A 72,089-nucleotide genomic window follows, 5' to 3' on the forward strand; every position below is an offset into this window, starting at 1 on the left:
CCATCACACCTCATATCATGGAGGTGGGTGCCACAGTTTCCACAGCTGAGGAACATACAGGTAAGCTTACTGTGATCAGCATTGTAATACTGTAGCAGTCAGTGTGTCAGGCTGTAGATACATTTATGTGGGGGGGCAGGTCATTTGGGGGTATAACCTCAGGTATACACTCATTTGCAGATTAGGACCAATATAAGTAACAGAGTAACTAATGTAAATGTGAGATATCTGGACATATTACCTTGTTGCACTGCAACATGCAGTGGTACTGACATTACCTCACCCTCACCTTTTCACAGGTCCATCAGGTATTGCCTAAGGCAGTGGTCCTACCCCTGGTAAGTATGGCACTTGTTTTGTTAAGAAACAATTATAGTTTAGTACTGTTAAGGGCCAGAATAATGCCCTATGTACATGTAATTATATGTGTAAACAGCACAGGATGTTTTTAAATGCCAGTCTGGAAGAAGAACCTAAGGTTTCGAGAGGGGGTAGTCATAGGAGTCTAGTTCAACAAACATATACACTTTGGCAGTTACAGGTAAAACCAGATAAGATTCCTAGTTTAAATAAGGCAAAGACTCTAAAATGCCTTTTAAAATGCAACAGGTTGAAGGCAAATACATTAGGCAGTGAAATATGTATTTCCATATAATTGTGAAGAGAGTTGTATTGGGTTTTATGTGTTGTTTTTTTCAATTATAGTGTCATACTGAGTAAATAAAAGGTAAATATTACTGGTCATGTTTGACTTGATTTACTTCAAGTGATGGTTATAAAGGTCCTGAGTTGAATTTGAATTGTGTTCTGAGGTAGTGCTTTGTGGATGAAGGCAGATAAGGAAGTTGTTTGACCACTAATGCAGTTGTGGGTCTTCGTTGTTAGGAGTCTTGGATGTTTTTTGTGCACAATGGTGCAGATATTAACATACTGCTTTTTTCATTCTTATTGCAGAGGACCATGGGGGTTGGAGTCTGTCCCCTATACAACCTGATGTCTGTGTCTCCTCAGACACTGATGATGGTGGCCACAGTGAGGCACAGGTAGGGGTGTCAGGGGGGGCTGAATCTGTTCCAGAGATAGACATTACTCTTCTGCCCCCATTGTCACCACATACAGTCTGTATGCCCATACATACCCCATCCTCGGAGGCCACAGATATTGGACAGTCAGAGGGTAGAGACATTGAACTGAAAAGTGTGGCAACTATGGCTCCAGTGAATGTAGACACTGGCCATAGCCAGAGAGCTGGTGAGATCCCACACAGGTGGATTGACAGGGTTGCTTGTAGGAGGCCTATTGTCCATCCACCACCTGTTGCAGGTATCACATCATGGGTCACCCAGTGCATGCTTTGGGTCATCACGGAGGCACAGGCATGTTCTGAACAGAACACCAGATGCATGCTTAGGGTTATGGGTGCCACACAGTCTGCCATCTGGGAAAGCCTCCATCGCATTGAAGACACCCAGGATTGGTTGACTGATACTGTGAACAGATGGTGGGCTGAGACAGTGTCTGTCTTGAACCGCACATTGTCTGTGCTGGAACATGTGTTTGGAGTTGAGTGTTGGACCCGTGGACATAGGGTAGCAACACCATCTGCTGAGAGTATACGTGGCCATGTACATTCATGCTGCTGTAGTGGCAATACATTCATCTCTATAGAGGGGAGTGTGCTGTCCACACCACAACATGGCAGGCCATGGGCTCATGGTCCTGGGCAATTCCATGGTGGACACAGTCCCAGAAGACAGCAGTCACTGTCAGGTACTAGTACTGCTTCTGACCTTGGACATGGAGATGCCAGTGAAACTCCTGGCAGAGCCAGTTTCCATATTCAGGGCTGGAGACAGTAAACTGTCAACTCTACCATGTATGGTCCACAGCTGTCCAACATACACGCATGTAGGGCTAGCACTGAGCTGGACTGTGTACATGCACACACTCACACACCACTGTCATATTCAGGTCACCTGAAGACACACACAGCACCTCTCCATGGTCCATCTTACATGCTCCCCCAGCTCACACACATGTTGTCTACCATTTGGGCCAGCCTAGGCCCTCTGCATCCCCTCACCACACTCTCTGCAAATAATGATATCTGTGCCACATCACTGTCATCCTTGACATTGATGCAGGGAAATGCACCTATGTGTCTGATGCACAGGGTGACTATATTACTTAACATGTACTTGTGTAATGCAGTGTTGTTTCACCATGCCACTTGGAGTGGTTAATGAGAGATACTGCATGCTGGCATTTGTCACATGTATGCCACATACATTTGTGTACCTTATGTGGTCCTTATGTTGTATGTTGTTGAATTAGCTGTACAGTTACACAATGACAGGTGTGTCATGGGCCTGTTTATGTTTCTGTTACAGGAGTCTGTTGGGATAACCTATGGATACACAGTGGAAATAAAGCAACAAAGGATGGCATGTCAGCACAGTGAACATATGTCTTCAGCAAGGTACAGCACTATAATTGCATGGCTCCATAGGTTCATATGTGTATAACAGGCTAAAAAGGACAATTTTAGCATTAAGCATACTCATGCATCCCTAATCTGTGAGATGGTCTGCTACCCTTCATAAGTGCCAACAAGGTTCGGATTGAGATGACGCAGCTGCATATATCCTGTGTCCCATACCAGTAGTTGCCCAGCAACAGTTATGATTGTGTTCTGCATCCCAATGTGTAACCAGCAATTGATATGTATCACAGCAGACAGGTGCATGACATGCATGGGGGGGAGTCTGTTTCATATAGGGTGTACTGCCTGTGTTACATACCTGTCTCACCAGCATATACTATGCATACCGCACTGATGTTGTTGGTGTGTAGCACTAGTGACACATGTGTTAGTCCTGTCATGGATACACAGGCGGTACACAGTGGGAACTGACAACTCCCTGTACGGAGCCATACACATCCCTTCCAAAGCATTTTGGAGACAGACTACACATGTATTATCATGATATAGAATCCATAGGACATGTTCTATACAATGTGTATTGGTGTACCGTGGAACCTGTGTGGCTGCTACAGTTATATGATATGCCTGTGTAGTGACATGGCAAGGGTGCCATTGTACACAATGATAGCAGTGATGACTGCACATTCAGTATACCAGTACCAGTCTGGAATGTATGTCCCAAACCTGTCAGTATTGGTTGTACAACAGTGAATGAATCCATATCTTTCCGACCAGTGACAGTCGAAGGCTACAGTACTCTGTGTGTTCAATCCATACATCCCATGGTTCCATAATATGTTATAAAATACTCATAACAGGCTCACACAAACACATGGCTACATTGAGGCTAGCACCACTTCTAATCAGTGTGTACAGGACATGCCAAGTCTCACACATAGTGCAGGTTAGCTATATGTACATGTGCACACTTACCTATGTAATGGTACATACTACAGATCACAGTACGTGGTGCACACAACACACCTCATGTCTGCTAGTACTATCATTTTAGGACATATTATGTTTGATGACATAAGCAGGCCTTGTTGTGGTCTGTCTTTTAGGGGGCCACATCACTCACTACAAATAAAACACTGCAAAATGCTACATATGTCTAGGCTACCAAAGTTATGCCATATGGATATATACACATGCATCAAGTGGGCTAGAGTGAGATTAGAACCCCTACCTATCTAATCTAATCTAATACACTACAGATCATGGTACTTATCTCATGAACAATGGCTTACATCTGATTGTACACTCACAGCTGGTGGTCTTAAGGTGGCTGACATCATCAGGCCATGTAGAATAGGGCAGTGTGGAAGCCAGCAGCAAGTTACAGGGCCAAGAAGTGCATCACCTTTGGAGGTGGATAGAACATGAGGGCATGTCCGTTAATTTGCAGGAAGATACACAGACACACACACGCTGACACAGTCATGTACCAAGCAGGCTGGAGTGAGATTAGAACCATTACCTATCTAGTCGTATACACTATAGAGCACAGTACTTATCACACATAGTACACGTTAAGTTTGTTGTATGTATGAGTGTAGGCACAGTACTTGTAAATTATGCAAACTAGGCCTGTGTTGACCAGCATCTGTGGCCTGCAGTGTGATATCCCTTCCTACTGTTATCTGCATCTAGTATCCTAGCAGTGGGATACCTGTTATTATCCTATGTGTGTATAGTTACCAGTATGGCCATATGTGGCTGCTTGCAGTTACATAGGCATACCTGTGGGCAGGGGCAAGTTGCCCTGTCCATACATGCTTTGACAACATTATGCATTACAGCACCTGCTTACCTGTGTCAGTCTACATGGTGACATCCAGCAAGCACAGGAGTCTGTGGGTAAGTGTGGCATGTCGGACAATACAGACATCCACACACATATTTTGGTATATAACAGGGATGTATACATAAATGTAGCTGCATGTGTGTATGACATACCTCTCAACCTCTTGGTGCAAGAAATCTGGACAAAGCCTAAAATTTTTGGGGGGACAAAGGCTCAAAAATAGGGACAGATTTTCAATATTGCTCTTACAAACTTAGAATGTTGCTAGAATGACAAGTTTTGAATTAGCATGCATTTTCCAAATGATATGAAGTCTGTAACTCAAATAGTGTCATTATTTAGTGACTTCAGTCCTCCGTGATATGCCAGAAAACCACAAATTCTATGAGGAACAGACTAAAATTGGATAAAAAATCTGAACATTCTGTGAAAATCTGTACAGTTGAGATGTATAGTGTATGATATGCGTATGTGCTCTGTAGATATAGAGGGAATGTCTGTATCCTTTTAATATATATAGCTATATATATATATATATATATATATATATATATATATATATATATATATTTGTACATATTTATTTGACACTACATAGCAATAGATATACTATGCATGTGACAGAGAGAGATAGTGACAGATGGATATGTATACGTACATCTGCATGCACAGACATTTATACATAACAGGTCAAATTGATGAAGGGGAAACAGGATTGCACTCATTTTAACTGTGTATGGGCATGCCCAGTGAGACTGTCCGTACTAATAAGGTGACTCCAGTCCACATCTACCTGTACTCTAGTCCGGGATTTTGTATGTTACAGACATTAACATCCTCCCCTGTTTCTTCAGTACTGCACTTCACTCAAACTGTCCACAGCATTCCCCAGCTGTGTGCTGTAGTTAATCTGCGATTGTGGTTGGTAATGTTACCCCACCAACAGACTGTCAGTCTGCATACCTCTGAAGCGTTCTGATTTCCACAGAATGTACACTGTTTTGTCTCATATGTTTGGTCTGTTCCTCATGCATTTGTGGTTTTCTGGTGAAGTATTGAATATTGACATCACCACATTATACTACTTTACAGACAAACATTTGTGTTTCAGATGTTATATCCTTCAGAACATATGTACTAATGCAACACCTTTACTGTCAGTGACTTTCTAGGTTTATGGAGACAGTATTTTAAATCTTTCCCTATGTTTGGGCCTTTATCCCACCAGTCTTACTGGCTTTCTCCAGATCTTTTGAAGTAAGAGGTATGACAGTCTGTGAAAACACCAACATAGTACTACCTCACATGCAAAAGATGTGAGTAATTCCAGATTATAAACATCAGCAGCATCGCCCATGCTAGCTTCCCTAGTCCACTGAGGCACTCAGGTCACCAGACAGAGAAGAGCCATTCAGCACACAATCAACAGCATAAATATGTACATTGTAATTCTGCACGAGGAGAGACATACAATGGTGTGAGCAATATCTATGTTACAGTCCTGAGATTGCCTGGTCCACTGATACACTATAGGTGATTTTCTGTTAAAGCAGTTGTATGGGTACACTGCTGTATTGGGGATGGGTGAACAACAGCACATGATCTGCTGGGATATACAGGATTCCAAATATCATGTGAGCCCACTGTTTAACATCACCCTTGACTGATGTAGTGAATATTCCAACCAAGAGGCCTAGTGACTATTAAGGAACACATACTATTGGACGGGGTACCTGTAGTCCCATGTAGATGTTACATCTGTCCAATTAGCCCACTATATTTCCTTGCATAACAGCAGCAGATCCATACATATGATTTAGCCATGAGTAAGAACTATTTATATGGACACCCCAAACAGACACCAACCTGGTTAACAGGAAAAACAATGCTCCTACTTAAGAGGGAACCTGCAAGCTACCCTAAAATTATAGACCAATAACTTGCCTTCAGACAACGTATAAACTATACACAGGAATTGATGCTGAGTTTATAGTCATTTAGAAGAAAACTCAATTAATGGCAGAAGAACAAAAGGGCAATAAAAGAAAGTCATATGGAACAAAGGATCATTTGTTGTTAAATAAAGTCATAGTGGAGAACTGTAAAAAGGGGAAGAATCTAAGTATGGCATGGACTGACTACAAAAAAGCATTTGATAGTATCCCACACTCTTGGATAAAAGAGTGCTTAAAAATGTATAAGATATACCCTACACTGATCGACTACATTACAGTGACCATGAAACAGTGGCAGACCACTTTGTAATTAACCCATGAGAAGGGACAAATTATTATCCCAGGGATAAAAATTCTAAGGGGGATATTCCAGGGTGACTCTCTGTCACTGCTGCTATTCTGCCTTGCCCTTAACCCATTAAGCTATCTACTTAACAGCTTAGGTCATGGCTATAATCTGCTCCTAGAAAACAACAAAGTGTAAAGACTTTTCATCTTCTCTTTGTCATTGATTTAAAACTGAATAGCTCATCAGACTGAAAGCACAACTGCAAGTTGTGAAAACTTTTTCAGATGATATAAAAGTGTCATTGGTCTTGATAAATGTGCAAAAGCAACCTTTAAAGCAGGAAAACTGCAACATCAAGGAAACATCAGTTTGGGACAAGAATGTGATATAAAAGAACTTGAGCAAGAAGGAATGTATAAATACTTGGGAATTGATGAAGGATCAACAATCAAACACAAACAAATGTGAATAAAACTTAGTAAGGAATATTTCAGAAGACTTAAATTAATCCTGAAAACATCACTACATAAGTAAAAAACTAAGATCTCTCATAAAATCATCCAAGGCAAATTTTGAGAGAAAAGTCGCTAAGGACTCAAAAGACAATCATAAGGCCTTCTTTAGCTATGTTAGAAACCTGGGAGGAAACTCCCAGATATGCTCAGAATTAGTTCAAAATGATGTAAAAATTACTGATCTTACAGACATTGCCAACATACTGGCTGACAGGTTCAGTGCAAACCCCCCCCCCCAAAAAAAGGTGAGATATCTATACCAGAGGATTGTAGCCCCCCAAACATATCTAACGCTCAGGTGAGAACTGCTCTCTCCAAGGCAAAAAACACAGCATCCATGGGACCAGATGGTGTCCCCAGTTGTGTGGTCCACGAACTCAATGAGGAATTAAACCCGCAGTTAGGGCAGCTGTTTAATCTTAGCCTCACCTCAGGATACGTGCCCAAGGAGTGGTGTACGGCAACTGTGGTCCCACTTCACAAAGGCGGTGCCTCCACCGACCCTGGAAATTACCGTCCCATCAGCTTGACAAGCCTGATCTGCAAAGCTATGGAGAGGATCATAATGGAACTCATAAATAAAGACATAGGGAACTTGCAGACTTTGGATCCGACCCAGTTTGGCTTTGTCAAAGGCAGATCATGCCTTTTAAACTTGGTTGACTTTTTTGAAACAGTCACCAAGGCCATTGATGAGGGAAAGGCAGTCCACACAGCCTACCTTGACCTGGCAAAGGCTTTCGACACAATACCCCACTCAGGTATCATTGAAAAACTCATCAGCTTAAATGTAAACCCATACGTTACAAGATGGGTTGCAAACTGGCTAAGTGACAGAACCCACAGGGTCAGAGTTGCTGGCGCCATGTCAGACTCAAAGCCTGTCACAAGTGGTGTCCCACAGGGCTCAGTCCTGGGCCCACTCCTGTTCGGCATCTACTTTTCAGAAGTACAAGCAAACACAGGAGGATTATGGCTGACAAAATTTGCAGATGACTGCAAACTGGGTGCCATAGTTGAGAACACATCTGACACAGATATCCTTCAGAAGGGTCTTATAGAAATGGATAACTGGTGCCAGAGCCATGGCCTAAAGTTAAACGCCAAAAAATGCATAGTCATACCCTTCGGGAAAAACAAGGTTACCCCTAGCTACCATATAGGCTGCAACCCACTAAGCACAGAAGAGGTTATCAGGGATCTGGGTACCCAGGTTGACAGTAACCTTTCGTTTGACACTCACGTTGCCAAAGTAGTTAGGAAGACCTTCTACATTGCCCACCTGATCATGAAGGGATTCACATCTAGATCAAGGGAGGTCATCGTCCCCCTGTACTCATTACTCATCAGACCAATGATTGAGTACAATGCCCCATTCGGAATGTATCTGACACGACACCTGCAGCAACTGGAAAGGCCCCAAAAGTTCCTCACCAAAAGGATAAAGGGTCTCAAAAATATGTCCTATGCTGCCCGACTGAAGGAACTCCAACTCTATTCAGTCGTTACCGTCTGCTCAGAGGTGACCTGTGCCTGACATACAAGGCCATGTCCAACCCAGAATTGATGAACATGCTTCACCTCAAAAAATCTAGATCCCTCAGAACTACAAGGGTGGGAGACTTAAACCTTGACACAGTTATTAATAGGATGTGCTGGAGGGACAGATTCATCACCCAGAGACTCCCTATGCTGTGGAACAAAATCCCGGTACATGTGAGGCAGAGCACCTCGCTGGCTCTGTTCAAGAGAAATCTTGACCAATGGATGGGAGATCGCAGATATACCCCAGAGATTATCTCAGTGTCACTGCTTGACAGAGGCACAGCAAAATAATGGGCATAGTAAAGAGGTGGCGAAAGCCACAAAATTCTAGGCTAGGCTTATAAATGCCCTTGGGCATATAGCCTAGTATGAACCTATGAACCTATGAACCTAATCACTGACATCTAGAAACAATATCCAAGCTATAAACCAATTTGTTCTTCCTGCCCTAACTTACAGTTTTGGAGTGATTGACTGGCCCCAAAATGTGTTGGATATATTAGGTAGGAAAACAAGAAGGATGCTTCATGCTCACCAAATGATTTAGAAAAATCAGTGCATACCAAGATTATATATTCTGAAGGAGGGATGGGCCTCCTTGAAACTGATTATATGTCTGCAATATATTTGCAATCGTGGGACTCCACACATATCTGCTGACCTCACAAGACCCAAATGTAATGAAAGTTTTGAAACATGAGGAGAATAAATCTAAGATGACTTCTCTCCTTAATTTAGCAGAAGCATATCAGCGTTAAGCAGGAATGGAACTCAAACCAGAAGTGGATAAACATCAGGCAGCAACTGAATGTGCCAAGAAACAAACGAAAGAATATAAGGTGAAGAACCAGATGAGAAGGCAAGAAATGTGGAAAAAGCATAAATATAGTTGCAAGTATAGAAAACTTCTGGAAGAACCTCATGTTGATCAGGAACGAATGCAGGAATGGTTAAGGAGAGGCAAATTCAAACCAAGAGATGAAAGGTTAATATTGGCAGCCCAAGACAGTGAGCTACATACACGTTGGTTTACAAAGTCCATTGAACATGTGAAAGAAACAGACAAACGTAGGTTTTGTAAAACCGAATTGGAAACAGTTGCACACCTTGTTGCAGGTTGCGATATACTAATGGCAGAAGGATTGTATACTGAAAGGCATAATAACGTGGCAAGATTGTTGCACTGGGAATTGTGCAAACATTATGGTACTGAAGTGGCTGAAAAACACTGGAAACATGAGCCACAAAGCATCATAAAAAATGAAGAAGTTTATATCTCATGGGACCACCCATTAGCAACAGTTCAAAAGATAGATGCTAGAAAACCAGCTATAGTGGTTCAAGAAAAGAAGACAAGAGTAGCATTGATCATTGAAATCACCACACCCAGTGACTACAGTGTCTTGCGTACAAAGAGACACAAAGTCATAAAGTATCAGGATCTGCAGGCAGAAATGAGAGCAATGTGGAAGAAAGATAACCGGACAGTTCCAATAGCAGTAGGAGCAACGAGTCTTAAAAAAAAATCTACAATCGTATTTAGATATGTTACCAATCCATGTAACTCCATACAAATTGCAGAAGGAGTCATTACTGGGCACATTGCAGGTGCTCCAAAGAGCACTTTTGGCTGACATCAAAGATTGAAACAATACTAATTTCATGAACTTTAATCGTACTTTGACTTAGGAATGGAGTCCATTCCTGTCATGGTATTAGAAACCCAAAAGACTTGGAGAAATTTAAAAAAATATATATTATAGTAATCCTTACAATTACTGTGTAGCTTAGAAACTTACCTTGCAAATGCAGCAGTTGGGAGACCTGTAGTTCAGGGCTGATTCTGTCTGATGCAAGCCATACACAACCAATACATGGACAGGTAGAGATTGTGTGGGTTGCCTGACATCAACACTTTTATTATATGTATGTGAATAGGAATAAGGTGTCATTCTCTAGGGCTCTAGGTTGTCAGTGAATTTGCTATGCATTGTCTCTTAGCAAATGCCAAGGCATAATGGGCATGCCTACATCTACCTATAGGGACATCATCAGGCGGTTCATCCTCTGAGTCCTCTTGTGACTGTGGCTGTGGTGACCTAGGCACTGATGGGGGGCTGTGTATCCCTTGCCTTTGCTGATACTGCTGCAGCTGTTTCCACAGGATCATATTGTGTAGCACTGCACATACTGTGAACATATGGGCACATGTGGCTGAAGAGTACTACAGGGCTCCACCAGATATATCGAGACACCAGAACTGTGACTTCAGCAGCCCAAACACATGCTCTGTGATGTTCCTAGTTTGTGCATGTGCCTCATGATGGCATTCTTCAGTGGGAGTGTGTGTATTTCTGATGGGGGGGGTTCATCATCCACATTTCCAGGGCATAGCCAGCATCCCACAGTAAATGGCCATGTGGGATGCCCCCCTTAGCAAACATCTGGTACAGCTGTGATGCGTGCCAGATATGGGAGTCATAGTAACTGCTAGGGCTGCCAGCACACACATTCATGATAATACCATGGGCATTGCACATGACCTGGAAGTTGATGGAGTGCTACCCCTTATGGTCGACGTAGAGTCTACCTACATCACTGGGTGGTGCCTTAATGTGTACATGACTGCAATCTATGGCACCCAGTACCTCAGGGTAGTGTGCTACATGGTAGAAGTGTTTCATATTCCTGGCCCTCGCCTCAGGGGTGGGGGAAAATATATGTGCTCACTGGCATGTGGTAGCATGGCATCTAGGAACTGGTAGAGTACTCTGGATGCTGATGCCTGTGACGCCCACATCATGTCCCCAGTTGGTCTTTGGAAGGTACCTGTGACTCTTATCCTAAGGGCTACACATACCTTTGTTTCCACTGGGATGGGTTCCCCTCTGTTGGTTCTGGGTCTGAGATGAGGGTGGCAGAGCTCATACAAATTCTTGCAGTATGTCCTTGTCCAGCCTGTAGTACTCTATAATCTCCAGCTCATGTAGCTCCTGGAAGGTTACCCTGGGACTTAACACTCTTCTTCTCTGCCTAGGCCTATTGTCAGCAGCACCAGCAGCAGCATTGACTTTGGCATCTAGCACATACAGATGTATCAGACCTGCACCAGCCCCCAGCATTCTTTCACTTAAAATTCCCAAGTTTGTACTCTAACAGTGCAGGGTATGGGTGAAAATCAGAATGTTGGGTGTATGCATATTTTATAGTGCTCCACTGTAGGTGCTGACTGTGTGATTGGCTACCTATGATGCATTCCACTTGCCTAGTATATCACTGACATTGTTTACTGGCCCTAGATTAAGTTAAACAAGTGTGACAACTAATTACTACAACATTGCTTTTTAGATACTCTCAGCAATGCAGCGCACAGCACAAACAAATGGAAACAAGCACCGCGAAGGTAAACAAAGCTCAGCAGTCACTGTGCACACAGCCCTGAAAGGTCACGCTCAACATGGTGGAGAGCCACCCAAACACATTGAAACACATACCCCAAAGGTAAATAAAGCTTACTAATCAGTGTACACACACTCCTGCTGAGCACAGTGGTGCGCCGTGCAAACAGGCGCAGCTGAGATCCAATGAGCTTACAAGTTCTCAGACACACTGCCTCCTGATGTCAGCTACCTGTTCTGTGGATACTGGCATGCTTCTGTGCCTACACAGAAGGGATATGCAGACGCAGATACCCTTTTGTACCATTCAGTAACTCCACCTAATTTGCATAGGGCTCCATGCACACAACCAGGAAACTACATGGTTCCAGGACCTTCCTCGTTAGCAACAGCACCACTACACCATTCCAGATATTCCAGGCAGGGTCCTGTAATACATTTCTGGTACATACTATTGACTATATACTATATCCCTTATGTTTTTGGACATAAGGTGGTTAGTTTTGCTCATATCTATATGTGCTATGACATTTCTGTCCATCTACCTGCATTTTTACAACCCCTGTTGTCTGTTTGAAATCCTGTACATGGAAAAATTATGGACACCAACATGGGCTCTGCAGGGCTGCTTATCGGCTTGCTGGATCACACTACTTGTCTGATTTGCATGAGATTCACCTCTTTATGAGGTGATTTCCATGCTATGGAACTTTCTGTGTTGGTGTGCTTATGCATGCCACTCAACAGTGCTTACTGAATCACACAGCTGCTTACTTTTGTGTAAGCAGCATGCCACAACACCTACATGGTAAAAAAGATGGTGTAGGCTTTATTAAATTCCTCCAAAAGTCTTCTTCTTTTCCTGGCACATTCGGCATCACCATTTCTTTAAGTAAATCATCACACAACCCTCCTAACCAGAGGGTTATAATTATACAGCCATCATTTCCTGACTCGTCCCCATCAAACAGATTTCATTGAAACATCTCATCAGAATCCTGCACACATTCTCTCTTTTCGATATTTACTTTCTACTCCATTTTTCTCTCATCACTCCATTACCTTCTTCTTTCAACATTTGCCACCCCGTTTCTCTGGGCTGCCTTTGCACCTGGAACAGAAACAAGAAGTGTTTTGGCTTTTGCCAGTTAGGGGTCGCCACAGCAGAACTCTGGCCCGCTAATGGTTGGCAGTGAATTTTTATAGCGTCGAGTTGCCAGCCCGGCCCCCAACCTTCAAAGAAGGCACACCCATGCATGCACCTACCTGCATGTCTTTAAATTCACTCAACTGCGGGAAGGACATGCGGACTTCACACAGAAGGCACTCCAACCGAGACTCAAACCAGAGAACCTCTTGCTGTAAGATGACAATGTTAACCGCTGCAACACCATGGCCTGCCTGGAATAGAAATAAGAAGTGCTCCTATAAAAGTGGTCTCACAAGCAGCAATGGTGAGTAGGGAAAAATTCCCTGATGCCTTGATCAAGTTTTCCTTAGTAGTATAAATGCCACCTTGGGTCTCCTCTGAAAAGAGATTACCACCCTAATGGGACTAACCCAATCAACAAAGAATAAATAAATAAATAAATAAATAGGTTTCCCAATACTGTTTTGGTTATTTAAACACCCCTTCCCTTCATCCTACATTTTATCCTGTATTCCATTATTTTGGTATTGCAAAATGCAACATGCAACTCTGTAAATGTATACAAAGGCATATGGGATGGGGCATGAGGAAATTGCTTTGCTAAAATTCTTCTAAAAAGTACAGAATATATATACAGCCTGCAAAAAAGACAATAAATTTCTGCAGGCAGTACTGAATGTAAATGTAAAAACAACACCTGGTAATGATTAATCCTATGGAATTCCAATCAATCCAAAAGTAAAATAGCAGAAACACCAGAACCGAGGCAGGATACAGTAACTCAACTTTAATGAGACACTAAAACTCTTTAAAAACACAAGTAAAAACTTTCACCAATATGGCTTCTTCAGGCATTACACTACAATAGCAAAACCCGTCCTTTTTATACATTTTAAAATCACATGACAGAGCAATTAAACCTGTTTCTCCAATTTTCTTAAATAGGTTTTAAAGATATAGAGCCATTTAAGCCAGGAGGAATGTATGCTCTCAAACTTAAAATCCACTGATATTCATTCATTTCTGTAGCATGTACTATACTCCCATCTCTCAGGGACTCATGAATAATACTTAAACCAAAAAACTTGAAACCCCGATTAGCTCCTCTATCTGCTTGGTGTTTATAAAGTGCATTTGTGGGCAACTTCCTTTTAATTTCAGACACATGGCTACTGATATGCTCCTTGCATTACCAGATGTCCATTAAGGGCACAGCTGAACCTGGACAAGGGAGTGTCCAATGTCTGATGAGTAGACAGCATACCATGTGCATTCCAAGAAAATGCTGCAGGCATTCATATGGCTTTCCAGAAGAAGAAGAAGAAGGTATTCATACTTTGTTAGATTTCCACAACACATAGTAAAACCTATTAGTCAAGGTCTAGGTTCTGCAGCACTATTAAGTCAATACCAAGATGTTTCCCTCCATATAGCAGATCTCATCATCAGAGTAACTCAGCATCAAGCACATATGCTAGCAGCTGCTAACAGTCTCTTCGACTATCACCCACACTGCGCACTCTTAATCAAGCTACTTCTAGTCTTCAAAGAATCAGACATATCATAAATATCTTGAAACATTAGATAGAATAAAATAGACCAAGATTATGTCCAAACTTTCATATCTAAATGCTTATGACTCCAGGTTTTAAGTTATTACTCATTGCTTGAAATTTCTTGTCTCACCCAGGAGGAGTCTCTTTCCAGAGAGAATGGCATTGCCTTCTAAGCATCTCCTCCATAACCTTCCCCCTGAACTGTCATGAGAATCATACCTAACTGGGGATCTTTGCCAATTATAAAGACATTTTGTCTTGGTAAAACTGGAAAGTAACAGAGAGAGTTTGGGGTCTTTGAGTGAATGTAGACAACCAGACAATTCATTTTGGTCTAAGAAGGTTTATATTATTTATTTATCGTTTATTTATTGACATTTGGTAATGATAGAAGTCTGAGTGGTCAGGAACCAATTTTCAGTGGAGGCCTGGGGAGAAAAGCTCCATCAGAACAATAACAAACAGTAAAGATTATACAAGTTTAGAAAACATTACATTTTCATAACAGTTACAGAAATTTATAGGTAACAAGTTGAGCAAAACTTACCTTTTGTTGTTGTTGTTATCTAGGCCAGTGCAGTGCTAAGTAAAGAAACATCCTTTTCTTGGCCTGAATACAGAAGTTAAGTAAAACATATGTTCTTTTGGCCTAATACAGATTATGATGCAATATTAAAGCAGAGCAGAGTATCAGCTTCAGTAGATGGACCTTATGGTTAATGAGGAAATAGAGCTGATAGAGGTGCAGAGAGAGGGAAGACAAAGACTGTGTGGGTTAGTGAAAGAAATAAGGAGGATTGGGAGAAGATGGAAGAAAGACTGGGAAACAGATAAGAGAGTATAATGTATGATGCTAAGTAAGGAAGGAATGTGTGAGATAAGGAGGGGAGGTAGTAGTGGTAGATATTTTGTAAAACATGAGAGATGGTTCAGCAGGAGAAGACATCGGTCCAGAATGAGGGGAGGTGTTTGTGAGTGAGATGGGGTGATGGAAAGGAAAGCAGTTCAAGAAGCAGGTAAGGAGGGTAGGAAGCAGAAAATAAATTGGTTAAGAAGGTAATATGATAGAAGGCTAGTGATATAGTGAAAAAAGAAGGGAAATGAGAGTTAAAGTCAAGGAGATAGACTTTGAGTGGAAGTCATCATTTAAGAGCATGGGCAAATGCGAGTGTTGAGATAGTGATTTTTTTAATGCAAGTTTATAGGTACTAAAAGGATTCTATGGCAGTGGTGTTACAAGGCAGGGTGTTCCATAACATTGCAATGGTGTATGTGTAGAGGCTGTGTCTGGCTCTTTTGTTAGGTTTGTAGACATTTGCTTGCTGTTTGTTTGTGAAATGGAGGTTTCAGGCTGGGGTATAGGGCTGTAAGATAAGTTTTAAGGAAGGGCAGCTGTTGGGTCTGTCCAAAATTTTATGGGCAAGAGATAGTTGTGTATAAGTAAGGTAATGAGGGAATTCAAGCCAGTTTACTTTGGTAAGGGCCTGACAATGGCGAGTCCGGTTAGCTACACCAGATGCAAATTTAGCAATTTGGTGAAAACATAATTGAAGCTTGTTCTTCAGAGATATGTGCAGGTTGGTAAAGATGGGGGCCCTGTAAGAGAGGGATGGGGGTAGCAAGGAGTTGGCTAGAGTTTTTTAGTGTGGTTATCCATGAAATGTTTAGGTCTGTAGAGGTTTCCCAGTTTAAAGTGTGTTTTCTTGATTGTATTGAGTATGGGTTGTTCGAAGGTAAATTTCACATCAATTATGATACCCAACAGTTTAGCTTGAGTTACAATTTCTATTTGATTTTTATTTTGAGAATAAATTTTAAAATCATATGTCAGTGGTTTTGATTAGAATAGTAGTAGCTTGGTATTATTTGGGTTGAGTAGTGATTCTGTGTCGTTTAACCTGGTTTCAATAGAGGTAAGAGCATCTTGTGTAATTTTTAGGAGATGTTGAGGGTTATTAGAGGAGGAGATAATGGTGAGTCATCAGCATATTGGATGAGTGCGCTTTAGAGAGAGGCAGTATGAAGGTTAAGCACTATACTGAAAAGTAAGGGACCAAGAATCGATCCTTCAGGGACTCCTATACTATTGACTTGGTATTCAGAAAGACTAGTTTGCCATCTGACACATTGTTGTCTGTTTGATAGGTAATTGGATAACCATTTATGTGTAGATTTTGAACATCCTAGGGTAAAGAGTTGTAAAAGTTTGAGATGTGACATGGTGTCAAAGGCCTTTGATAGATCTAGTAGGGTTACTGATGTTAATTGGCCATATCCGTAGCCTTGTTCATTGTGTCAGTGAAGGATAGTAGTGTGGTGGTAGTACTATGTGCCGCCTAAAAGCCATGCTGAGTTGGTGCCAGGAGACTGCTGTCAGAAAGTTCATAAATTGTGTATGTATACACTTTTCAAGTAGTTTAGATAAAGGGGAGAGAATGGAGATGGGTTAGTAACTGCATAATTCATTAGTTTTTTCCTTCTTTGTGTAAGGGGATTATGATGGATTTTTTTCCAGAGGGTGGTAATATTAGATTCTGAGATGCATCTCTTTATTAAGATGCTGACTGGGTACGCAATTGCCTCAGCAGTGAGTTTTAAGTATTCCAGTGGGAGACTGTCAGCCAAGAGGGAGCAGGATTTCAGTTTGTTAAGAAGTTTATGCATGTGAGGTAGGTACAGATTGCAGAGAGAAAGTGGTAGTTGAAGGACTAGCTGTGAAGTTTAGATGAAGAGGGGGGATTTATGCTAGGGTTAGTATTAGAGTTTGATTGGTTTAGGTTTTTCATAATGCTAGAGTTTGGATTAGGTATGGAGTTATTTACAAGTTTTAATATTCTATCAATAAAGTAGGAGTTAAACATGTCAGCTATTTGTGATGGTTCTTTACTAGAGACAGGGGATGGATTTTGTATGGTTCCTGGGGTAAGTAGTGTAGAGATAGACCTCCAGAATTTTCTAGTGTTATTAGTTTGGCAGGATAATTGTTGGAAGAAATATTTTTTGTCAGCAATTACTATTTTTTTTCTTTATTGCAAATGTGTTTGCATTTCATTTGGTAGGTTTTATTCTTGTTTTTATGCCATTCTTTCCAGGCCCTATCTCTGGCTACTAGAACTTGTTTTGTGGCTTTGTTAGCCAGGGTGCGTGGCTTATTTTTGTCCTTTTTGATCTGGGGGGGGGGCTAAGCTATTGAGGGTGTCTAGGAAGACATTATTGAAGTGAGTTAAAGCATGTTCTAGTGGTAATGTTTTTAATGGGGACCAATTTATAGCTTTTAAAATGCTGTTAAATAGTTTCTGATTGAATTTGGATAAGTTTATTGATGTTTTATAGGTGTGGGGTTTAGGTTCATGAAGAGGGGTTCTGTAGGTATATACTGGTAAGTGATCACTTAGGGTATTTGGAAGAGTGTTTGAGTTGCAGTATGTATGGGGACCATTTACTAGAATCCAGTCTAAGGTTGCACCTGGTTGATTCTTATTTCTGGTAGGGCTGGAGATATATAAACCCATGGAGGTGTATACTGTTAGTAGGGGAATCAGTGACTAGATTATTATTCATGTCTCCCATAGTAATAGTTTCATTTGTAATATTGTTCCAGGCAAGAAAGTCTTCCGGGGCTGGGATGTTATGGCCTGGCGGTATGTAGATTACTCCAATCCAAATTTGTTTAGAGTCATTAATTTGCAAGGAGACTAGGAGAAATTCTGCACTACCAAAGAATGGTACAGTTATGGAGAGTGGATTTATTGCTAAAGTGTTATAATAAATTAGCGCTACATCACCCGCTTGTTTATGGTTTCTGTTGTTCCTTAGGATATTATATCTAGGAGGTAGTAATTCAGTTGTGAATGAGGTTTAAGCCACGCTTCGGTAACTGCTACTATATCTGGGGAATAGTGTGCTGGTCATGAGTGAAATTCAGTGATTTTATTGCATATACTGTGTGTATTCAATGTTATTACAGCAGGTTTTTAGAGGAGGCAGATTGTTGGGAGGTGATTGGCTGTGTTGGTCTGGTATTTGGATGAATGTCTCCACATTGGGAAAGTACAAAGAGATGGGTAAAAGGTGATACATGTTCCAATTTAACTTTTAAAAGCTGGGGTACTGTCTTTAAAAGTTTGAGTTCCAGCCAATACAGAAACTTGAGCACCTGTCTGCATTCTAGCCTAACAATGTTCCCCAAGTTTGCAGACTTGAAAAACCACCCAAATATTTCCTAAATATATGCAGAGCTATGAGCACTGCCACCTACACAGACCTGCATTTGAATGCTTCCTTCTCAGTTCTTTAAAGGAAAGCATGTGTTGCTTGTTATTGTCCAGTGAAAAACATAATATTTACTAGCCTTTATCCAGTTTAATCACCTTAGTCTATTGTTGACTACTACAATCACTTTATTGGCCTAAATGCAAGAATTATGTGTGATGGGCATCTGTTTAATTACCTTTGCTCTCCTCTGTGATTGAGATCACTCTTCTAATCCACTTGAAAATTAAACAGGAAGTCAAAAAACAACATCTTGCCTTTTGAGATAAAGTTTCTGTTGATGAATCTGTGTAATTTTCCCAAACCATGACATACTCCCAAATAGTAACTGGAATTTGGGGTGAAGCCCGAGAATGTGATATTGGGCAAATGTCTCAGAATGAAAATATTTTTCAGCAGAAGAAATAGTTTAATGGCTTTCAATCTATGTAGAAAAGGAAGTTTCTAATTATTTAAATGTACAACCATATTTTGAATTTCTAACAATAAATGACCAGTATTTCTCCACTCATTTATTCATATCTAGTACCAGAGAAATACACACTTATTTTCAATCTTTTACCAGTGGGAGAGGAAGTTCCAACTTTTCTTATACTTGTGATAAAGTGAAACTATTAAAAGGGAAAATTATTGGCTTTGTTGATTCAGCATTAGGCATGAAAAAAGCTAATTCATGGAATGTGTTTTTTATGAGGAGCATATTACATTGTGAATTATTAACTCGGATCACACAGTCATCTGCATACCAAGTCATGAGAAGGTAGTCATCTTTCAAAACTGAGATAGTCTTCTCTTTGTGCATTTGATGTAGTATACGATGTCAACTGTGCTAGCTACCAACAGAAAATTATTCAGAAAGGGCAGTTATTAGTGATGTTCAGTGTCACTACCTTTTCTGAATAATTTTCTGGTAGTGGATTTTGCAAAAAGGATAGACATGGCTGTGGTGAATATGTATTTTAAGAAGAGGGAGGAGCATAGGGTGACATACAAGAGTGGAAGAAGATACACACAGGTGGATTATGTCCTTTGTAGGAGGACCAATCTGAAGGAGATTGGAGACTGTAAACAGTGAGAGGGGAAAGTGTAGTTAGGCAGCATAGGATGGTGGTCTGTAGGATGATGTTGGTGATCAAGAAGAGGAGGAGGAGTGTGAAGGCAGTGCCAAAGATCAAATGGTGGAAATTGAAAAAGGGCAATCGTGAGGTGGAGTGCAGGGAAGAGTTAATACAGGCAATGGGTGTCAGTGAAGCATTACCAAATAACTGGGTAACTACAGCAGAGCTGGTAAGGGAGACAGAAAGGTGCTTGGTGTGAAATTTGGACAGAGGAAGGAGGACAAGGAGACCTGGTGGGAGAACAAGGAAATACAGGAGAGTATACAGAGGAAGAAGTTGATGAAGTGGGATTGTCAGAGAGATGAAAGTAGACAGAAGTATAAGGAGATGAGGCATATGGTAAAGAGAGAGGTGGTGAAGCCTAAGGATAAGGTGTATGGAGAGTTGTATGAAAGGTTGGACACTAAGGAGGGAGAAAAGTACCTGTACAGATTAGCTAGACAGAGGGACTGAGCTGGGAAATATGTGCAGCAGGTAAGAATGATAAAGGATAATGCGGGAAATGTACTCACAAGTGAGGATAGTGTGTTGAGTAGATGGAAAGAGTACTTTGAGGGGCTGAAGAATGAAGAGAATGAGAGGGAGAGAAGGTTGGCTGATGTGCGGATAGTGAATCAGGAAGTGCAATGGATTAGCAAGGAGGAAGCAAGGACAGCTATGGATAGGATGAAGAATGGAAAGGCTGCTGGTCCAGATAACATACCTGTGGAAGCATGGAGGTGTTTAGGAGAGATGTCAGTGGAGTTTTAACCAGATTGTTTAATGAAATCTTGGAAAGTGAGATGATGCCTGAGGAGTGGAGAAGAAGTGTTTTGGTACTGATGTTCAAGAATAAGGAGAATGTGCAGAGGTGTAGTAACTACAGAGGAATAAAATTGATCAGTCACATCATGAAGTTATGGGAAAGAGTAGTGGAAGCTAGGTTAAGAAGGGAGAAGATGATTAGTGAGCAGCAGCATGGCTTCATACCAGGAAAGAGCACTACAGATGCAATGTTTGCTCTGAAAGATTTGCTGGAGAAGTATAGAGAAAGTCAGAAGGAGTTGCATTGTGTCTTTGTGGACTTAGAGAAAGCATATGACAGGGTGCCTAGAGAGGAGATCTGGTATTGTACGAGGAAGTCAGGAGTAGCAGAGAAGTATGTAAGAGTGGTACAGGATATGTACAAGGGTAGTGTGACAGTGGTGAGATGTGCGGTAGGAGTGACAGATGGATTTAAGGTGTTGGGATTGCATCAAGGATCAGCTCTGAGCCCTTTCTTATTTACAATGGTGATGGACTGGTTGACAGACGGGATCAGACAGGAATCCCCGTGGACTATGATGCTTGCAGATGACATTGTGATCTGTAGTGAGAGTAGGGAACAGGTTGAGGAGACCCTGGAGAGGTGGAGATGTGCTCTAGAGAGGAGGGGGATGAAGGTCAGCAGGACTATGACAGTATATATGTCTGAATGAGAAGGAGGACAGAGGAATGGTGAGGATGGATGGATGCTAAAGGAATGGTTAGGATGCAGGGAGTAGAGTTGGAGAAGGTGGATGAGCTTAATTATTTGAGACCAACAGTTCAGAGTAATGGTGAGTGAGGAAGAGAGGTGAAGAAGAGTGTACAGGCAGGGTGGAGTGGGTGGAGAAGAGTGTCAGGAGTGATTTGTGACAGACGGGTAACAGTAAGAGTGAAAGAGAAGGTCTACATGAGGGTAGTGAGACCAGCTATGTTATATGGGTTGGAGACAGTGGCATTGACAAAAAGGCAGGAGTTAGAGCTGGAGGTGGCACAGTTAAAGATGTTAAGATTTGCACTAGGTATGACGAAGATGGACAGGATTAGGAATCAGTATATTAGAGGGTCAGCTCATGTTCGATGGTTTGGAGACAAAGCCAGAGAGGCGAGATTGCACTGGTTTGGAAATGTGCTGGCTATATTGGAAAAAGGATGCTAAGGATGGAGCTGCCAGGTAAGAGGAAAAGAGGAAGGCCTAAGATAAGGTTTATGGATGCGGTGAGAGAGGACAGGAAGAAATGGAAACAGATGATCTGCAGTGATGACCCCTAATGGCAACACCCAAAAGGAGAAGAAGAAGAAGAAGTAGAAGAATTGGGAGGCTGGCCTAATGGGGGTTGGGAGGGTGGCCTATTGGTAAAGGTGTTTGCCTTACAAACACAAGGTGCAGGGTTTGAGTCACACAAGGGATAATTGGCTAGGCTTAAAATGGCTCACAAGAGCAGTTAGCCTAGTTCTAATCTATGAACTAATCTATGAACCTATGAAGAAGAATTGATGCTCAGTGTTAATCTTCACAATTAGCCACTGACTTACTAGTAAGAGTACACCTCTGCCTTGTACCACATGAAATGTTGGCAACATTTGATAACATTTGATTGAAAAAGGCTTGAGCTCAAAGATTCATAACTTTCAATAGCTAATAAACCCCCCAGGAAACTCCATGTATTCCATACAAGCCCAGATAAAGTACCATTGAATGGACTCAAAGGCCTTATTGAAATCTAAGAAGGCCATCATACCAGAAGGCTGAGACTCAGCATGCAATCTCTGAATATCTATCCATAACCTAATAAGTCTGGACCATCTGGTCTACCTTTTATAAAGCCCAAGTAATTGGGGACAGTTAGGCTCAAAATAATTTTATTTTGCCTATTTGCCAGAGTTTTTGCACATATCTTCAGATTACCTTGTAGTAATATGTTTGCTTTATAGCTATTTTGATTGTGTGGGTCTTTATTCGGTTTTGAAAGTATTCACTGAATCCTGTGCAAATCTACTTTGTGTTAAGCAATCACCAAAAATGCCAACAAAGATTTGGATAGCTTATTCTTAAAGAATTTATAGAAATCTCCTGTAAACCTATGCAACCGAGGGGTATTACAAGTTGGACCTCCTTAGTCTGTAACATGTCTCTAGTTACTTGTTGGTAGTTCTCCGTAAGTTAGCTATTAATCTCATTTGGATCTTTAACCACATCAGCTTTTGAGTTGCAAAGGAAATGAATCTTGATCTCCCTATGATATTATTCACATTTTCTAGTCAGTGATTTTTGCAAGGTAATTCCCTTGGCCCAGTAAACTAACTGCATCAGCTCCCATTTACCCTCACCTATTTGTAAAGTATATTAGCATAGTCCTTCTTTAGATTTGATTTCTCGAGCTAAACTGTTCTTCTCTTCCCCACTTGAATGCAGAAAGTTTTCCTTAACTCAGATAGCCTGCATTTTTTTCCTGAAGTTACTATCCATTAACTTTTGCTTATTTGTCTTCCAGAACATTATCTGCTTCCTTAGACTGATTTTGAAAAGAAAAATAAGTAAACTCATTTTAGAGGCTTCTAGTGAGAGTGCTGATCAGAAAAAATCTAGTCAGCCATTCATATTCTGAGTAAATTCTTTGTATCATAACTAAAGAGGATCCAGTTTTCACTGTGAAATACAACTAAAACCCATACTTACTGTGAGGAATAGCCTAACAAGCTTATGGTCTAAAAGTGGGCCAGGCTTATTTTCTACCTGCTTGACTTTTTAATTAGGATCGGACAATCTGCTTAGTCTTTTATTTGAATGAAGATCAGAAGGGTCACATGGAGTTGTCAGAAAAAAATAGGATGAGGGAAGCTCAAAAACCTGGAAAGGAAACTGCCATGGTGACAAAACTGCAACCAGATGAAAGCAAGGAGGAGATTCTCATGCTTAATGGAAAAATAGACAGGATGTATGCTGAGGTAGTAAAGATAAGTGATTCTTTACTAGACTACATTAAAAGAAGTGATAATAAAACTGATGAAATGGAAGAGACATTCTCTGAGCATTTGGATGAATTACTGTTATTGGCCAAAGCATAAGGATGCTAAAGACAGGTTAAGAGAGATGGACGTTGCAATAGAAAGCATTGAGAAGAAACTGGTTGAATTAAGGGACAGAGTTCGGAGATAAAATCTTCAACTGAGGAATATATCAGAGAGACTAAAAAGAATAGACTGCCACCACCGCATCACACACAAACTCATGGAATGGAATGGCCAAGCTAAAGACCAAATAATGGTGGAGAGGTCTCACAGAGTGCTCATGAGGCCTCAATCAGGACAGCATTTTCCAGACCTTTAGTTAAAAAGCTTCAGACCTTCACTTTAAAAGAAAAGATACTCTCAGTCCTTTGGACAAAAGATAAACAACTCACAGCAGAGAATTCTAGAGTGTTTGATGATTACTCTACTTGCACTCATCTTAGGAAAAACTGAGTCATGCCATGCTTCAGGAAATTTATAGAAGCAGAGCTGAAATACAAGTTGATCTATCAAGTGATGCTTAAAATATTCTTCCAAGGACCCAGAAGACACACAGGTAGAAATAGACTGGTACCTGGAGTTTTGTGTGATGGTTGAAGGGTCCCTTAACAATGATGACAAATGAACTAAGTCCAGTGGAGCACCCAAAAGTCTTTCTGAGAAATAGCCATTAGAAGCATTCACTGTATATCAGAAGAAAATGATGGGAAGGCAAAGGGAGGCTCAGAAGCTCATAAAGAAAGTTTTTGAAAATATGGTGACATACAGAAGGCAGGATGCTGTGGGTACTGGAGAGGACCAGCAGAGGGGTCTACATTAGTTTGTCGAAGCCTAATTACAGTAAACGGCTGTTCATTGAACCAAAAACCACCAAACAGCCATTCATCAATGTTCACATCAGCAAACATTTTTCCCAGGGAAGGGAATGACTTGGCCAACATACAGAAATGTGTCCTTTTCTCCACTGTAGTGTGATCTTAGAGTTGGTATATATATATATATATATATATATATATATATATATATATATATATATATATATATATATGAGGTGGTATGGGGCACTGCCCCCCCCCACAGTGGGATGTGGGAGGTGTAGCCCCCCACTTTGGTAGGTTTGATGTACTGTGGTGTATGTGTTATTTAGTCATGTCCTTCCGTGAGAAAAACATTCAATAATGTGAATGTTGAATGAATGGCTGTTCAGAGATTTCAGTTTGATGAACAGCCGTTCACTGTAATTAGACTTCAATGAACTGATATAGACCCCAGCAGAAAGAAGCACAGCAGCAATAATGTGAATTGAGAAAAAAAGAAATGGAGTATTATGGATATGTTTAAATAAGACATTTCCTGGATAACAAATTTTCAAGGGAAACTGGACAGTGATGCTAAGGAAGGACTATAGTTGTAGGTGACAAGAAGTTAGACAAAATAGACATATATGTTATAATAAGTGATACGTTTTCTGCTTATCATACACTGGGATAGTAACTGATGTACAATTAAACAAGGTATTAAATTATTTGATAATACACAAACATTTTATGAAAGGGTATGTGTATCAAGTGATAAGAATAAAAGTTGGGGAGTGTACGACTGCATGAAGAAATTCAGTGTAAAAATCAAACTGGTTGTCTGCATTTAGAGCACTAAGCTATTAAATGATCAGTGAAGTTGTATTGCAAGTGATGTGATCAATGACATTGCTTCATAATACATGATGGGGAAAAGGGGGAGCACTGCGGTAGGTGAAGAAGGAACTAACTTCGGGGGAGCACTGCGGTAGGTGAAGAAGGAACTGACTTCTCAGATAGCAAACTCGGCACAGAAAATTCTCCCCATTTCCTGTCATGGAGGGAGAAGATGCATGATGCAGTTATGCACATGTACATAGCTTTGCTTTTAGTGACATTGTTTTACAAAGTGGTAGCAATAAATACAGCTGAGTTAAGAAGGCAGTGGGTTATTTTCTGCAAACTTTAAGCTGAGCAGTTATTTGGGACAGCACAGAATAGAATAATACTGTCAGGTGTGATGCAAAGGGGTAACAAGGCTGAAGTAATGAACAGGAGTAGCTTATGGAAAAGTGTTGATGGGCAAAATTAAATGGTTTTCACACCATTAACTGAAGGGAAGGGAGATAAGGCTGAGAGTGAAATAGAGAAACGACAGGAACTTGAGACTAAATAGTAAATGCTTAAATTAATTACATGGAAAGTAAATGGTCTGGTTGACAGACTAAAAGTGACCAGGGTACTAGACTATGTGTATAGGCTACAAAGTGACATTGTGCTCTGACAAGAAACACACTTGGATACAGAAGAAAGTCAATAATTTCTTAGGTGAAGTAGAAGGGAAGGATACTTTGGGGAGGCATATCAGGGAAGAAGAAAAGCATTATTGCACTGATAAGGAGGGGGTAAACTTATTGACCAAGGAGAGTAAAATATGTAACACAGGAAGATATATTTTACTCATAGGTAACTGTGCAAACCACGATGGGGGCATAAAAGGGAGTAATTAAAAACTTAATGACAGAAGTAGTAGAATATTTTTAAGGAATCTTGATTATAGGTGGAGTTTGGAGCTTAATAACAGAAGCAAAAGATGTTAGTTGTGGGCACAGAACTTCTCAAATATAAAATCAAATATGTAAATCCTCGCCTGGGTAGATGTCATGTGGGGGAATAGGGCCCCAGTGAGTTTATCTTCTATTCAGGAACACATACAACTGGTCAAGACTAGACAGGTTTTCTGTCACTCAAAATCAGGAACACATAGCAACTGATCAAGATAGACAGGTTTTATGTCACTCAAAATCAGGAACACATAGCAACTGATCAAGATAGACAGGTTTTTATGTCACTCAAAAGCATTCATATTTAATTTGAAAATTAATAACATATCTTATGTTAATATCAGATTGTGCTGTAGTCAAATGTAGTATAAGTGAACCATCAAGCATTTCTCTAGAAAGACACTGAGCAGTAGATTGCTTTTGGTGAACACTACCAGAGAGAAAAAAAACTCTTGAAATTGAAATAAAAGAGCAATTAAGTTTACTTCCAGTAGAGGAGGAGAATCTAGTAAGAGGGTGGGAAAACTGCAAAAGCAGTATAATAAACTTTCTTAGGTATGAGAAAATTGCTAGGTGGTTTCAAATCTCTGAAAATAGGATGTAGGAGTGTAACCAAATTAAGACTTTGGAAAATAAGCAAATGCACTTAAGAGAAGAAGATGCCTAGTTATTACAAGAATATAAATTGAAATATACTTGGCAGCTAGATGAGGTATTAGAGCAAAAGAAGCATGCCCTTCAAGTCGGATATTTTCTGAACACCCCAAAGTTGCACAAGTGGTTAGCAGGAAGATTACAGCAGCAGAAAGTTGAAATGGCAAAGATGCTAGAATGAGAGGAGGATCAATGGAAGCAGAGACTATCAGTAAGGTATTTGTTGCATTCTTTGGGAAGCTGTATAAACAGCAAAAAGTGGATAGCAGTTTGGGAGCTAGAACAGTGGCTTACTTGGGGGAGATAGAACTTCAGAAACTGAATGAGGAAGATGTACTCTCTTTCTCAGCTGCCCCATAACAACAAGTGACAGGAAATGACATTACTCAGCAGTTTAAAAGACTGGCAGAAAGCAAGTATCCAGGAGGGATAGGGAGGGGGGAGGTTCAGCAAGATCTATCGGTCTGAACAGGATTATTTAACACAATAATAACAAAGAAAATAATATATAACTCATGGAAATAAGAGGCCATTACATTAGGAAAACTGAGAAGTTGTTTTGTGAAACAATTTACAAACACAATTATGCTATTTTAAAGTGTAATTTAATAACTCCTTTTACAAACACACAGTACTGCTCTACTTTGTCTAAGTTTATGTTTGGACTATTGGAAGTGTTTTCATATAATGGGTAGGGAGGTTCTTGAGAAACAGGGATTGAAAAGAGGGAATTAGTATGGCAATTTTGGTTAAATGCTTCAGTTTTCCCTGGTTTAAATTAAGAGGTATCCATCCTTCCTGTTTTAAAACTTAGAGCTACTAAATTGTAAAATATTATTATTTGTTTGTGATGTTTTCTACTTTTTGTCTATAATTGTATGTTAGTGTATTATGGGTGTATACATATTTTTGGAAGTATTTTTATGTATATTTTTATAATTCAACATACACATTCTTTTTATTCAAATACTGTTTTGAGATATATATCTTTAATTGGATTGTTTTCTTAATCAAATGATTAATTAAGGGATTTATTTAAACTCAGTTTTATTTGCTCAATGTAGTTGTGGTGAAGTCTCAATTGTAGGGATGAAAGTGTTTAACCATTTTTAACTACCTTTCCTATTTATGCTGATTAAAACTTTTGAATTTATGAGTTTCTTAATTTTTATCATAGATGGAGGATGTGTGCTTTTCATCTGGGTTTGACAATCTTCTTGGTTCTTAGACTTTAAAATAGCCCTACAGATCACTCTGTCAGGAATATTGGGTGAGCAAATGAGTGTGACTAAAGAAAAGATTGCTCTGACCAGGATACATGTTCTGAATTGCCTAGACACAATAAGGTCCTGTTAATTTTAATTCTGGTGGCTGCCAAAACAAAGCAATACTAGGAAATCAAAATCAAAATCTAAAACAATTATACGTGAAGCAGTGAATGTTGTAACAGAGATAAAAAAAAACAGGAAACAGAATCTTTAGAAAAGGGTAGGAGTAAATTGCATAGGAAAAAAATGGAAATTGTGGGAATAACACATGCAGAAAAATGTTTTGGTGGAGGAATGAGGTTTAAGAGAAGGCAGAAATATAAACATTTATATAATGTTGCTTAGATTATATATCACACATATTGTTATATATCATATAATGTTTGTAAATGTTAACTTGTTAATATGGCTTGATTACTTTTATATAAATGTAAGTCTGCCTTTGTTACAATTGGTAATTCAGTAAAGGTGTTTAAAAAATAGGATTCAGTTATTTGTGTTTTCAATGAAATTTGTTTTAAAAATTTGTTTTAAATCACTTTTGATACTTTTTTGATCCATCCATCTACAATATATGTGTTTGTGTGTGTGTGTGTGTGTGTGTGTGTGTGTGTGTGTGTGTGTGTGTGTGTGTGTATATATATATATATATATATATATATATATATATATATATATGTATATAGTGATAGGAAGCCAGAAATAGATGGTGTGTGTGTGCGTGTGTGTGTATATATGGGAACCTCTTATTTAGTCAAATGTCATTAATGTCAACATCTGTTTAATTGACACTATTTGGTTGACTAAAAATATAGTTGATAGGTGTGTGAGACTGTACTGTCCTATGGGGTAAGGATATACGCCCATTCCCTGGTATTGTGCAATTTTCAGTTTAGTATATATAATTAGCAGGGTGTGAGGGGACACAGGGGAGGCTTGCCCCTTACAAAAAATGTTTTTAGACTTTTATTTGTAGCTTTGTTTGCATGTTGCAAGGATATTCTTCACACATACATAGTGATGTATCAGCATTTGTTTTGCTAACCTTTTGTTCTTGTTTTTGTTCTAGCAACATTGACATTTGGGTATTTCAATTAAAGTAAATACAGCTATGTACATTTGTATATATGTGTGTGTGTGTGTGTGTGTGTGTGTGTGTGTGTGTGTGTGTGTGTGTGTGTGTGTGTGTGTGTGTGTGTGTGTGTGTGTGTGTGTGTGTATATATACAAACAGATAAAGAAGCAGTTCACAGTCTCCTTTTTCAGGTGTGTAGTTTCCCCATCAGGAAAGGTGCTTCCAAGCAACCTAGCTTTAATTTTAGTTTCGAAGTACAACAGGCAAACACAAGACCATTTTCCAGACTAAGTGTAATCCTTCGAATTGCATTTCTCCAAACATACCTTGTGAGCTCAGGTCTCCATCTGATAGATCCACATGGTATATCCTAGGTTATGAAACTTTTTCACTATATTGTTCCTTCCTGTTCCTCATAGACTTATAGAATCATACTCATTGCCCTGTATCTGCCTTCAGTATCATAACATCTGTGCAATTTACTCCCCATTTGCTAAAGGCTGTCAAAATACCAGCTTCCTATCCTATCTCAGCTGCCATGCTACATGCCATCCCCTCATCTTAGAAAGCCTGGTCTTAGTTCCACCATAGGGGTTATATATTTAACAACCCATCTATGGTCATATGATGACAGCTTGGGAAGTGCAGAATGTTAAACCACAAAACCTTTAAGGACGGAACCCACCTAGCAGGTTTGAAGCTACCATCTTTTTGTTACTATATTTACTGGAGAGGTATAACTAACAGGCACTGGCTGTTTAATAAGTAATACTTGAAAAGTGTGAGAGCCCACGTTAAGGTTAGATGCTCTTGTTCTCATCCTTTGATTTATGTAGTGAATTGTGTCTTCATTCCCTTCAATCGTTTGTGCTGATACTACTCCTATTCTCATTGTGGAGGTATCTATGAATACCATGAGCTGCTTAGAGAAGGCTGGGGTGAACAACACATGCTCAGGGCTTAGCAGTACTTTGGAATGTCTGATCTGCCACCTCTGTCTCCTTGACATATAACTTGGCCTTACCATTGGTTAGATCAATCAGCAGGTATGCCATAGTGTTACATGGCACAGATTGAGATAAACTTGTGTTAGTAGTTGGCCAACAATAGACTTGTCTCATGCTGGTGGGTATGAGCCAGCTACGTATGGCTTCTGCTTTGCCTGCCTCTGGCTTTACTTACATAGTCTCATTATTATGCTTTGGCTGAGGCACATTTTTTAGTAGGGCTGGCTGTTAATATGGCTTGATGTAAAGAGTTTAAGACAGCTTGGATGCTAGGGAGGTGACTTTCCCAATCTTCATAAAAAGTACTTGTGTTTTCAATGTAATGTTGTGATGCTGGACTTAAATACAGAGTTCTGTAGTCTGTGTACTTAGAGAGGTAGGAGTTCTGTTCTCACTGCAGTCTGGTGTGTGTGTGTGTGTGTGTGTGTGTGTGTGTGTGTGTGTGTGTGTGTGTGTGTGTGTGTGTGTGTGTGTATTTGTAGACTTGCTTGACATTACAGTGAATCTTTGGGTGAGAGTTTGACATAATGGTTAAAGTGTTTACCTTATGAACACAAGGTGCACTGTTTGATTGATGGCCCACAAGAGCAATTAGCCTAGTACAGACTTATCTGTTGTAAGGATTAGATCCATAAACCTTTGAAATGTCACTGGAGCCCAATTGAGGCCAAATGTTAAGACATTTGCAGTGAAAAAAAAATGCTCATGTGAAGAGAATGCAAAATATCAGCATGCAATTACATATGCACCAAGAAACAGCCTCAGGGTATGCATCTAAGTGGACACTAAAAGTGGTGGAGAGGGTTTGACAGTTTGCTGGACTTTAAACATCAGTGTGTGTGTGTGTGTGTGTGTGTGTGTGTGTGTGTGTGTGTGTGTGTGTGTGTGTGTGTGTGTGTGTGTGTGTGGCCAGTGCATAGGTTCACTGAATGCATGATCTTAGTGTGAAGGGAAGGCTGTATAGTGGTGTGAGATGTCAAAAGGAAGGGGATCATTCTTCTTCCTCTCATGTATTAAGTGCTTCAAAAGGGGTAAAATGGGGAGTAGTGGAGAGATTGAGTGTGAGGGAAGAGGTAGTTGGTATGTGGGTTAAATAAGAGGGGTTGTGGGAGTACTAGGGCAACAAGTGGTCCTTGGCCTTTTCATAGGGTTGGGAGAGTGGATAACCCTCTCTTCTATTAGAATTGAGATACTGAGGGCTCATGTACAGAATTACCCAGACCAGAGAGTAGCAAAGAATTAAATGAGGACTTTTTGTTGAGAGAGTTATATTCATTTGATGGTGGCATGGAGGGCTGATATGTTGGAACCTGAAGTCAGTAAAAGGAGATGAAATGATAGTTCAGAGTTGGTTATTGAAAGAGAGTGGGTGGCACAGTGGTTAACCTTGTCACCTCACAGCAAAAGGTTCACTGGTTCGGTTCTCCCTGTGTTCACATGGGTTTCTACTGGGTACACTGGTTTCCTCCCAAATTCTAAAGACATGCATCTGGAGCATTGCTCCCTGCGCCTCCACTGAAAATAGGCTCTGTGGAGCCTAGTCGGACTTTCCCGGTCAACAAATGTTAGATAAATAAATTGGTGAAAGTATGGTCATGGTCCCCTTTGATGTGTTTTGTTGGTTTGTTAAGAGTATCACCTTTAGGTATCTAAAAAGAAATAAGTGGAATTTTGGTTAATCTATCTTTTATCCTTTCCTGCAGGAGAGTCCATGCTTGATCATATTGATATGGGCAAGGTTTGATATTTGTTCCTGGATGAGACTGTCAGGCTTATAAAATCCTTCACTGACTCATAGATGGTTCAGATGGACATTGACTCATCTTTCCATCTCCTGCCAGTCAGAGAGAAGGCCTGGCCTATGTTCTTGGAGCCTGATGTGGACACAGAAAAATGGTTACTTAGGCTTCCATGGGACATACTGGACAGATTGAAGAATAAGGTTTAAACATGACTAGGTGTTGAGAAGGTGCAGGTGTGGGATGTAATTAAACTTTTGGAACTGTTAATGTTTGTTTGCAGAGCAGTGGGAAGCAGTAGCTTTACAGAGCTGTAGCAAAGCTGTTGAAAGGCAAGTTTAAACAATCATAGGAGAGTCTGCAAGTTGGTTTAGGAAGATTTAAAAGCTGGCCAAATCTTTCTTAAGGATTTTAATGTGATAATGTTGTGGCAAGATGCCTTGATATCATTAGATGATCTTCAGCTATACAATAATGTATCTGGGGTATTTGGGCATGGGATAAGTTTTCAGGGTAGATGGCTTTCACCCATGTGGTCCCATGACTATGATACCAATGTGGGCAGCAGTAAGAGTTTGGAGTCATGATTTGGCTAGCAGAGGAGGAGTGGTGGTTAATTCAACCAATGTATCCAGCAGTGCATGCATTGGAAATAACATCATCTAGGTCTGTTCCAGTTCAGCTCTTAATAAACAAATGAACACTGCATTGCTTGTGTATAAATTTAACTTTATTGGCTAAACATTTACCAAGTACATTAAATGTGATTGCTAGCAGCTAATCCTGTTTTTACTTCCACAGGTTCTTGGCAGAAGCACCAGACACCAAAGACAAACCAGTGGTCCTCTCAGGGGAGGTTGTATGATTGGCAGGCTATGGCTGGTTGGTTGTTGCAACAGTCATGGACTATAGCAACAAGAAGATCTTATAGTGTAGCCTGGAGGGAGCTTATACTATTTGTGAATCAATTGCCAGAAAGGAAAAGAGAGAGGTGTTGGTCATTGCATTTGCTTTTGAAGCATTTGGTGTGTAGGTGAAACTTTGGAGAGGCAGTATGATCATTGAGAGTGCACTTTACAGCCTTGGGGGCAGGGGATATGTTTTTAGGCAAGCTGGCCTAGACAAAGCACTAGACTGTGGGTTAAGTTGGTTAATGGTTGTGAACATTAGAGAATATTAGTGGTGGATAGTCATTTCCCTGCTGGAAGACAGTTGTTGAAGTTGATTTTAGAGGATTTGCACATCTTCTAACTGATGATAGAGTACATGATGTTGTTTATCTTAGTAGTGTTCTTGTATTTTGGGGCATTTTGGCTGAGTGAATTGTTGGACTCTTTCACATGGAATGATATACAGGTTGTGAATAATGTAATGCTGATTTGGTTAGGGTGTTCAAAGACAGACCATGTTGATAGAGCTTATCAAGTCAGGCTAGTGCGTAATGCTGATAGGATGTTTTGTCAAGTTTATTGAGGCAAAATACAGCTGAATTTACTTGGAGGAGGTTAAAAGGGATGTTAGTCTTTCAGCATGGATCAGGAGTGAAGGTGTCAGTTTCATTTGATTCTTTTTACGAAGAGGACTTAAGAGTCAAGCGATTGTGGGCAGAGAGTGTTCTTCATATTCATTTAGAATTGGGAGAGCTTCAGACTTTATGACTGAAGTTCAGTCCATTGGTTTTATTAAACGAAAGAGAAGGTGGATGTCTAATGCTCTTGGAATATACATTAGACAGTTGTATTTTTAATTATCAGTTATTGGTGCAGAAGTTAATTATGTTTTTGTTTTTACAGGTAAACAGTGGTTGATGATCCTTCATGCATTGGACTGAGAGGCAAAGTTTGGATAATAACAAATTGAGAGTTTCTTGGAAATGTTTAAGGGGAATTCATTCTACAGTTGTATAATAAAAAAATGGAGGGTTTCTTGGAAAGCTTTAAGGAGAATTCAGTGTATACTATTGATACAAGATGTACAGAGAGAGAGAGAGTTTGTTTGGAGGTAATCCTCAAGTTGTTGTAGCTCATTTGAAAATGTCTTGGGAGTCATACCCAAAATGTGGACAAACTACAAAAGGGCCTCAATGAGGCAGATACCTTGTGTCAAAGCCATGGCCTGAAGCTCAGTGCCAAAAAGTGTATTGTCATCCTGTTTGGTAAAAACTCTGTACCCATGAACTACCACATAGCTGGTAGTCTACTTAATGCCGAAAATGTGATAAGAGACCTTGGGACACAGGTGGACAGTAGTCCCTCCTTTGATAATCACATCACCATAGTGGTCAGGAAATCCTTCTATGTGACTCATCTCATCACATCACAAAAGGATTCTCATCCAGAAAAAAAGAGGTCATTGTTCCCCTCTACTCATCACTCATTAGACCCGTTATAGAGTACAGCGCCCCTTTTGATATGTACCTCACAAGACATCTACAACGACTGGAAAGACCAGAGAAATATCTCACAAAGAGGATTACTGGCCTCAAATGATGCCCTACGCAGACCGTCTCAAAAAACTTCAGCTTTACTCCATCGCATATTGCCTATTCAGGGGTGATCTCTGCCTAACATACAAAGCTATGTCAAACCCAGAGCTGTTGGACATGCTCCACTTAAATCCCAATCCCTCCGAGCTACACGCTCTAGCGCCCTAAACCTTGTCACCGCAATAAACAGAACATGCTGGAGGGTAGATTCCTGTCCCAGAGACTTCCCATACTCTGGAATAGACTACCTATATATGTCAAACAGAACTCCTCATTAGCACTCTCCAAGAAAAATCTTGATGATTGGATGGGAAATGGGAAATTCACCCCAGGGATCACTTCTGTGGCTCTGCTCGACAGGGGCACAGGAAAATAATTTTCTTGGGTGGCAAAAGCCAGGGTACATTGTTTGGCCCTAGGGCCAATAGCCTAGTACCTACCTATGAACCTATGATGTTGTTGGCAAGGATGTTGAGGGATCTGGTTTTGTTAAAGCAGCAGTTTCCAGGCATTAAAGATGTTTTGTTGGCTATTACTCCAGTGTTAATTTGGAAGGAAATGCTGAAGGTCTCAGCAACTGAAATTGCTAGGCATTTTATAAATCATAGGGTGGCTATGGGAATTGGAGTGCTGGTTCTAGAGCTCTGGAATTTTAGGGATACGGACCCAATGTAGTACAAGAATGATAGGATTCATCTTAGTAAACAAGGGCAGGATCTTTTTAATTTCCACATATCATTGATTCTCAGTGATATTGCTATGAGATTTGAGATCTAGTCATTGGGCAGGAAAGGTGAGGGGAACAGGCTGCTACAAAGCAGCCTGCTGGGTAGACAAGGACATTGAACTCAGAGGCTTGAGTCTACCAGCATTCCCCATTCCCCTGGGGGGCATTTGAGATATGTGTGAGTGAAAGTTGATAATGCTATCCTATGGAATTTCAGTGAGCATTTGAGGTATGCTGCTTATTAGTGGTTCTGTGTAGGTAAAGACTGGTATGTGCCTACTATGTTGTAAAGTTGTATCATAGTTAGTGAGCAATGGTACTATGGCAGCTACCATTTCATAATTATTAGTTTTATGGAAATGTTCATGTTTAGTGATTTTCAGTTTCATGGTGGTTAAATGTGGATGCATTATTATAATTATGATTATTGTTATTATAATTATTGTTGTTATTATTATTATAATTATTATTATTAGAATGATTCATGGAATGTTCATTTTATCTGGGGAAGGGACATAGTGTTCATTGACAAAACTGGTTTGCTTTTGGGGGAAAAAAAACAACCTTTTTTGTCCAGGAACACCTATTAGTGGTTGTCCCTTTAAATAGACTAGATGACATGAGTAATATGCAGGGAGGGAAGATGGAATTACTAGAAGTATGCTTGGCAGCTGGAACAGGTTGTGAGCGGTTTGGGGATGGGGTTTAACAATAGATATTTAAGGGTGAAGTCGGGCGGTAATGAGTTCTATTGGCACAAGCTTTTGAATCTCTCCCTCATGTCCCCATTTAACTCAAAGGTAGACAAGTGAGGACAGTGTTCTTGGAGATTTAGTCTGCCGATATCCCCATTCCCTCTCCTGGGTGAATGGTGTATGAGATGTGTGTGAATGAGCAGAAGGTAAATGCTGACCTATTTAATTTCAGTGAGCACTTGAGGTGCACTGCTTACTGGTGGTCCTCAGTAAGTGAGTAGTGGTATACACATATCCGGGTGTACAGTTGTACTCTACCTCATGATTGTTGCTTTTATGCTTACTCTCATCTTTATTGATTTTCAGTATCTTGGTGAAATATGGATATTTTATTACTACTACTATTATTGTTATGATTATTATTGTTATTATTATTATTGCAATAAAATTGACTGCAAAGGCAACTGTTGGTGTGATCATTGTATCTGAGGAGGGGCATGGTGTTCATAGACAGCAGACATTACAGTTCTAACCTCTCCTGTGGTTCTGTATAATATTCAATCACACTCTTAAAGAGAGAATGTTCCTTTTCCCAAGTTTCCTATGCTATATCTAACAAGCTCTAAGTACGTCTGTTATACAATAGTTCAAATTAAATATATTCAGTTAAGGCTTGGAGTACTTCACTCACAGCAAAGAAAATGTATGGAAGCACCTGGTACCATTTTTATCCCATCCTTTTCTACAGTTTTTAACAGCATATATTTAAAAATGTTAAGGAGTTCAGCAAGTCCATTTTTTGATGGTGGTGTACAAATGTTCTTTACTGCATCACCTTAAGGAACTGGCAGACAACATCTATTATTCTAGACATCACTGGGGCACATTGTTCAGTAAGGAATGCTTGAGTAATTCCTACAAAATTTGTACCAGTTCTTCTGTTACTGACCTGATATTTATTCCTTCTAGCCTCCTGTTATTAATTAAGACTTTGGACTTAACAGTTACAGAGTAATGGAAAGCAATCTTTGCAATCCTAATAGATAATGTATCACACTCCACAGCAGAGCACTATTAGTAGCATGCTTTTCAATGACTATAGTTTTCACAGATGTTACTGTCATTAGTACAAAATCTAGCTATGTAACATTTTTTTCACATTTTAAGAGTGTATGCCTTCAGTTATTACTGTTTTATGCTTAGACTCCTCAATTCAATATAAAGATTCATGGCATGGCAGTCTCTACTGGCAAAACAAACCTTTCAACGTCTTTATGATCAATAAGACATACGGGTGTAGTAAACAGTGTTTTTTTGCATCTGGTAAATAAAAGAAAAAAAGTTTTTTCTTTCTTTCTTTCTTTCTTTCTTACAGTAACAAACTTTTTTTATTTTAATCGCATCAAGCAGTTGCTACATTTAATACCGCGCATGGACCACAACACCACACAGTTCTGACCACAAATAAAAAAAATCTTTTTCTTCAAAATTGCAATCAACTGCGTACTATATTTATGGCAAACAGTTGATACAGTTTATACCACACACAGACCAGTACAATGCTCAGTTTTAACTGCAAATTAAAAAAGATCTCCATATTTTTAAATTGTAGTAAACTGCTTGCATCCGTTTGCAATGAGGCCATCTGATTTGGCTTTGTCATTATCCTGGCAGTCAGTTCCTTCTATCTCCATGAAGGCTGTCTGTGGTTCTCTCCTTTATTGGATGGCTAAGATCCTGACACATTCAGCTCAGTGCCAACCATTCTGGTTTATAAATCATGCAATGGTTATAAGACATGCCTTAAAGTTTTCCTCCCATGTAGGTTGTTTTAACAATGTCTTAAAGTAGCCATTAATTACTATAACTATTTCTTCAGCAGCAGCCGCTGTATTATCTTGGCATACTTATTCACATAACTATGCACTTGAAAAAAAAATCACAGCACACCACAGGACTGCCAGTCTGTTTCTGAGGAATTTACAGTCTCATTTGTAGCCATAACTGTAGTCATATGACTTTGGCATTGATAATATGCCTACTGCTACCTATGAATGTGGAAGATAAGAGCAGCTGAAATCACCAGTCTTATAAAAGATTCAGTTTATTCTATGTAAATCAAATTAAATGCAGTTTTTTTTCCCTAAGCAATAACAAAGTCCTGTGATTTAACCAAAAGCATGGCAATTATCAAGTTTGTCATACAGCTACAAAACAATTTTTGTTGGTAGTTCTGTTTGGATTTCTTTGTCAGAGATAGTTTCCAGCTTCTAATTCCAGGTCAGTCTTGATTGTGGTTGAGTCACTCTCCCAGCTCTACCGACTAAGTTATCTTCTACAAAAAGTGAAGGCTCTCTGTTTGGACTTCTTTTAACTGTCTTTTTACATTACATCCACTAACTCACTAACTCATTAAACAAACCTCAACTTATTAATACAGGCAGGATTCTTTCACTTCTTATGTAATTAGGTAAAATGTAACAAAAAAATTAATCGCACTATTTACAATGAACATTATTTATTTGCAATGAGCTTTTAATAATACTGCTATAGACATTATATGCACATTTTTTGGGTCACTTGTACACCTCAGAATGATGAGAGCCACTATTCTGTGCACTAATATTAGATGTCAGTGCACCAACAGTCACAGTTTCATTAAATAATCTTGTAAAGTCAAACAACTGTCATGGTGCAATCTCTTCTCATACAAAGAAGTCTACCAAAGGAAATAACTTTCTGTAGTGACAACCAAAGGGAAAAAAACCACACAAAATTGCATATTTCTTTCAAACCCTCAGAGTCACATAAAAAAGCATCATGGACTCATCAGCAAAGGTCCACAATTCCTTTCTGGGCCAGAATTTATAACTACAGCACAGAATGGGTTCTGAGTGCATCTCATTCCTCTGGATTCCTTTGTAGGAAAATGTCTGATGTTTTTACAGGTGTAATCTACTCGTGTTCGTCTTACTGCAGCGATGTGTACTGAAAAGATGTTCCAGGCACATTTTATTCCTCACAACAGACTAATTTCACTCAGTAATGGTCAGGTAACAGTCCACTATCTTATACTTCCTTTTACCTGACTGCTTAAAACAACATCATTCATACAGGGCTTTTACATCATTTTTTTAAAGCAGCAGTTCTGTTTGCAAAATGTGTAAATAATATTTACTTCATTTTGGGACACCATTCTAGTGAGAACCATCTCACTGTATTACACTGACCCTCCACAGCTGGAAACTTCTGGTTTCAGGCTCGGAGATGGGCAGTGCTCTCTAGACAGATTGCCTGCATTATGATGAATCAAGCCTGGTCTGTGTTCCACTGTGAGTTTAAAAGGCAAGAATGTGCACATCTGTACAGTTTTGAGTTCCCATTCTGCTAGTAAATCCAAACATAATGTAGGAGCATGATCTGTAATAAGTACAAATTCTCATTTGAATAATTAAGGTAATGCCTACTTGATTTCAAACATTCCTTCAGAATAGTTGGTGGAGTCCTTGTTTTTTGTTGTACTCAATGCTTGACTCAGAAACATTTTGAATATTTTTCCCAACACAGGTCTATGTTAATCCTGTCCCAAAGCCTATCTCCGAAGCATCAGTATATAATATGAAACAGCTGTTGAAGCCTGAAGATGATAATGCAAACTCTGAGCAGAGCATTCTCTAGAGCTGATTCAAAACACTCTCTGACTGTAGTGTCCACTTTTCCTTAAGGGGCATCTTTGTTTTGGTCAAATTGTTATGAGGGTAAGCTATTTGATGCAAACTAGGGTGCACATTTTCAATAGTACCAGGTTACTGTTTATGAATATCTTCACTTGCTTCCTTCTCTCAGAAGCATGCCAGGATTCTCATACCCTCATTTTTTTTCTGCTTCAGGCCTAGTAATTGTTCTACCAATGACAAAACCTTAATAGCTTACCTTTGTCATGTCTAACTTGCAATTGGAGTCATTGACAATTAATCTGACTTGTTTCTGGAAGTGTAGTGACTCAGATAGGTAGAAGCTCCAATCCTCAATATGGTGGCACATATCAAATGGAGTTTTAAGACTCTGTTCATAAGTCTTTGATAGGTCACAGGGATACTACATAGCTAGAACAAGCCATCTGAGATTGGAGTTAGTTGTCTTTTCTCTGGCTTCAGCTGTTAGAGGAATGCTACAATATCTTTGCTAGAGTTAATGTTCTCAAAAATTGCACATCTCCCAAACTTTCTTTTAGTTCAGCAAGTTTAATCCTGCTCATCTTCATAAAATCTATCTAGATTCAAATTTCTCTATTAGACTTTTCATGACTGATTCTATGGGGCTGTTACATTTGCTTTTTGACTTCTGTATCATTTGTATCTTAAAGGGACAGACCCAGATATTTTTTGCTTTGAGTCTGGTCTTTGTTTACTTTTTCAGTCTGGCTTTCTGAGCATGCCCCAGGTTTAGTAGTGGGGGTTGGGAGAGGGGGTGCGTACAGAAAGTTTCAATAATCTTAGTCAAATTCCATCTCAAATTGCAGTTGTACTCACAACAGCTCTCACTGAGTCATTCATTACTTTCACCTGTGCTTTTTATCCACAGAGAAAAGTGGCCATTCAGGAATTTTATAACCTCACTTGCTAATATCTTGCAGGAAAGCATATGAGCAATGCAAAACTAAAATGCTAGTTAACAGAGTTTTGTGTTCATAGGATCATAGGAGGGTACTAGGCTATTGGCCCTGAGGCCCTTATAAGCCTAGCCAAGAGTTCAGCCCATGTGTAGACAAATCAGCACCCAATGACCCTGTCCAACAGGGACATGGGTGGAGTCCCAGGGGTATATTTTCTGTTTTCCATCCAGTTATCCAGGTTGTAGAGTCTCTGGGACACAAATCTGTCCCACCAACAAGTCTTGTTGATGTGACAGACCAGGTTGAGGCCACGCATGTGAGTTACTCGAGTGCAACTTGACTTGCAGATATGCAGCAGTCCCATCAAGGTGGGGTCCGTGAATGCCTTGTATGCCAGACAGAGGTCACCTCTGAGGAGTCTGTATGAAACTGAGTAGAGGGATAGGGCTTTTAGCCTATTTGTGTATGATAAATGTTTGAGGCCCTGGATTCTCCAGATGAGGAATCTCTGTGGTCTCTCCAGCTGCTGCATGTGCTTTGCAAGGTACATGCTGAAAGGGGCATTATACTCAATAATGGGCCTTATAAGGGAAGAATACAGGGATGTTATGACATCCTTGTCCTTGGATGAGATACCGTTACTTATGAGGTGGGCCATGTAGAAGGCTTTCCGTACAACAGAAGCAACATGGTGGTCAAAAGTCAGGTTGCTATCAACCTGGGTACCCAAATCCCTCATGACTGATTGAGTGCTTAGTACATTGTTATTAATGTGATAATTTGTGAGGACATCACTCTCCCCAAAGGGGATGATGATGCATTTTTTGGTATTCAGCTTGAGACCATGTTTCTGGCCCCAGTCATTTGTCAGAGTGAGAGCTTCTTGGAGGATGCCCACATCACTAGGGGAATTGATGACAGCACCCAGCTTGCAGTCATCTGCAAACTTGGTCATAGCCCACTGGTTTTGGCCTGCACCTCACAAAAGTATATCCCAAATAACAGAGGCCCCAAGTCGCCACTTGTTACAGGTGTACTGCTTGAGGTGGCTTCCCCTATTTTGACTACATAGGTTCTGTCAGTGAGCCAGTTTGCTACCCATCTGGTAACATATGGATTGATGAATAGTTGAGAGAGTTTACTTATTATGCCTGAGTGAGGAATAGTGTCAAAGGCTTTGACCAGGTCTAGGTAGATGGTGTACACCATCTTCTCCTCATCCATGGCTTTGGTGACTGTCTCAAAGAAGTCGACCAAATTTAGCAGACATGACCTCCCCTTGATGAAGCCAAACTATGTGGGATCAAGTGTTTGGAGGTCACCAATGTCCTTGTTGATGAGGTCCATGATAGTCTGCTCCATGGCCTTGCAGATCAGACAAGTTAGGCTGATGGGTCTATAATTTTCCAGATCAGTGGACACTCCAGTGTAAAGGGATGACAGTGGCTGTCCTCCACTTAGCTGGGATGAAGCCAGTACTCAGGCTTTGGTTGAATAGGGTGCCTAGTGGTGCTGCATTTTCCTGCCTGAGTTCACGTAGGATGCAGCCTGGGATGTCATCAGGTCCCACAGAGGCTGTATTTTTTGCCTTTGAGAGAGCAGTGATGACCTGTTCTGTAGATATAAGGGGAAGGGGGCAGGTACTGGGGATGCCCTGATTTACTGATGGGGGGGGCAGAGGGGTAAAGTTCTCACTGAATCTGTCAGCCAGCAAGTTTGCTATATCCATGGCATTTGTATATGTGGTGTCCTTGACCACCAGTTCTGAACAGATCTGGGTGCTTCCTTTGAGGTTGCGGACATATGTGAAGAAGGCCTTATGATTGTCTCTAGTAGATGTGGCCAATCTGGACTCGAAGTTTGTTTTGGAGGATTTCACTAGTGCTCTTATTTGTTCAGGCTAAGGAGACATTGCTTCCAACTGGCCACCTGATCCTTCTTGGTCTTGGACAGCAGTTCATTTCCTTTTGTTATAGTTTATTTATTGCAGATGTCCACCAAACAGGTTTACTCTTCCTTGTAGAGGACGATTTAGTCCTGTCAGGTATGCCTGATTCCATGCATCTATATAAATGCTCATATAGTGCTTTGGTGTAGTTTTGGATATTGGTGCCAGTTCCTACACAGGGATAGGGGGCTGTGAAGCTGTCTATACCATCCCTCAGGAGCCTGTAATCAGCTTTGGAGAAGTTTTTATGTCTTATCCTAGCTAGAGAGGGGTTGGGGGCAATGGTGACTTCGAAAGTGACTGCTTTGTGGTTGGATCTTACCAGAGAGGATGATACCATAGGGGTGCTGCAGTGGTTACTCATGTTGGTTAATACCAAGTCCAGGATATTATCATCCCTTGTGGGGGTATCAGTTAGCTGTTCCAAGGCATTTGCATTGACAAAATCAAGGAATCTCTGGGCATTTGTGCTCTGGCATGAGTAGTTCTTAAAGTTTATGTCTAGTTTATAGTCTATGTTTGGGAAGTTAAAGTCACCCAGGATCAAGGTAAAGGGTTGAATCTTGATAGATTCGAACAGGTCCAAATAGTCAGATTGGGCATCTTGAGTCAGATTTGGGGGTCAGTAGCTAGCTATGATTTGAATAGGGGTCTTGGCAATGATTAACTGCACCTGGAGTGGCTCCTGTGCATCATACTGTTTGACCAGCCTTGAGGTGTGCATGTCTTTAATGTATATTGAAACTCCTCCTCCTTTGGCTTTACTGCCCACAGGTTGGTGTCTGAATATATGATAGGATGAGTAACCAGGTTAGGCTGGAGTGCTGTCTGCAGCTTTGAACCAGGTTTCTGTGACTGCACAGATGTCAGCATTTTCCAGGATTAGGAATTCTTGCAATGAGTGCAGTTTCATGTTTAGACTCTTAGCGTTTAGCAGCATGACCTTTAATTTGTGTTTTGTTGAAATTTTTATGTTGGTAGTTTTAACCTCATTACGTTTCCTAAAAAAAACACTATAGGGGAGGCAAGATCCTTTGTCAGAAGCCTGAAGCCCAGGCGAAACAGATGCAGGCCATCTCTGGCAAAGCATTGTGGTCTGTCAATCATATCTTCCCAGGCTGTAAGGTACTGGATCCCCCTGGAATGACACCAGAAACTAAGCCAATTGTTAAAATCAATCATTTTCTGTTTGTACTGAGGCATCATTCTGGGTGACGGCAGAATGCTACTTAAGGCTAGGGACATACCTGCTTGGGACACATAATCAGTGAACTCAATCATGTCTCTCTTCATGTAGTCCAGAGAGGTACGTTTCAAGTCATTCAAGCTGACATGGACTATGACAGAGTCATAACGGTACCTCTTGTTGAGAGACTTGAGTGTGTGTGTGATATGGTGGATTCTGGCACCTGACAGACAACTAACCGTGACTTTCTCCTTATCCAGCCTGGTGAGAGGCATATCTGTGTGTCTCACAATGCAGTCTCCTATGACTAATATGTTGGGTTTATGGTGAAGTCTTAGTAGTTGTGAGGCACAGGTGTGTGGACTATGCATGGTATGTGGTGTGGAGGATTGTGGAGATCATGGACTCCTTTGTTTGGGTATGTTTATATGGAAGACCTCTGCATATGTAGGTGTATGTTATATAGGTGTGGGTGATGTTTGAGGTGTAGTGATTGTGTTGACAACCTTTTCAGTGCCAGATATACTGGCTTGGGGGGGGGAGCTTGGACTCAAGGTTCCTAATGTAATTGCATCTCTCACAAATTGTGTTCCTAGGTGGTAGAAGTAGTAGATGGTTGTCCATGTACATAAGGCAGTTGCTACTTTGTCTCAGGATGCCATATCAACCAGACTGTCAGGAGAAACTGTAGGAAATTGTCCATCTATATTGGCCAGAATCTGAGGGAGAAAGGGCAGGGAGAGCTAAGGGGTGGGCCTAAAGCCAAAGTGCTTAAACCAAAATTAACAGCTTAGAATAACACTTAACAATTTAGGCAGGCTATAAATAATCAGTAATAAATGCAACAGAACAGATGCAGTTGAACACCTTAGAGAACAGGCAGCAAGTAGCAGGAAGAAGCAAAGCAAGATGAAGTAACAGAGTAGTAGGAAGAAACACAAATTAGAAAAATATAAGCAGCTGAATAAAGTTTTTTTTTAAGTAAAAAGGGATAGAGCAGGAACAGAAGATAATTCAAGGTTAAGGGACTAATTTCAATATTTTATTTTGCACAGATTTCCGAATGCTAACTAAGTGCTGTGATATCATACATGACTGCCACTCGGTCTGTAGAAAGCATCAGAATTATGCAAGATTCAAACAGTAGTAGAAGCAGTCTTTTTTTTTTTTTTTGTTTGATCTGTGAATACTAGCCAAGTGTAATGGTTTTCTGACCTGCTGTAAAAAGACATATGTGTGACACAAGCAATAGATTAATTTTAAACAATGAAGTCCAAAACTTACTGTCACAATGGGGGCTGTACAGTATAGGGTTGCCACCTTTTCAAATGCCCAAAGTGGGACAATTTTTGTATTGAAATATATTTTGTCTTAAAATCGCAGGACATTTGCCATTTTTAGTTTTTTTTTTGCAGGACACAACTGCCCAAAGTGGGACTGTCCCTCGCAAAGAGGGACAGGTGGTAACCCTAGTACAGTAGGCAACCTATGATAGTTAAACATACTAATTCTGAGATTGCTTTACTATGGAGTAAGGGGAACGCATCAAGAAACTGCTAAGATTTAGTATGAATTCATTAAACTATACCATTTTGACTATACTACTCCCAGTTACGCTATGCCGAATAAATAAAGGAAATAAAGAGCTGCACTATTAAAATAAGTTTTGTTGAGTTCATAAAAAGCAAACACTGAGAGTCTTGCCTAACTACACGCACCACAAGTAATAACCTTATTGTTTCCCCAGTAGCCGGGGACTAAAATCTTTGATAGGAACTGAATATTGTTAATGGAGTTGCCAGAGGGAAGAATAAAAACAGGGCTGCATGAAGGGTAAATTGAAACCAGAAGTAGGGTTGATGATGACATGTTAAGTAGATGGTGAGAACTGGGAGGTATCAGGAGAAGTTTTTTAAGTCAGAATTGTAGACTCTGGGATTGTCCCTTTAAGCAGTTTTGAACTTCTTCTTGTACAGCCTTTCTTTGTGATTGAGGTATTCTGTAAAGTTTTTAATTAAACTTTTCCCCTGTAATGGTCTCAATATGATGCTAAATCATTCAGCAAGGAATATTATTTATAGGTGGAGACTGGAATTTGATTTGCAGCAGTGGAGATGTGTCTGGGGGACCCAGAAGGAAAAATATAACAAAAGGAAGGTAGTAGATTTTTGAAGACATTTATGAAAATAAAACCAGGAATACACCCCAGAGAGCAAATATTCCACCACAGAACAAAAATGTAAAATAAAAAAAAACTGAAGAAAGTAGCATAATTAACCACAGCACAAGGAACCATAAAACATAAACTTTAGTAAAGCAAGGATGAAGCTGAATGTAAAATCACTTACCTCTATTCAATACGTGTTCCTTGCTTTATTAAAGTTTATGTTTTATGGTTCCTCACGCTTTGGTTAATTCCACTACTTTCTTCAGTTTTTGTTATTTTAGATTTGTGAAAATATTTGGCATGGAAGATGTGAATTCAGTAATAGGAGTTTGGAGTGAATTTCCATATTATTCTCCAAGATATAAAAACTGGGCTTGGATAGACAGAATTTACATTTTGCAGGGACATGTGCATTTAATTAAAGATCTTGACATGCACCCAATAACTATCTCATATCATGCGGAAATAATAATTAAAATAAAAACACAAGATAATGAAATAAAAATAAGACACTGGCGCTTTCCCACCTATATGTTGAAAAGAGAAGAATTGAAGGAAGGGGTAGTGGAAATTATTAAGGAGCTTTTTGAGATAATAGAAATTACTTCTGAAAGTATAGTTAGTGAGCTGGATAAATTTAAGGTGGAATTTAAAAATAGGGTGGAAATAAAAGAAAGGGAGCTACAGTTAATAAATAACAAGAATTATTTAGCGGGACTGAAAAATGTTAAAGTATTGCAGAATAGTGGGAATCTTATAGAAAAAGAAGAGGATCAATTGCAGGATGCTAACCAGAAAATAAGGGATTACCTCAATAATATACACGAGTTTAAAAAGAGTGCTGTTAAGCAACTGTTTTTGAAAATAACACTAGAGCACAAAAACTTTTAGTGCAACAACTCAAGCAACAGAAAGTAGAAAGGGCTATCACGAAGCTTAGGGAGCCTATAGCAAGAAAAGTAACAAGAGATCCTGCAGCGGTATTAGAAATATTTCAGAAATTCTATGAAAGTCTGTATAAAGCAGAGAAATATGGAAATCAAGAAAAGATACAAATGGAAATGTTTATAGAAGAATTAAATATACCAAGGTTAGTGGTAGATGAGGTTCAATTACTAAAGGTTATGATAAGAGGAGGTGAGATAAAAATTGTAATGTATAACCAATCTACAGGAAAGCCCCCATGAATACATGGTTTTCCTGTGGAAGTTTGGAAGGTAGGAGGGAAAAAATGATAAAGATCTGGAGGGTTTTGTTTAACAGTATTTTAACAGGAAAAGAAGTACCAACATCCTGGAAGAAAGCAGAGGTAGGTGTGATACCTAAAGAGGGCAAAGATCCATCAGATCCAATTTCATACAGGTCCATTTCAATACTAAATCATGATTATAAAGTGCATATGTCTATAATGGCTAAAAGAATGGCAAACATAATGCCAAAATTGATAGATATGGATCAGTATGGTTTTGTGGAGGTGAGGCAAACTTTTGACAACATTAATAGAACAGTGATGATTCCGAGGGAAGCAGAATATAAGAAAATGCCATTGTTGTTGGTGGGTCTTGATGCAGAAAAAGCATTTCATAGAGTAAGTTGGGAATTTATGAGAAGGACAATGGAAACATTTACATTCCTGAAAAAAATGTAAGGTTGATTAGGAGGATTAATGAGGGATTAGAGGCAAAAATTAAAGTGGGTGGGGTATTCTCTGATAATTTCTTCTTGAGCAGAGGAATCAGGCAGGGGTGTCCTCTTTCCCCTTTGTTATTTGCATTATATTTAGAACCACTGGCAAAAAAGGGACTCAGAAATTCAAGGATATAATTAGTATGGTAGTCAAGAAAAGCTGGAACTATTGGAAAATGATATTATTTTATACTTGACAAAATCAAAAAGAAACATCACAGTGTTGTGAAAAATTTTGAGATAGTTTCGAATCTTTTCAAGACAGAAAATTAATGAAGCTAAAACAAAGGCAATAGCGGTAAATTATGTATCCACATATGAATTGCTTCAGCAATATCCATATTTATGAGGACATGATAATATATTTAGGAGTATGGATTAAAAATGATTCTGGTGTAGCAGCTAAGGATATGTGGTAAGATACAAATGATACTCGACAACCACAATCTCTATCAAAAGAACCCAACCACAGGAGAGCAATAATACATCCTTCAATATTGTTTAGTACTGCAACAATTCAAAGACACGACAAACAGTGTCCCAAAAATCAGCTTTATTCACAACAACGGATCAAGCGCTTTCATCCACCGATAGTGGACTTCATCAGAATCAATTAACTAATAAAATTCAAAATATTTATACACATTTAGGCGCCAAAACTTAATATATATTTAAAGAACAACACACAAAAAATAAAAGCTTTTATATAATATTGTACATCCAACGAATAAAATCAAATACATTACTAATTTGATATATAATTCATTAAACTTCCTCATTCTGTATAAAAATAAGGTGACAATGCTTTGTGTACTATTTTGTATACTTAGTATAACATTATTATAAAGTGCCTAGGATCTGAGTTGATTCATAATTTAAACAATAGTTCAAAAATGTGCTCAATATATAATAATTCACTTAAAATCAATTAACTACCTTACTAATGAACCTAAAAAAAATTTTTTTAATTATTTTAATTAAAAAATATTAATAATTCATAAATAATTTATAAAATATTTATAAATTTAAATATAATAAATATAATAATACAACATTAATTTGAATAAATAAATATATATATAACTTTAATAATTCATTAATAAAAATGGCTTTAAAGAAATGCCATCATTTAGGCCTGGGGGAGTCGTGGCATCAGTTAGTATCTGCCATTTTGCTTCCTTCTCAGCCATGCTGACCCCCAGTTTGCCTCCCCTCATATTATTAAAAACTGTCTTGATGATGGCAAATCTAAATTGATGCCTATTATCAAAAGCTTGTATATGCCTATACAATGCATTAGTCCTATCTTCTTTCTTAATATCATATAAATGTTCATATATTCTCTTCTTGAGCCTACGTTCAGTTTTTCCTATATAGTATCCTGGGCATATTATACACTTAGCTAAATATACTACATTCTGTGTATTACAATTACCTCTCCCAAATTTTATTCTTGTTTTGTTAATGTTATCCAAAATTATATGATCTACATCCATTATACAATGGCAGTACTTACAATTTCCACATCTATGTGTGCCATTATGTCTTAGAGGTATAGTATACATCTTTTCAGATTTCACCAAGATGGACTTAATATTTTGACCCATTTTAAGTACAAATATAGGGGCTTCACCCACAATTTTCCTAACTTCAGATTCTAATGAAAAAATATTCCAATATTTCTTCATAATGTTCTTAATATGGGTTGTTTGAGATGTGTACTCTAAAATACATGCTTTACTATATTCATTAGTATTATCCCTTTCTACACTCTGTCTAAGTGGTTTGCCTAGGACTGGGAAGTATTTGTTACCCCATTCTTTTATAACTAAAGACTTGACATCATTAGTAAGTTGGATCGGGTACCCTTTGTTAATAAATAAGCTACTTATAAACTCTATTTCTTCCAGCATCTTATCATATTTTGAACTCATTCAAGCAGCTCGTATACACTGACCTTTAAATATACTTTTTTTCGACTTATATGGATGGTTACTACTATATTCCAAATAATTATTAGAAAAAGTACTTTTTCTATATATCCGAGATTCAAATCCCTCATCGCTACTGGATATATAAGTATCTAAATATGCCAACCCATCCTTATTGACATTATACGTGAATTTCAAAAATTGACTGGTATTATTCAAGTACCCCATAAATTCATCTATCAATTTTTCCTGACCGTCCCATAAAATAAATATATCATCCAAAAATCTGGTATAGTATCTGATATATTTGAAATAATGACTCTTAAAAATATGTTGCAACTCCCAGTCCAACATAACCAAATTAGCATAGATTGGTGCACAGGCAGTACCCATGGCTACTCCACGGGTCTGCCTGTAATATTCTCCTTCAAAATATATGAAATTATAATCCAATATACTACTCATAAGTTCCATAATGACCAATGTTTCTTCCCATTCAAGTTGTGAATATGCACGTATACTATTGTAGAAACATTCTAATCCTTGTTCCTTAGGAATGCATGAAAAAAGATCAACTACGTCAATAGAAATAAATATTAAGCCTTCTTTCCATAAATCAGGTGTTAAATTCCCTAAGAAAATCCACGAATCCTTAATCATATGTGAAATTTCCTCATATATATGTTTAAGCTTAACATCTATAACTACACCCATAGGGAATGTCTTAGAATAACTACCAGATATAATTGGCCTGAATGGTGGATCATGATAATCTTTGTGTATTTTAGGCACTCCTACTATTGTCGCCATAAAGGGATGTTCAACTTTCATAAAATTGAATAAATCTAAATTAATTCTACCATCAGTTAACATATCTTCCAGAAATAAATCAATCCGTCTATAACCTATGTTAATTTCATTCAAAGAAATAGAAGTATAATTTCCAGAAGTAACTAGAATATTAAATATTTTATTCACATACACATCCTGATTGTATATAACTATCCCTCCCCCCTTATCTGGTTTCATAATTCTAATAGACCTCTCCCCAGTGATGTCCTTGAGTAAAGCTAACTCTTTTTTACTCATATTGTTGTCAACTGTGTTATTTTTCTTGTTGTTGTACTTGTTTACATAATTTTTTAACATATATAAGTCATGAGTTACAAGTTTTTCATATAACCCTATATATAAATTAGTAGGGGGAATAAAATAACTATTTTTCTTAATTCGATTAGTGTCAAACTTATTAGGTTCATTTCGAAAATATATGGCTAAATTTAATTTCCTAAGATATTTTTTAATTTCAATAATACTGTCTACTACTCTAAATTGATTATTAGGCACAAATTTCATTCCTTTAGAAAATAAACTAAAATGTTCATTAGTAACTACTTTGTCAGTATAATTATATACATAAAAATCATTTTTTTGATGAATAATGCCTTCTGCATCAATAATCCTTATATGTTTATTCAAATCAATTTCCTTATCATTTGCACTATTATATACATATTGGGATGGTTCATTTAATGTCATAGTTAATACTTCTCCCTCCAATGTCTTGGTGGGGGGTAATTCACATCTTGATTCCATCTTTGGTTTTCCAAATTTTCCCTCCATTCCCATTTTCTCATACCATTCATTCTCCTCTGTTGCTTCCATCCCTTTTGAAAATTTACATCATTTTCAAATGTGTCATAATTATCGGCCTTAAATTGAAAACAATTGCCTTTACCATTACTTTTTCTCCACTGATATGCAGTCTTATTTTTATAATCATTAGAATCTCTTACCAATTTCTTATATTTCCTTTGTATAATAATATCCGCTTTCCTATTAACTTCACTAAATTGCTTCTGATATAAATTTTTCCACTGTTAAAACAATAAGTCCTCACATATATTTTTGTTTAACTTTTCAACTTTTTCTATATAAAAACATAGTTTTTCATCATTTTTCTTCATAAGAAATTTCATAAAATCACACCCAAATTTATCAAACAATCTTTCAAAGTCACCACAATTCTGTTCATTCAACTCAATTCCCATAGGAATTTTAAAAAATCTGAGACCTTTCGGCACTATATGCATAGTCAAACATTGATTTAAATAAGCATTGTCTACCTTTATACCCCTGATAATATTAAGAAATTTACCCATTTGATATATCATATCATGTACAGTACCATGATTTTCATCAATACTTTTATAACCAGACTTAACATCCTTTTGTCCAATTTCGTCAAAATGAACATCATATGTAATAAAATTGTCCAAATGGTCCATTTCATTAATTCTAGCATTGTCCACATTAATATTGCTTCTAGTCCGAGGACTAGAGCAAATTTGTACAGTACCTGGTTTACTCCTGTTGCCACTAACCACCGAAGTATATGTTTTCCCTGTCAAAAGCTTTTTAGGCTTTGTACCAGTTCGTTTAGACTCTTCTTCTATATTGTATAGAGAAAAGTCAAAAGTAAAATCCTTTTCGGTTAACAGGCTATTCTCTGGTAACTTATTTGTTAAGTCAAGTACATGATTACGTAAAACAACATTTGTTGCTTGATTTTGGCCATTGGGTAAATCAAAGTCCATGTCGCTAGACCCCGACGGCGTTCTGCATGAAAATAACGGCGCTCCCTCAGTACGTGTCTCATTCCGTTGCGTCAGCAACTCCAAAATACGTGTAACTTCCCCTTTTAGAGAAGAAACCTCGCTACAAAGCTGTTCCAGTTCATTGGTACCACAAGCCGTACGCTTCCATGAATTAGGATCCTCTTGAATATCCATATTGAAAAAATACAAATGATACTCGACAACCACAATCTCTATCAAAAGAACCCAATGACAGGAGAGCAATAATACATCCTTCAATATTGTTCAGTACTGCAACAGTTCAAAGACACGGCGAACAGTGTCCCAAAATCAGCTTTATTCACAACAACGGATCAAGCGCTTTCATCCACTGATAGTGGACTTCATCAGAATCAATTAACTAATAAAATTCAAAATATTTATACACATTTAGGCACCAAAACTTAATATATATTTAAAGAACAACACACAAAAAATAAAAGCTATTATATAATATTGTACATCCAACGAATAAAATCAAATACATTACTAATTTGATATATAATTCATTAAACTTCCTCATTCTGTATAAAAATAAGGTGACAATGCTTTGTATACTATTTTGTACTACTTAGTATAACATTATTATAAAGTGCCTAGGATATGAGTTGATTCATAATTTAAACAATAGTTCAAAAATGTGCTCAATATATAATAATTCACTTAAAATCAATTAACTACCTTACTAATGAACCTAAAATTTTTTTTTTAATTATTTTAATTTAAAAATATTAATAATTCATAAATAATTTATAAAATATTTATAAATTTAAATATAATAAATATAATAATACAACATGAATTTGAATAAATAAATATGTATATAACTTTAATAATTCATTAATAAAAATGGCTTTAAAGAAATGCCATCATTTAGGCCTGGGGGAGTCGTGGCATCAGTTAGTATCTGTCATTTTGCTTCCTTCTCAGCTATGCTGACCCACAGATTGCCTCCCCTCATATTATTAAAAACTGTCTCTATGATGGCAAATCTAAATTGATGCCTATTATCAAAAACTTGTATATGCCTATACAATGCATTAGTCCTATCTTCTTTCTTAATATCATATAAATGTTCATATATTCTCTTCTTGAGCCTACGTTCAGTTTTTCCTATATAGTATCCTGGGCACATTATACACTTAGCTAAATATACTACATTCTGTGTATTACAATTACCTCTCCCAAATTTTATTCTTGTTTTGTTAATGTTATCCAAAATTATATGATCTACATCCATTATACAATGGCAGTACTTACAATTTCCACATCTATGTGTGCCATTATGTCTTAGAGGTATAGTATACATATTTTCAGATTTCTCCAAGATGGACTTAATATTTTGACCCAATATTTTGACCCATTTTAAGTACAAATATAGGGGCTTCACCCACAATTTTCCTAACTTCAGATTCTAATGAAAAAATATTCCAATATTTCTTCATAATGTTCTTAATATGGGTTGTTTGAGATGTATACTCTAAAATACATGCTTTCCTATATTCATTAGTATTATCCCTTTCTACACTCTGTCTAAGTGGTTTGCCTAGGACTGGGAAGTATTTGTTACCCCATTCTTTTATAACTAAAGACTTGACATCATTAATAAGTTGGATCGGGTACCCTTTGTTAATAAATAAGCTACTTATAAACTCTATTTCTTCCAGCATCTTATCATATTTTGAACTCAATCGAGCAGCTCATATACACTGACCTTTAAATATACTTTTTTTCGACTTATATGGATGGTTACTACTATATTCCAAATAATTATTAGAAAAAGTACTTTTTCTATATATCCGAGATTCAAATCCCTACTCGCTACTAGATATATAAGTATCTAAATATGCCAACCCATCCTTATTGACATTACACGTGAATTTCAAAAATTGACTGGTATTATTCAAGTACCCCATAAATTCATCTATCAATTTTTCCTGACCGTCCCATAAAATAAATATATCATCCAAAAATCTGGTATAGTATCTGATATATTTGAAATAATGACTCTTAAAAATATGTTGCAACTCCCAGTCCAACATAACCAAATTAGCATAGATTGGTGCACAGGCAGTACCCATGGCTACTCCACGGGTCTGCCTGTAATATTCCCCTTCAAAATATATGAAATTATAATCCAATATAATACTCATAAGTTCCATAATGACCAATGTTTCTTCCCATTCAAGTTGTGAATATGCACGTATACTATTGTAGAAACATTCTAATCCTTGTTCCTTAGGAATGCATGAAAAAAGATCAACTACATCAATAGAAATAAATATTAAGCCTTCTTTCCATAAATCAGGTGTTAAATTCCCTAAGAAAATCCATGAATCCTTAATCATGTGTGGAATTTTCTCATATACATGTTTAAGCTTAACATCTATAACTACACCCATAGGGAATGTCTTAGAATAACTACCAGATATAATTGGCCTGAATGGTGGATCATGATAATCTTTGTGTATTTTAGGCACTCCTACTATTGTCGCCATAAAGGGATGTTCAACTTTCATAAAATTGAATAAATCTAAATTAATTCTACCATCAGTTAACATATCTTCCAGAAATAAATCAATCCGTCTATAACCTATGTTAATTTCATTCAAAGAAATAGAAGTATAATTTCCAGAAGTAACTAGAATATTAAATATTTTATTCACATACACATCCTGATTGTATATGACTATCCCTCCCCCCTTATCTGGTTTCATAATTCTAATAGACCTCTCCCCAGTGATGTCCTTGAGTAAAGCTAACTCTTTTTCACTCATATTGTTGTCAACTGTGTTATTTTTCTTGTTGTTGTACTTGTTTACATAATTTTTTAACATATATAAGTCACGAGTTACAAGTTTTTCATATAACCCTATATATAAATTAGTAGGGGGAATAAAAGAACTCTTTTTCTTAATTCGATTAGTGTCAAACTTATTTGGTTCATTTCGAAAATATATGGCTAAATTTAATTTCCTAAGATATTTTTTAATTTCAATAATACTGTCTACTACTCTAAATTGATTATTAGGCACAAATTTCATTCCTTTAGAAAATAAAGTAAAATGTTCATTAGTAACTACTTTGTCAGTATAATTATATACATAAAAATAATTTTTTTGATGAATAATGCCTTCTGCATCAATAATCCTTATATGTTTATTCAAATCAATTTCCTTATCATTTGCACTATTATATACATATTGGGATGGTTCATTTAATGCATAGTTAATACTTCTCCCTCCAATGTCTTGGTGGGGGGTAATTCACATCTTGACTCCATTTTTGGTTTTCCAAATTTTCCCTCCATTCCCATTTTCTCATACCGTTCATTCTCCTCTGTTGCTTCCATCCCCTTTGAAAATTTACATCATTTTCAAATGTGTCATAATTATCGGCCTTAAATTGAAAACAATTGCCTTTACCATTACTTTTTCTCCACTGATATGCAGTCTTATTTTTATAATCATTAGAATCTCTTACCAATTTCTTATATTTCCTTTGTATAATAATATCAGCTTTCCTATTAACTTCACTAAATTGCTTCTGATATAATTTTTTCCACTGTTCAAACAATAAGTCCTCACATATATTTTTGTTTAACTTCTCAACTTTTTCTATATAAAAACATAGTTTTTCATCATTTTTCTTCATAAGCAATTTCAAAAAATCACAACCAAATTTATCAAACAATCTTTCAAAGTCACCACAATTCTATTCATTCAACTCAATTCCCATAGGAATTTAAAAAAATCTGAGACCTTTCGGCACTATATGCATAGTCAAACATTAATTTAAATAAGCATTGTTTACCTTTATACCCCTGATAATATTAAGAAATGTACCCATTTGATATATCATATCACGTACAGTACCATGATTTTCATCAATACTTTTATAACCAGACTTAACATCCTTTTGTCCAATTTCGTCAAAATGAACATCATATGTAATAAAATTGTCCAAATGGTTCATTTCATTAATTCTAGCATTGTCCACATTAATATTGCTTCTAGTCCAAGGGCTAGAGCTAGTTTGTACAGTACCTGGTTTACTCTTGTTGCCACTAACCACCGATGTATATGTTTTCCCTGTCATAAGCTTTTTAGGCTTTGTACCAGTTCGTTTAGACTCTTCTTCTATATTGTATAGAGAAAAGACAAAAGTAAAATCCTTTTCGGTTAACCGGCTATTCTCTGGTAACTTATTTGTTAAGTCAAGTACATGATTATGTAAAACAACATTTGTTGCTTGATTTTGGCCATTGGGTAAATCAAAGTCCATGTCGCTAGACCCCGACGGCGTTCTGCATGAAAATAACGGCGCTCCCTCAGTACATGTCTCATTCCATTGCATCAGCAACTCCAAAATGCGTGTAACTTCCCCTTTTAGAGATGAAACCTCGCTACGAAGCTGTTCCAGTTCATTGGTACCACAAGGCATACGCTTCCCTGAATTAGGATCCTCTTGAATATCCATACTGAAAAAATACAAATGATACTCGACAACCACAATCTCTATCAAAAGACCCCAACCACAGGAGAGCAATAATACGTCCTTCAATATTGTTCAGTACTGCAACAGTTCAAAGACACAATGAACAGTGTCCCAAAATCAGCTTTATTCACAACAACGGATCAAGCGCTTTCATCCACCGATAGTGGACTTCATCAGAATCAATTAACTAATAAAATTCAAAATATTTGTAAACATTTAAACGCCAAAACTTAATATATATTTAAAGAACAACACACAAAAAATGAAAGCTTTTATATAATATTGTACATCCAACGAATAAAATCAAATACATTACTAATTTGATATATAATTCATTAAACTTCCTCATTCTGTATAAAAATAAGGTGACAATGCTTTGTATACTATTTTGTACTACTTAGTATAACATTATTATAAAGTGCCTAGGATCTGAGTTGATTCATAATTTAAACAATAGTTCAAAATGTGCTCAATATATAATAATTCACTTAAAATCAATTAACTACCTTACTAATGAACCTAAAAAATTTTTAATTATTTTAATTTAAAAATATTACTAATTCAAAAATAATTTATAAAATATTTATAAATTTAAATATAATAAATATAATAATACAACATGAATTTGAATAAATAAATATATATGTAACTTTAATAATTCATTAATAAAAATGGTTTTAAAGAAATGCCATCATTTAGGCCTGGGGGAGTCGTTGCATCAGTTAGTATCTGCCATTTTGCTTCCTTCTCAGCTATGCGGACCCCCAGATTGCCTCCCCTCATATTATTAAAAACTGTCTCTATGATGGCAAATCTAAATTGATGCCTATTATCAAAAGCTTGTATATGCCTATACAATGCATTAGTCCTATCTTCCTTCTTAATATCATATAAATGTTCATATATTCTCTTCTTGAGCCTACGTTCAGTTTTCCTATATAGTATCCTATGTCAAGTCTTTAGTTATAAAAGAATGGGGTAACAAATACTTCCCAGTCCTAGGCAAACCACTTAGACAGAGTGTAGAAAGGGATAATACTAATGTATATAGGAAAGCATGTATTTTAGAGTATACATCTCAAACAACCCATATTAAGAACATTATGAAGAAATATTGGAATATTTTTTCATTAGAATCTGAAGTTAGGAAAATTGTGGGTGAAGCCCCTATATTTGTACTTAAAATGGGTCAAAATATTAAGTCCATCTTGGAGAAATCTGAAAAGATGTATACTATACCTCTAAGACATAATGGCACACATAGATGTGGAAATTGTAAGTACTGCCATTGTATAATGGATGTAGATCATATAATTTTGGATAACATTAACAAAACAAGAATAAAATTTGGGAGAGGTAATTGTAATACACAGAATGTAGTATATTTAGCTGAGTGTATAATATTCCCAGGATACTATATAGGAAAAACTGAATGTAGGCTCAAGAAGAGAATATATGAACATTTATATGATATTAAGAAGGAAGATAGGACTAATGCATTGTATAGACATATACAAGCTTTTGATAATAGGCATCAATTTAGATTTGCCATCATAGAGACAGTTTTTAATAATATGAGGGGAGGCAATCTGGGGGTCCGCATAGCTGAGAAGGAAGCAAAATGGCAGATACTAACTGATGCCATGACTCCCCCAGGCCTAAATGATGGCATTTCTTTAAAACTATTTTTATTAATGAATTATTAAAGTTATATACATATTTATTTATTCAAATTCATGTTGTATTATTATTATATTTATTATATTTAAATTTATAAATATTTCATAAATTATTTATGAATTATTATTATTTTTAAATTAAAATAATTAAAAAAAATTTTTTTAGGTTCATTAGTAAGGTAGTTAATTGATTTTAAGTGAATTATTATATATTGAGCACATTTCTGAACTATTGTTTAAATTATGAATCAACTCAGATCCTAGGCACTTTATAATAATGTTATACTAAGTAGTACAAAATAGTATACAAAGCATTGTCACCTTATTTTTATACAGAATGAGGAAGTTTAATGAATTATATATCAAATTAGTAATGTATTTGATTTTATTCGTTGGATGTACAATATTATATAAAAGCTTTTATTTTTTGTGTGTTGTTCTTTAAATATATATTAAGTTTTGGCGCCTAAATGTGTATAAATATTTTGAATTTTATTAGTTAATTGATTCTGATGAAGTCCACTATTGGTGGATGAAAGCGCTTGATCCGTTGTTGTGAATAAAGCTGATTTTGGGACACTGTTCATCGTGTCTTTGATCTGTTGCAGTACTGAACAATATTGAAGGACGTATTATTGCTCTCCTGTGGTTGGGTTCTTTTGATAGAGATATGTGGTAAGAGACTAAACAAACGCTAATACAAAAACTGAGAAAATGGAAGCTTTGTTATATGGATGTGGATAGTAAGATACAAGCAGTTAAAATGTTTTTAGTCCCATTAGTCTTACACACAGGTCAGGCATACTTTTATCAACCAGAGGAGAAGTTGTGGATAGCAATTAATAAAGGGCTGAAGGACTTTATTTGGGTAGAGAGATGGCAAAATTCAAGTGGGGTAAGCTGAGTCTTCCAGTAAAACAGGACAGAATAACAATAATCATACAGAATATTATCTCCATAAATCAGCAGAAAGTATCCTAAGAACTTAGAATTTATTTGAACTGCAGGTTAGAGATTGCCTTCCTTATCAATAACTGATATCAGAGTATAGGCAAAGTGAGGGAAATATGTGTCCTAAATGAAAGACCAGCACTAGTAGAGTTTTTAGTAGAATATATAACAGAAGCTGCCATTAAAAAAGGAATAATTAGAAGAGCATGTAAAATATTGCATGATTTTATTTTACATTTGTTGACCGGGAATGTCTGACTAGGTTCCACAGATCCTGTTTTCAGCGGAGGCCCAGGGAGAAATGCTCCAGATGCATGTCTTTGGAATGTGGGAGGAAACCGGATTACCGGGAGGAAACCCACGTGAGCACAGGGAGAACATGCAAACTCCACACAGAAGGCACCCCAGCCGAGAATCGAACCAGAGAACCTCTTGCTGTGAGGCGACAACGTTAACCACTGCACCACTGCGCCGCCCATAACTATAAGAATCAATCAGAGAAGGTGAGAAAGGATTGGGAAGAGAGATCGTATAAGCAATTCACAAAGAAACAATGGGAGGATATATGTATGTCTCCCAAATATGCAACACAGTCTATAAGATTTAAGATTTTTGCTTGGAAATGTTTTCATAGATATTTTTATACCCCAAATAGACTCCAGAGAATTTTTTCCTCAGGTAGACAGCAAATGTCAGAGGTGTGATGGGGAAGAAAGAGATAATTGGAACCATATTTTCTGGACATGTGGTGAGTTGGCAAACTTTAAAGATTCCCTGTGGGATGCACTGTTGGAGATGCTGGGTGGGCAGATTTTTATGATGAGTCAGATGAGTTTTCTGAGCTATGATACGGAATCTGAATTGCCTAAGCATGGTAAGGTCTTGCTGTGACTAATAATGGTGGCTGCCAAAAAAGCAATTACTAGAAAATGGAAATAAAAATCTAAACTGATTACACTAGAAGTAGTGAATACAGTAACAGAGATAAAACAGATGGAAGTGAGATCGTTAGAAAAGGGGAGGAGCAAACTACATAAGAAAATGGAAATTGTGGGAATGATACATACAGGGGAGGAATGAGGTTTAAAAGAATGCAGGACTTAAATGAGTTATGTAATGTTTGACTGAAAATTATTGGGCAGATTATAAATGATTATAATATTTGCAGCTGGAAGTGTGTCAGTATGGTTTGTTATGTAAAATGCTTGCAACTATGCTTTTATTGATGTGGTTTGTTTTCATTTATATAAATGTATGACTGCCTATGTCATAAGTGATGATTTAATAAAGTCGTTTCTTGTTTAAAAAAAAGAAAATGAAAAAAGGGCAGAAACTGGATAATTTATGTTATGTTGCTTTTATAATATTATATATACCAATATATGTCAAGTATAACGTTTGTAAATGTGAACTTGTTAATACAGTTTGATTACTTTTATATAAATGCAAATTTGCCTATGTCATAAGTGATAATTCAAAAAAGGTGTTTAAAAAAACAGATGCTGAATCAAGTCAATGCTGCCAGGCAGTTTTGGAAACCCTTGTTGACTACTTAACAGAAACTACTGCCTTACCTCTTGTTTCTGAGCTTAGATACTGTGTCATCTGCCTGAAGAGTAGATCTAAATTAGAAGTCAATGTTTGATACTTCCCAGAACTACTAGTCTCTGCTAGCTGACTGACAACAAAGGTTTATGCCTGTCTAAATAGATTCAGGATGTCATGGTGCTATATTTGTTGGGGTCTATATTATATCATCGAACGCTTAAAAAAGCGAACGATGATTGATCAAACTAATTTAAGCGAAAGATTACAATCTCGAACTGTCAGATCAGCAATTTTTTTCCCAGGGAAAAAAATCGCTGATCCAAAACACATACACAAAACACAAGCACACCAAACAAACAGAAATCCACACACATACACCTAAAATCTGATACCTAACCCTACACTAAACTATGCACACACCACTAACTACCCACTTACCTTGACCCTAACCCTAAGGTCCGTCACTATCGCACACTCACCTCACCCGCTCCCTAACCCTAACTCACTTAAATCCGCCCTAACCCTCATGTCCACTCAATTGCACACACACCTAGCCCGAGCCCTAACCCTAACTCACCTAAATCACCCTAACACTCACGTCCACACAATCGCACACTTACCTGAATCTGACCGGTAACTTTCCACCATAACACTGAAAATACCGAAGCAACAGAAATGGACAACTGAATTCTTTCCCTAGGAAAAAATTCAAGTTTCTGCTGCTTCGATATTTTGCAGTTTCACGAAAATAATTTCGATCAATCAGCGTTTGCTTTTTTAAGTGTTCGAGGATATAATATAGACCCATTTGTTGTGGTCTTTTCATCAGCCTGTTTACCCCTGTAGTTTACATTGTTTATTTTTTGCACTATTAACAGTGACATTTAGCCAAAAATCTTTTTTTTTTCTGCAGATGGAGTTAAAAATAACACCTTTTCGTCAGCTATGAATTTCTTGTCCCATGCATTTCTAGTTTGCACACCTTGTCTGGCCTAAAGTCTTTCCATGTGTTCTCACAGGATAAGTGTTACTGCTTTCAGACTATCTTATAAGTTGTATTGTGTTTTATTACAGTTTTAAATGGGATCCTTTTCTTCCCAGTTTCTCTTGCAATAACTGTCTGCCATAAAATAACTCAAAAAGCTGAACCCTGTCAAGGCTTAGGGCACTTCTCTAATGGCAAACATTAGGAATTGGTATCAACTGGTGCTAAATTGATTCATCTTCCTTAATCACCTGTTCTCTGCATGGGGTTTAATTTTCAATTAAAATGATTCACTAACCCATCTGTCTGGTGGTGGTCAGAATGTTGTTACTTGCTCAGTCTTAAAGCACTGACAAATTATTTTGGGCATAATAGTGTCCCTGGTTGGTATCCTCACTATAGAAAATAATAATACTAAATCCCTGGAATCCAAGGATTTTCCAAGCCTTGGTAAGAGGCTATCTTCTTACATTCAGAGCATCCAGTATAAAAGCTAAAGTTCATCCATTATTCCTGGTCAGAAAACCTTCTTGGATCCTATTTTAGTCTTGCACATCCCTAAGTGTCATCCAGGTGCATGACTATATGCTAACCTCATTACCAGGTTTCTGAATGGTTTGCCATTAATTGCTGATTTACTATTCAATCTCTGTCTTACTTAAAGTCATTTTGTAACTCAAATTATGTGTAGGAAAAAAGAGCATATTGTGCAGCTTCTTGTTCTACACAGTAGCATAGAGCGGTGCAAAGGGGGCAAATGCCCCATGTGCAAATTGTTGGGAGCATGACCTGCCAAATCCATCCTGATTGCTCTTTAATGCATACAGGCTTTTAAAATCCGGTATTGCATTTGCCATCAAACCTGAGCACTCCCTGTGTGGTATAAACTATAGCAATTGCTTAGTACAGCATGAGGACTGCATTCAGAATGCCAAGAGGAGAAATATGGACTTGAATTATCTGTTGATACTGGCATGTTGTAATAGAAGCACTAAGGTCCACTAGTATCCTCCCTTAGATGAGAGTTTTTCAAAGAAAATATTATTGGAGTTTCTGAGGCAAAGGCAGTTGACATCTGTTTACTTCTCACTGTCTCCATGATCTGCAGAATTGCAATTGTCTGGGTGCATATGTCCTCTCGGCATGGGGAGCTGGTACCCCGCTCAGAGTACATTTATCAGCTGTGCACTCATTGATAGCTGAAGGGACAGATGCAGGGTCACAGACTTCCACCCCAACCATTATCCTGAAATGGATTAAGGTGGTAATCAGAGAATTACTGATAGTGTTCCCCGTTAACCTTTAGGTTTTATTGTATTGAGTGTGAAAGAATACAGGATTTTTGAAGCCAATGTTATGTTGTTTTAAGTAAGATCTGCCTCCAGCTATCAGTTTCAAACTATAAAATATAGCTCATTAGCAGAAAACTAGGGAAAACTTGAGTGAAAATCTTGCCAGCAAGTCAGGATTAGTGACATTGTGATGCTGTCTGCCTGAATGATAGGCTATCCAATGTAAGGAGTGTCTGCCTCCTAATTCCAAGCAATACTCTGCTTTGCCGGGGCTGAAGCAGTTTTGCATTTACCCGTGCTTTGGGCTGCTCTGTAACATCATGCCTGCACTTGCTCACACTGTTGTGGAGTCCTAATGGGCTGATAGCTAAAGCTAAGGATATATAAGTACTCAAATAATTACACTGGACACAAACTAGTTTATATATCTGATTACATTTTGAGAAGTTATAGTATCTTTTGACCCTGCAATCTGTACAGTGCTTTTAATGTTAAAAGAAAGGGGAAAAGTATAGTTATAACTGTCCATGATTTTACAGACTCCCTAACTTTAAATCATATTTTTGGTGTGTTCCTTATAAAATCTGTGTTTTTCTGGCAACTTACTGTGGATTTCAGTCACTAAATATTGACAGATATTTGAGTTTCAAACTTTGCAACTGTCAGAAAATGTATGCTAATTAAACAAATATATTAATACAGTGACTTTAAGAAAAATATTTAAAATCCTCCTAAATATTTGGTCTTTGTCCCTCATTATTTTTTACTTTATTCCTGATTCTTATGTTAAGACAGTAAGTCTAATGACAGAAAATGATGTAGGGATGTCATCTTTTAAAAGCAAATTATAACATATAAATAAATAACTGTTTAGATAATAACACATCAGCTTGGTTCTTGCCCAGAGTTTATACCATTTTACTGTAGATTCAATCATTGCAGGAATTAAGTCAGTGGCCCGTACTGAATGGAGGCTAACAAGGGTACTGGAACCATAGGGTGAGGTGGAGGTAGTACCCCCCACACACACTTCTACAGCTGCAAGGCCATCCTGTCTCTTGGGGAAAATAAAACTAAAAATTAATGGTTAGCCTGGTCCAGCACTAAGCAACAATGGCAATTACCAGGCAATTACCTAGGATCTCCATGGCAGGAGGTACCCTGGACATGAGGCTTCAACAATTAAAAAAAAAAAAAAAACTCCATGGTGGCTTCGTATTCTTTAAGGAGAACCCATGTGTGCATCACACGCCAATGTGGATTAAAACACAGTCCATGCTTACTTGTGCATGGAATTTAAACTAGCTGTTCTGTTGAGGTGGTAAGTGTGAGCAAGTGTCTGATCACATTTGTTGCTGCCCAAGTATTTCAGGTACCCCTTTTAAGAAGAGTTATGCTGCCTCCCTGAGTGTTTTTTCTGATCATTGCTGCCAGAGTCATCACATTTGTTGTTGCCTGAGTGCTTTTTGCTGATCATTTTGCTGGTTCATGTTTTCTTATTGCTGAAATCATCACATTTGTTGTTGCCCATTTCAGGTACAGTTTTTAAGTAGAGGAGAGCTTTCTGCTCACATATGCTGCCCCCGAGTGTTTTGCTGGTTTGTGATTTCTTATTGTTGTGTTTGTGATTGCTGAAATCATCACATGCCCCCAAGTGTTTTATTGGTTCATGTGTGTGTTTTGCTGGATCATATGTGTGTGTGTGTGTGTGTGTGTGTGTGTGTGTGTGTGTGTGTGTGTGTGTGTGTGTGTGTGTGTGTGTGTGTGGGGGTTCCTGTTATGTGATCGCAGATTCATTCTGTCGAATGCATCTTGATCGAACATAAAAGAACAAAAAGGCAAAATAGCGAAGCGGCTTTTAAGTGAATTATTTCCCTGGGAAGGAATTTGCTTGGCTGCTTCAATTACTTTGACATTTTTGGCACTGTAATGCGATCTTGGAGTTTGTATATTTAAGTCGGGGTAATGTAATGCTTTAAAATTTTTTTTTTTTTTGGAACAGCGATTTCACCGTTCTGAGGTTTTGACATTTTAAGCTTTTGCTTACATGGGGGTCGATTAATCATTGTTGACTTTTTTAAGCATTCGATGATGTAATAAAGACCCTGTGTGTATGCGCGTGTGTGTGTGTGTGTGTGTGTGTGTGTGTGTGTGTGTGTGTGTGTGTGTGTGTGTGTAATATGCCTTAGTTAGGTATATCTGGTGTTTAGTGTTATTCAGGCTCAAATCCTGTACCTTAGGTAAAAAAAACAAGAGCCTGAATTCTCTACCTATACCACCACTTGTGATTCAAGGAGTTGAGTCCATAGCTCTCAACTGTCCAGATTTTCACAGAATATTTGTCTCATACTTTTGGTCTGTTCCTCTTAAAATTTGTGTTTTTCTGGCAAATCAGTGAGAATTGAATTCACTAAATAATGATAGCCCTTTAAGTTTCAGTCTTCCTATCTTTCAGGAAACATATGGTTACACAAAACACTTTATTTTAGCAACTTTCTAAGATTATACAAGCAATGTTTAAAATGTGTCCCTGGTTTGGGGCCTTTGCCCCCCCCCCCACACACACACACACAAATAAATGTTGGCTTTTTCCAGATGTCTTGTGCTGTGAATTTGAGAGATTTACTTAAGTGTCAAGTGGATTTTACAAGGAGCTGAAAGCTTTGAGGGAAGAGAAGTTTAATGTGGCTTCTGTTAAGTATGTTTGCATTGCACAACAGGTAGCATACTACTGATGCAGAATGCTGTGGGTTCTACTCCCACAGTATGCAGATGGATCACTGATACTGTGTTGTACTTTAAAAGGAGTAGATGCTGTAGTCATGTGAATGTCCTCCTTTGGAGGAGTTACCTAGTAACTATGAACCTGTTATCAGTTTTCCATCCATTCCCTATTGCAATATTACTAGCTTATCATTTTTTTAATGTAACATAGGCAACTTATTCTTCAAGTGCAACAGGCACTTTATTTGTAGATGAAACAATGAAATATAAAGTTGTTTGCTAGCAGCAACCTCTTCATTAGTTACAGATCCTTTTAATGTGGAATTATTTAGATGTATTTTACTTCTACAGAGATTTTCTATATTTACTGATATTGGTGGATTGTAATGACAGAAGTTTGTGTGGCCTTTTATGGTTGAAATTTTCTGAACTGGGTAGTTTTGTCATTATTGGTTCATACATTTTGTTGCATTTCTTACTAGAAGACTAGTCAAAACTACAAATTTAAAACACATTCTAACAAGTGGTGGTGTATTATATAAGGAATATAATTTAATACAATCAGGAAGGTGAATCAAAGAACGCATACATGCATGCCTGGCCCTAAAAATGTGCAAGGAACCTTTGGTTTGAAAACAGCCCAGAGGTAAGCTTAGTCCTCCACTGGCCAGATGCATTTTCTTTGAATGCGGGTTTTCATGCCATTTCAATGAATGTGAGTTTCAAGGGCAGAGACGTTTACTGCTCATGCAAAGTCTGTTTTCATTGTGAGACTGTATTGTTTGTTTAGCAAATGGCTCAGTGTTTGTGCTATTTTGTTTCAATTTCTGTAATCATTTTAGAAATAAATAAGAAAACAGTATGCACGCTGACAGGTCTGAAGAGTGTTTATGGTAACTGAGGAGAAATAGCTAAGTAATGTAACACTGGAGTGGCTGGTGAGGGAGCTGCTGGAGCAGTAGGGGGTTGCTGCAAGAGGCACTGCTCTGGGGGGTGCCCAATCTATTACCCTGCCTAGGGCCCCATTTAATTATGCTCCAGCTCTGATATTTTACACTATTTACTATAAATGATTAGAAGTTGGAATGAAACAACAAAGTGTCAGTTGTAAAAAAATAATGAGCACTTTCATTCGGTGACAATAAAGGAAAGAAAACACACATTTTTTTGCAACTGACACTTTATTGTTTCATTCTGACTTCTGACAGTTTATGGTTTTCACTGTTATTTAAATAATTAATAATAATTAATAACAGTCATATTGTTGAACATGCCAGTATAGTTCTATGGATTGTAGATCTCAAATGAAGTGTCAGCAGCCCACCCAGGTACATTTGGGCAGTCATTTATGAAGTGACAGCAATAAAGATGATAATGATGATGATGATAAAATAAGACTTAATTCAGGCAAGAAACTGGAATAACTTTGCGGTTACTGTGTTTTCAGAAGTTAATACAGTTTCTTTCTTGCCTTAACTAATTTTTTCATTAATGCAAGTTGGCCCCAGTTTTGCTAGATTTTTAGTAATTCCAGAAACAATTTGTTTAAAGAACAATAAAAAATACTATGTGATTTTTAGTCATGCCAGAAACAATTTATTTAAAGAGCAATAAAAAATACTGTGTGATTTTTATTCTGCTTATAAAAAATTTATTAAAGCTTCTTGCCTGACATTAAGGCTTTAATTAGATTATTTATTAATACTGTTATTTTTCAAGTTGCCCAGCTGTTGTTGCATTTTTTTTATTTAATTGAACAAATAAAAAACTGCAAAAGATCGAGCTTGAAAGTGGTAACAGCTTTTGCTCACAGTTCTTATATAAACTTCAAAACCTCATAGCTCAAGGGATAAAACCAAAAATGTAATGGGTTGGGATAAAGATCAATGGGTCAGAATCAGGGACAGATTTTAAATGTAACATTATTCTTATATGCTTTGTTGCTAGAATAATAGGTTTTGCATTTGCCTGCATTTTCTAAAGGACATGAAGTCCAGAAGTCAGAAACTCATATATCTATCATTATTTAAGTTTTGTAATCCTAAATTTACCAGAAAATCATGCATATATGGAGCAGACCAAAAATATGACACAAAATCAGGGACAGTCAAACATATGGTCTGATCTCTCAACCTCTTAGGGCAAGAATTGAGAGAAAGTATGAAAGGCTCACAATCATGGGCAAATTTTAAGCTGTACCGTTGTCATCAAAGCAATGGATGAAGGTAAAACAGTTCATACCATATTACCTTGACCTGGCCAAACTTTTTGACACAGTCCCCTACTCAGGTGTAGTACAAAAGATGAATACTGGAGCAAACACATACATCACTAGCTGGATTGCCAACTTGCTCACAGGGTGCAGGAGATCAAAATAGGAGAAGCGACCAGTCACCAGTGGAGTCCCACAGGGTTTGGTGCTGAGACTTTTTCTGTTTGGAATATACATCTCAAAAGTAAAAGTAAATACCAAAGGGCCTTGGCCGACTAAGTTTGAGATGACTGCATGCTAGGAGCAGTTACTGAATCCCCAAATAACTTAACTATCATGCAGACATTTGTCCTTCCTTCAAGTAGTTTTTGATGCTCTTCCCCCGATAGACATGGGACAACAACTTTTTCGAAAATATGTTCAAGGTCTGAAAAAAAAAAAAAAAAATGCCATTCCCACTTGAAAAAAAAAAAAAAAAGAAAAAAAGCTTTGTTTTTTCTGAAGTTAACCCTGTTTCTTGTTCCAAAATTACTTTAATTGTTGCTTTATTGTGGGTTAAATGTTAAATTTCTCTTCTTCACCTAAAATAACATCTGTTCTTGGTTTCTTCAGAAGACTTTGTTGTCTGAAGTCATTCTGCTAGAATCTGACCAATTGACCCTTTATTACCTTTCTTCTGGTGGGGTGGCAACTGGTGTAATAATGCAGATAAGAATTGGTTGGTTTCTTTCTGAAAAAATCCTTGATGTTTTTCCCCTTCCTTTTCTCTGTGGACATCTTTTAAGTTCAATTCAAACTACAGGGAAGGGGGGAGACCTTTCCAGACGAGCAGGGTTGGTTGGAATTAGAAGATGGTATCACCAACATTCTTTAATACCTGGACATTCAATGGATTTAACATTTACAATTATTCTAGTGTCAGCATTAACAAGAGTTGGTTCGATTTTAATTTTCTAAAGGCCTTTTGTTCCCCACACAAAAAAATCTTTAAACTTCAACTTCAGACATGTTTGTTTAAAAAAAAGAAAAAGAATTTTTTCAACAACAAAACTGTGAAACTGTAGACTATGATAGCTGAAGCGGAAAAGCACAAAACACATCCAACCCCTCCCCCCACACCCCCAACTCAAGAACTTAGATGAAATTAGATCCCACAAAAACATCTCGCAACAAAACCTTTCACCCAATCACCAACACCACTATTAGTGACAAAAACAATCTAAGAGCTATTAGTGACAACCACAATCTGAGAGTTAGCGTGGTCATGGAAACTATCAATATGAAGGAAAATGTTGGATTTACTAATTGAGAGAAAAAAATGTATTTTACTAAATCAATGCACAAATACACTAGAGTGAAAGTCAATGAAGTGAACATAGCCTATAGAGTAATGCATATCATGCAGGAAGGTTTGTCCTAAATAAAAACTGGTGCCAGAATCATGAATTGAAACTAAACTCCAAAAATACATCATCATTTCCTTTGGGAAGTCATCTACTCCAGGGAACTGCCAAACTGACAATACCCCCTGAGAACTGACCCAGTTGTTTGGCATTTGGGAACATATGTGTACAGTGACCTAACTTTTGACCAGCATGTGCCCAGAGTCATAGGAAAGTCTTTCTATATTGCACAGCTTATAAACAAATTGTTTGTGACTAGATCTAGAGATGTTATTGTCCCCCTTTACAAAGCACTTATTAGGTCAATCTGTCTGAGATAATACTGGATTTGGAGGGGATTGTGAATAAGAGGAGGAACTTGGAACTACAGATTTAGGTCTGAAAAGTGGCTGATCCTGTTTCACCAAATGTTTGTCGTATTTATTGTAAACTAGGTTTCCGATATTTACTTGATTGTGAGTTTTTACCTGATTACAGTTTTTCATCTTTTAAGCTGTACTAGTATGAGAAGTGATTGTTTTTTATTTAATAATTCATGAGAACAGAGTTTCTTTATGGATCAACCCTTCCCTAAGGTGCTAAAAGTATTGACAATGTTTGTGAACCAGTGCATTTACCTCTGCGTATGTATGTATTTATGTATGTATTCATATATGGATGCTGCAGTGGTGCAGCAGTAGCATTGCCACCTCACAGCAAGAGGTTCTCCAGTTTGTTTCTTGGCTGGAGTGCCTTCTGTGCAGAGTCTGCATGTCCTCCCTGTGTTCATGTGGGGTTTCTCCGGATATTCTGGTTTCCTCCCCCATTACAAAGATATGCATCTGAAGCATTTCTTCCTGGGCCTCCTCAGAAAATTGGCTTTGTTCCAGGTTGGACTTTCCCAGTAAACAAATGTTAAATAAATAAATAAATAAATAAATAAATAAAATAATGCTCACTTTGGCATGTATCTGTTCAGACCCATACAACAATTGGAATACCCACAGAGATACCTTACTAAAAGGATACAAGACCTAAACAACAGGTTTTGCATGGACCACCTCAAAGATTTATCACTATACTCAGTGTTCTACAGAGTGCTTAGAGGAGACATATCTGGCATACAAGGTATCCTCTGACCTAATACTGATGGACTTACTGAACATCAGCAAGTCAATGGCATCAGAAATACTCAGGCCAGGTATCTAAACCAAATGTTGTGGAGAGATGGATATGTATCATAGAGCCTACCACTGTTCCAGAACAGACTATCCCTTCGCGTAAAACAAAGCTCATCCCTGTCCATATTCAAATGCAACTGGATCTAAGGATGGGTAATAGAAAATGTATTCCAGGATTGCCCCTTGTGCCACTAATGGATAGAGGCAGTTCCCAAATGCTGCATCCCTTACATGGGTCCCCTCAAATTATCAATGGTATGATCACAGTTATTCTCACTAGGGCTAATATACAATTGTCAGCCATAGTTTTAAAAGGTTACCCTTTTTAGATCTCTAAGTGCTCCTATCACCCTCCACGCCCCAGCCATCAACAGCTTCTGGTGCCACTAGAGGCTAGGCGTAAGTGCTCACACATTCAGGCACCTTAGTTAAACAGCCAGTGATAATGACAGCAAACAAAACTCGCAAACATTAATTAATGCACATACCGAGTTTTAAAAGCCAGTATTGAATATACAGTCAGACCTGAGCACTGTAGCATTCCTTGGGGATAGCAAATGCAGTTTGTTACAGTTTATGAGAAAAAAAATATCTTTGTCTTTTTTTAACTAAAACCTGAGCACAGTAGCTCTCTTTGTGTGGTCTAAGCTGTAGCAATTGCTTGTTATGTTTGCAGCAAACACTTGCTACAGATTAAAAGAAAAAAAAAAACTTGCTTATTTCTTTTTAGTTAATTTAATAACAGAGTACTCTAGCTCTCTGTGTAAGGTATAAATGGTAGCAAGTGTTTGCTACATTTGTATCAAATAGTTGCTACAGTTTAAAAGATTTGTGCACTAAAATTTGAGTGCTGTAGTGTTCCATGCATAATATAAAACTGTAGCAGTTTTCTGCAGTTAAAAAAAAATTCCATTTGAAAGCTCATGAAGAAAAGTGTGGGCAGTGTTTAGAAATGGGATCTGATTGGCTTCTACATTTCAAGAACTCCAGGTACCTGATCGCAGACTTTTTTTATTTTATTTTTACATGTCTTTCAGCCTTGGCTCCTGCATCTCAGGAGTAACAGCTACCACATCACTGACCTTTTTTTTCTGGAGGGAGAAGCTGTGTATCTGTATACCTGATCAACATACAAGGAATATGTCTTTTTTTGTTTGGGCGGGGTGGGGGGGTTATCTTCAATAACTCTATTCCCATTTCGTTTGCTCTACTTAAAATGCATGTTTTCTACTATGCCTTTTAAAGTTCATCAGTCTTGCCTGGACATGAGCCAGCTCTAAAGTTTACTGCAGGTCAGCCTGTAGTGAGCGAGAAGGCACTTCCTCCTCTCCTACCAACAAAGGCAGCTCCCACC

This window comes from Protopterus annectens, chromosome 5.part0 (genome assembly GCF_019279795.1).
Source record: "Protopterus annectens isolate FY-2018-M chromosome 5.part0, PAN1.0, whole genome shotgun sequence".
NCBI lineage: Eukaryota > Metazoa > Chordata > Ceratodontiformes > Protopteridae > Protopterus > Protopterus annectens.